The sequence below is a fragment of the Agelaius phoeniceus genome, chromosome 29, assembly GCF_051311805.1.
Source record: "Agelaius phoeniceus isolate bAgePho1 chromosome 29, bAgePho1.hap1, whole genome shotgun sequence".
NCBI lineage: Eukaryota > Metazoa > Chordata > Aves > Passeriformes > Icteridae > Agelaius > Agelaius phoeniceus.
This window is the reverse complement of record NC_135293.1, coordinates 4,443,562-4,511,877: the sequence shown is the minus strand read 5'-3', so window position 1 is coordinate 4,511,877 and position 68,316 is coordinate 4,443,562. Positions and strand designations below refer to the sequence as shown.

The window sequence follows — 68,316 nt, the reverse complement described above, 5'->3', positions numbered from 1 at the left end:
GACAGGAGGGACACAGGGGACACCCCTCCCCCATGCCCAGGGCACACACGGGCTCATGGCCAGGCTGGTTCCTGTGCTGGTGGATCCTCCATTTCCCCCTCACCTTGAAGCCACTGGGAAGTTTTGGCAGCTCCTGCCAGGCCTCCAGTGCACCCCAAGTCCCCCCCTGCCACCCTGGGGCTCTCCCAGGGACATGGCCCTGGTCCCTCAGTCCCCATCTGCTGCAGGGACAGGGCTGGGGTGAGCCCTGCTTGGCTTTACCCCCCAATTTCAGGGCTGCCCCCTGCCCAGGAGCCCCCAGCAGAGCTGCCCAGAGTGTCCCAGGGGACAGCAGGGGGACAGGCAGAGTGAGAGGGGTCACAAGCAGGGGGATGGTGGTGTTGTTCCTCAGTTTCCCCAGCTGGAAGAGGTGCCATAAGGGGAGAGAGTAGCTGGAGCCCAGCATGGAAGCTGCAGGGGAGTGTGTTCTGAGGGAGGGTACAAACACACCTGGGGTGGTTTCACCCCCAGAAAGTCCTACAAAGGAGGTGCCAGCTCAGTGGGAACATCCTCCCTCCCCCAGCCCCCAGTCCCTGACACCCCACACCAGCCAAAACCCAGGGGACAAGGACATGGAGGTGGTGGGATTGGGATGGGGCTTGGCCCAGGGATCTACTGGGAAGATGGAGCAAATCGCCCAGGAGGGAAATCTCTGCAGCCCCCAAAAGAAGGAGCAGGAGCTGCAGGAGCTTTTGGGGCTGGTGGGAGAAGGGCAGGAACAGGGCTCCTGCTGTGCCACAGTGGGAGTCCTGTCTTAGCAGAGAGCAGCAAATGGGAAAAGCATTTCCAGGAGGACTTCAAACACCCCGGGCTCTTTTCACCTTCCTCCACCCTCCCAATTCCCTGGGAAGGGGGAAGTCTGCAGCAGCAGCCCTGACCCCCTGCAGCTGGGTCACTTTGGGGAAGCCCAGGGACGTGGCAGGAAGAGGTGCAGGCTGGCACGTTGCACATTTTCTTAGAAGGAGCAGAAAAACTCCCAAACCATCAAAAAATTCCCCCCTGCTTCCTTGGAAAGGGCACTGAAACCACAGCAGGGCCTGTACACCCTGTTACACCCTGTCAGTGCTGGCAGCCTCTGAGGTCAGCAGGGATTTGTTCACCAGGACCAAAAACGATCCTGGGGCCCCTTCTCCTGGTGAGGAGGGAGCTGCCATCCCCGTGGGGCCCGAGCAGCAGGTGCCCTGGGTATCAGTGTCACCAGGGATGGGACATGTCCTCCTGGCTCCAGCATTTTCCCAGAAGCATTCCAGGTCCTGCCCATGTTCCTGGAGCTGCTGGCTCCCGGCCTGGCCTGTGCCATACAAGGCAGAGGGAGCATGTGCCATGCTGGTGACTGTTCCCTTGTCCCACAACGGCTGTCACCTCCTCCATGGAGCCCAAAACTGGAGCTGAGCAAACCCAGGGCCCTGCCTGGGAGGAGGAGGGCACAGATCAGGGCTGGGGGGGTGCCAGGGACCCTGGGGAATCTGGCTCCAGAGGCATCAGCTGTCCAGGGAACACAGAACAAACAAAAAGCACATTTCAGAGCTTGGAAAGCATCCACTGCCTGTGCAGGGATGAGGGACAGAGGCACTGCCAGGGTCTGGGGGACTGAGTGTGACAGCAGAGCTGTGCAGGGACATGTCCTGTGCCACCTGTGCTCCTGTTTCCCCAACTCAAAAGGTGCATGAATGAGGCAGCACCTCCTGGGGATGGGAACACAGTCCATGTGTCCCCTGCTGTCTCTGGGACAGTGCCCAGGGCTGGAGGAGCAGGGCCAGGCAGTGTAAGGACATCTTTCTGTCACAGCACAGCCCCAGCAATGCTGCCCAGGGAGGTGGTGGCAGGTGGGGACACCCCTGTCCTCACCCAGCAGGACGTGGCTCTGGCACAGACCCCACAGACACACAGCCACAGGTGCCATAGGAGCCCCTGGTCCCCCTTGGCTGCTTTCCAAGGGTCCCTGCAAAGGCTGCCCCCACTTCCCAGCTTCCCACTCTAAGCAAACCCTGATGGGACTCGTGATGGATGTGAGCAACCCTTCCACCAACCCAGCAATGGTCTGGACTGGGATCCAGCAGGGGAAAAGGCCAGAGCCAGGCCGAGAAGTCCAGGAAACCCAGGAGGAGCAGAGTGCCCCAGGGAGCATCGATGCTTGTGAGTTCAGAACCTTGTGTGGGATTAACACCTGGAGAGCAGGTGGCTTTTCCAAGACTTATTTATCCAGGAACAATGAAAGTTGTGGGTACAAGGAGCCCCCTGCACTTTCCCCTTTGAGCCAGCTTCACCCCATCCCCCTGCCAGCAAGGCACCAGTGGGTGCCTCGAGCTCTCCCTGCCTGGCAGTGTGGCTGTGCCAGGGTGTCCTGGAACAGGGACACCTCTCAAGCTGTGCCTCAAGCAACAGAGACCTTTCCACCAACAACACATCTTTGGATGAGCCCAGTTTGAGCTCCCCCTAATCTGCAGCTGGACTGCACATCTGTGATCTCCTCTGCAGGTGGGACACATCTCAGGGTTTGGGATGAGACTGAGACCCTTACTTGGAACAGCTCCTTGGTGAGTTCCTGACAGCACCCTGAATTAACACCAATGAAATCCATGTATTTAATTCCTTCATATGTGAACCACTGTCCAAATCTGAGACTAAGACTGGACCTGGGCTGTCCCTAAGGTCCAGCAGGAATTTAGGAAGCAGGGGGGTCTTGTCTGAACCTTGTACTCAACAGAAGGGTCTCTCTTACCCTTTTACATCCTCAGTCTCAGAGTAAATAATTTCAGCTCGATTCCAACTTGATTTTCCTTAGTCTTTTACATCCATGTAGGAAGTACCAGAGGGAACCTCATTATTGTACCCTGTTAAATCACATTTTCATAGATTCATATTAAAATCTAACAGTGTTGACAGTGACTCTTTGAGTGACCCTAAATCACTCATCTGTGACAAACTGATGTTGTTGGCAGGATCCTAAATCCAGATTCATGGCAGAACTGAGGCCCTGAAGCTCCTGAGGGTTCAGGGGATGGAGAAGCCCAGCAGGGGAGGATCAGAACGAGCCATGGCTTCCTGGGAGCAGCAGGAGACCCTGCTCTGAAGCACAGGAAAGGAGCATTTCCCTCAGAACATACGGCAGCCACAGCCCCCTCTGTGCTGCCAGCTCCAGGGCAGATGCCATCTGTGCTTTTGGGAAGGGATCAGCCCCGCAGAGGGGAGGCTGCTGGAGCCCTGGGCACTCTACCTGCTCAGCCCAGGCCCTGCAGTGCAGATCTGCAAAGCTGTTCTCTGGGTTCTCAGCACAGCCTTTGTGATCCCTCTGCACCCAGCCTGTGCCAGGGGGATGAGCAGTGAAAGTGCCCAGAGGTCCTGATCAAGGCTAAACCCTGTGGCAAGGCTGGGCTCAGCTCAGGGGGCTCAGTTTGGGTGAGCTCAGCCCTGGGGGCTCAGTTTGGGTGAGCTCAGCCCTGGGGGCTCAGCTTGTGGTGCTCAGCACTGGGGCAGCAGTTTGGGGTGCTCAGCACTGGGGCAGCAGTTTGGGGTGCTCAGCACTGGGGCAGCAGTTTGGGGTGCTCAGCCCTGGGGGCTCAGCCCCAGGGGCTCACAGCTGCCTGCTCCCTGCAGCACTGCAGCTGCAGCTCAGGAGCAAGTAAACACGAGATGAAAGCCTGGGGAGATGAAAGTGGGGCTGGGGCTGCCGAGGCAGAGGCAGAGCGAGGCTGAGCTGTGGCTCCACAGACCTGTCTGGGCAACATCCTGCACTGCCGGGCGTGGGGCCGGGCTCAGCCACCTCCAGCCTGGCCACATCTTCTCCTACCAAGGTGCTTTTCCTCCTCCTCCTCCTCCTCCTCCCTTGGCTGAGCTGGTCTGGCATGGGAGGGTCTTTCCCCCAGAAAGAAAGGGGGGCTGAGGAAGGCAGGTCCCTGCAGCCCTGTGGGTCACAGGTGCCACACGTCCCCAGAAAGCACCCACAGCACCCCAGGAATGTGAAAGGGGAAGCTGAGGAACTGCAGCAGGAGCTGCCCTGGCTCTGAGGGCTGACCCAGCAGCACTCACCACCCACCTGCAGCCCCACCACGGCTCAGCACCTGGGGCCTTGCAGGTGTCCTGGTTTCAGCTGGGACAGAGCCAGTTCTCGCCCCAGTAGCTGGTCCAGGGCTGTGTTTGGGATCTGGGATGAGAATAATGCTGATAACACACCGATGTTTTGGTGTTGCTGAGCAGTGCTTACCCTAAGCCAAGGACTTTGTGTGTCCCATGCTCTGCCAGCAAGGAGGGGCACAACAACTGGGGGAAGCAGGGCTGGGATAGCTGACCCAGGCTGGCCAGAGATATTCCACACCAAGGAACAGCATGTTCTCCAGCTGAGCTGCACCCACAAAACACTGGGAGAGGGCTGGAGGGTGGTCCCAGCACCTCCACTGGGCAGGGGAATGGGCAAGAGCCAGTGCTGCAGGCAGGGAACAGGAGGAGCTACAGCTGAGGAGCCCCTGACTCCCCTCCTGGCCAGGAAAACAATGTGCATCTCCCAAATGCAGAGTTTTTCCCAATTTAGTCCACCAGCCTCAATGACTACACCCCTGGCTCCTTCCCATTGTAGAGGAGCCTCTTGGCAAGTTGGTGAGCTGGAATTCCCCTCCCTTGCCCACTTCCACTTGAGTTTCAGAGCTGGGAGAACAGCTCAACCCTGGGGTACAGAGACACTGCAGACACAAGGCAGCAGCACAACCCCTGGGTCAGGCCCCATGGCCTTGGAACACAGCACAGAGCTTGGAGCTGGCACATGGAGAGCAGGAGGAACCCAACCAAGCCCCAGGAGCTGTGCCAGGAGCACACACCCACGAGCTCCCAGCTCCCCAGCACAATCCCCAAGGAGCCCAAACACCCCGTGTTTGTTTTGCTGATGGGAAGGTTCTGACGAAGGTGCAGTCACGAGACGCTCGGCGGCGGCGTGTGCTGTGTAAATACAACATAATTTATTGGTTCCATTTCAGAGCACGAGTGGTATTTGTACGAGTGTCCTAACGGCAGGGTGAGAAATGAGAGAGTCACGTACGTACAGAGATTCCAGGGCACGGGAATGCTTTGTAAGGAAGAAGTGGTTGGTTAGTGGTGCAGTTTGGTCACTTACTGGTCCCCAAGTCCTAGGTAGACCCACGACCTACCAGGGGCACTGCCAAGCTCTCCTCGTGCAAGCAGCGGGCGAGGCTGGGGGGCTCTGGCTGCACAGCAGAGATTTTGGTCCCAGATGTGCACAGCTGGATGGGATGGTGATGCTGATGAAGGGGAGAAGGCTCCATACCCCAATGGGAAGCAGGATGGTCCCAGCAGGGTCAGCGTACCACGAGGGACAGGGAGGGAGGGAGGGGATGGAGGAGAATTCCTGGTGCCTGTCCCAGCACCTTCCCTCTGGTGGCTCCCATGAGGAGCTGCCAGTGTGGATCTGTGTCCCCATGGGGACAGTGCAGAGCCACAGCTGGGCTGTGTGTGCAGAGCTCAGCTCAGGGCTGGCCTGACACTTGAGGGCAGATTTCCACTCCAGCAGCACCAGCCCCAGCTGTGGCAGCCTTGGGATGAAGCCCAGTCCCAGCTCACTCAGAGGGAGCACAGGAGAGCCAGGCCTTGGGGACAGGTGGGCACAGAGCAGCTCTGCCCCAAACCCAGACTCACAGCCAGTGGAAGAGGTGCTGGGGGATCCATGTACACCAGTCCTGTACCCTACCTCCAGAGGTGGGAAATGTGTATCCCAAGGGAGGCACTGCTTCCATGGCAGCACCAGCCCCACGACACAGCTCTGTGTGAAGTGTCTGGCTCAGCTCACTCAGGGCACATGGAGGAGGCAGCTCAGGCAGCTCTTCCCCGCTCCGAGAGCCAACATTCCCATCAAGTGGCCCACAAAATATCTTCTTTCTTTTTTATAGAAATTACTATAAAAAAATTAGTTAATCTAGAGCATCTTTAAAAAAATATTCCTGCAGTATCACAGTTTTACATTGAAACTCATTAAAAATATATAATTTCTTCAACAAAACGTCTCTGTTCTCCCCTTGAATCACCTCTCCAGTCTGGGGTGGGGGCTCGGAGTCCTCGGAGGAGGTGCCGAGGTGGGAGCAGGAGGGTCTGAGCTCAGTGGCACATCCTGGAGGTCATTTCCTTCTGTCAAAGGGACAGAGAACACAAGGGACTGTGAAGGAGGATCCCAGGCTCCCAGGTGAGGGTGTAGATAAAAACCCCCTGTGTGTAGCTGTCAGTAGCACTCCCAGGCACGGGGTGACCCTGCTGCCCAGTTGGGGCAGGGCTGTGTTCCCCCCACCACATCTCAGTCCCATCCTGACTGCCAGGTTCCTGACAGTTACACTGCAAGGCCAACTGGTCCTGAATTTGGGCAACCAGCTTTAGAAGGGAATCATGGAATCCTTAAGGGTTGGAAAGAGTCTCAAGATCATCAAGTCCAACCATTACCCCACCACTGCTGTGTCACCACTAAACCACGTCCCCAGGTGTCACAGCCACACATTTTTTCTAGGGATGATGACTCCAACACTGCCCTGGGCAGACCTTTCCAATGCTTGTCCCACCCCTTTAGTGAAGAAATTTTCCCTTAAATCCAATATAAACCTCCACTGGCACAGTTTGAGAGCTTGCTCCTGTCCTGTCACTTGTTACCTGGGACAAGACTGAGTCCCCCTGGGCTGTCCCCTCCTGTCAGGAGTTGTGCAGAGCCAGAAGGTCCCCCCGAGCCTCCTCTTCTCCAGGCTGAGCAACCCCAGCTCCCTCAGTTGCTCCAGACCCTTCCCCACCTCTGTTCCTATCTCTGGACATGCTCCAACCCCTCAATGTCTTTGCTGGAGTGAGGGGCCCAAAACTGACCGCAGGATTTGAGGTGGGGCCTCCTGAGAAGGTTCCAGAGCCCTCTGTGACTCCCCCAGCCCTGTGCTGGCCACAGACCCTGAGAGCCCCAGCAGACACTCACCAGGGGCTCCAGCTCCTTGGTGTCTATGAGATTGAACTCTTTCACAAAGTAGTAAAAGTGCTTGTAGCAGGTGTTCACGTGAGCCTCCGAGCCCATCTGGGTGATCCTGTCAAAGTGGTGGATGTAGACGTGGACAAACACCCGGAAGAGCCTGGACAGAATCTTCTTCACCACTGGGAGGAAGTTCTTGGGGAAGGGAGTACCTTGGGAGGGGAAGAGTGGCCATGAAAAACTTTTGGTCAAGTTCAAGCTGGTTGCTTAGGGCTAAAATAAATTGGTAAAATAGATAGATTGATGGAAATTGGTATAATGGAAATTGGTATAATAAATTGGTAAAATGGACAGATTGAGCCAAAAGTTCTGTCCCTGGTAATTTCCAGCTCTTGTCTCCTTTTTCCTTTCCTTTGGATCACATTTTTCGAAGCACAGATTTTTTTCAGTGACAGAGTGATGCACTGCTGTGACTGAAAGCAGAGCCCACATTCCCAGCAATTGTTTCAGTCAGACAAGAGTTTCTTCTACTACTGCTTGATGTATTTATATAAACAGTGCAAAACACCAGATACAACCAAGCAACTTCCAAAGGAAAGGGCTGTTAACTCCCCACAGTTATCCCTTGTTTTGGTACATCTTTAGCTCTTTGGTTAAAAATTAAAGCTGTTTAGGTCCTCTTTGAAGGCTCCAGGACTGTTTGGCTGGGCCCCTGCAGCAGAGCAGTCTGGCCATGCAGCCACCTCCATGGGATATCAGGGTGTAAAGTTCACACTGTTTCTGGAGGAACAAGGACGAGTTAAACCCTTTCCTTGCTCTGCCAGGGCTGCAGCATTTCAGTCAGCATTGAAGGACCTGGTTAAAGCTGAGCTGAAGACAGTAACAACTCAAAAACCCCAAACCACAACCCTCGTGCTGTCGGAAGTTCGTCCTGCAGCCCAGAACAGAACCAACACCCCCAGTGAGGTCCCCAGGGAGCTGCAGCAGAGCCTGTGCAGCGTGAGAAGAATGGCAGGGGAGGGTTTGGTGCTGCAGCTCTCTCAAACTGGCTGTTTACGGCCCCCCTTGCCTCCCTGCCCACTCCACACCAGGTTTAAGCAGCATTTTGGCACAGTGGAGGATCCCTGTGGATGCTCAAGTGGCAGATGTGCCCCAAATAGGGACCAACTGCATCCCATCAGAGCTCCAACGGGAAAAACACCAGGGCAGGAGGGAGGGAGGGAGGGAGCTCTGCTGCACCTCATCTCCTCCATCCCAGGAGATGGAAGCTCAGCTACAACTGCATAGGCTCAATTGTATTTACGTGATAACCTAGAGACTAAATTCTTCCATCTTCATCACAAAATAATACCCAACAATCTCTGTCCTAAAGCTGCATTTGGATATGGAGATTGAGGTGACTTAGGCCAAATTCCTGGCAGTAGATGAAACGTGGCCCTTCCCTCCAGGCCTGTGCCAGCATCCCACCCCTCAGCAGGGGCAGAGGCAGCCAGTGTGGCCTCTAATAACAGAGGGGGTGATTATGGCAAGTGACACCATCACCAGGTGACACAGAGCTGTTCCTCAGACCTGGGCTGGCCAGCAGCTCCCAGAGAGCCATCCTGCATCCAGCATGAGCCACTCAGAGACTGACTGACTGCTCCAAGGGCAGCCTCCTGTTTCACTGGAGGCATTGAGGTATGGATACTCGAGGTATCCATGATCCCAGTGGGATCTGGGTATTCCAGCACTGCAGAAGAGCTGGGAAGAGCTCACTGCACAGAGGGAAACTGCTCTGCTACAGGACTCAGCTGTGCTGCAGCATCTCCTGAAACAGCAACAGGAGCTCCACGAGAAGGCTCCACACCCCTCCCTCCCTCCCTCCAGCCGCAGCTGGAACCCAAACTCACCGACATTGGTGGGGAAGATGTCCTCGTTGTTGATCTGCACCTCGATCCAGTCCATGAGCAGGTTCATGTACTGGGGCGCAGACAGGGCCGTGGGTTTGCGGTACTTGTGCTCGTCCTGCCACCGGTACTCGTACTTGGGCCCCCCCGACATGACGGGGCAGGACTGCTCCGTGCAATAGTCACTGATGGTGCCGTAGATGAGGTTGATGCGGTTGAAGAAGTCCACGACGTGCACGGCCACCCAGTCGTTCTGCTCCTCGCCCGGCGGCAGCTGCACGGCCACCTTCAAGTCCAGGCCGGCGTTGAGCGAGGCCTGGGCCTTCTTGTGCAGCTCAAAGCGCTGAGTGCCCGGCTCGAACTTGCGCTTGGGCCGGAAGGTTTTGTCCTTATTGAACACTTGCTTTAAAGCGTGGGACATTTTCCTCCTCTGGCGCGTCCTGCAGGCCCGCAGCGGTGACAGCCGCTTCCCGGGGCACGGCTGGGGCGACTCTGATCTTCAGAGAAACCTCCCTCTGCTCATCTGGTCCTGATCTGCAACACAGCACAGAAGGGCAGCGATTAGGAACAGCTTTCTCAACAGGAAACCTCGTCTAAATCCCATAGGAAGAGATCTGGGATGCCATCTGGGCCCTCGCCCCACATCTGAGAAGGGGGGGGAGCCCACAGCAGCTTTCTTTCCTTCCTCCCCCTTCCCTTCCCCAGCTGGAGCAGAGGGGAGGGGAGGCTGGAGGGGCTGGACAGAGTCACCTCCTGACCTGTTCCATGTGGGAATGAGGGAACAGGCCCCACAGCCAGGGAGAGGGCTGCCACTCACCCCAACAGTGCCACACCATGAGACCCCAAGGCTGTAGAAATGCCACCACCTGCTTGGCTGACATGCACTGAACAAAGGGTAAAACCAGCTGGGTTTCACCCAGATCCCATTTTCACCTCTGCATCCCCTCTTTGGGAATGAGGCCAGGCCAGGTCATGCCAGCCCACAAGACAGCTCAGAGCTGCTGCCAGGCAGCCCCCACCAAGCCAGCCACGGAAAGTGAGAGACAGGAACCAAGGGGTGGAGGGCAACAAGAAGAAGAAGTCACAGCTCAGGCACCCGGAAAGCAAATATCCTGAAATAACACCAGCCCTGAGAGAGCAGCCACAGCCTCTTCTGCAGGTGTACACAGACCATAAACATATTTCCCACTTCAGTTTAGCTGCGTTTACAAGTTGAAAACTGGAAGATGAGGGGAAGCTCATCTTCCTCTTCCAGACTGTAGAAAATCAGCTCCAAGGGTGAGACACAAGTTGAGATCTGAAGGGATGCTGACAAGAAACACAGCTCTGTTTATCTGTAGCTAATTATACCTCCTTTGTTCCCACATCCAGCCCCTCACAGAATTTGTGCCAGGCTGCTCTTTGATGAAAGCTTAAGGCAGAAAGCTTTGTGTACCAAAAATATTATTTTACATGTGCTGGACAGAGAAATGAATAAAGTAATAAAAATTAAGCTGATGCCTTAAATACCATAAATAAGTTTCCATAATTTCATAAGCAAGCAAGCAAAAAAAAAAAAAAAAAAAACCAACCCTTTCCCCAAGCAGAATCTACTTAAATTTACATGAGGCCTCAGATTTACATGAGTGTTGCTCCAATAGGTAAATAGTGTCCTCAAATGCTGGCAAGCACATCCCAAACTCAAGGTCATGACTACTGTGGTTGCAATCGAGCCCGTCTCTAACAGATGCTGCAGTGCTAATCAGCAGTTCTTCTCTGAAGAAAGATTAAAAAGCTTTAAAGCCAAGGCCTCTTGTTTCCTTATTTAATTACAGTGAGGAAGAAACCCCAAACCACTTCAGTTCACCTCACTAAGAACAGGCTCAACATTTCCTGCGGGAATGGGCTCAGTAACCTCTTCCATGCAGGAGCTGAGAGATCCAAACCCCAACATGGGATATGATGTGTTGGGAGAAACCCTAAAAGCAATTTAATGTGGGCTGAGAGGTGAATCCAGAGCAGATATGTCATCATGGAATGGTTTAGATTGGAAGGAACCTTAAAGACCATCCAGCTGCAACTCCCTGCCATGGGCAGGGACACCTTCCACTAGATCAGGTTGCTCCAAGCCCCATCCAACCTGGCCTTCTGCTGCCAAAACAGCTGCTGTGACCCCGTGAGCCACCTCAGGGGAGGCCAACCCAGCACAAAGCCCTGGCAGATGTGTCCTCTGGAGCGTGATCCAGCCCCAGACGTGGCAGAGGAAGCAGTGAAGGGTGTGGGGAGACAGCTGAGCAGTGCTGGTTAGCAGGAGCTGTGTCACAGCCTGGCCACATCCTGTGGCAGAGCAGGAAGCTCCAGGGACTGCGCCCACCCCGGAACCGAGGCAGGGCCCCCACAGAACCAGCAATGTGGGCAGCAGGTGCTGAGGCTGCTGCTACTTCCAGCAGAAAGTCCAGGGAAGCTCTTGTGATGAGTTCCCTGCACTGGAGATGGAGGAAAACACATCCTCTCACACAAGAAACCACAAAGCAGCAGCAGCAGCACCCTCCATGTGGCTCCCTGGAGCACTCCCAGCAGTGATTCCATCCCTGCTTCTTTTCTGGAGGATCTGCTCTGCAGGGCCTGCCATGGATGTGGATGTAAAACCTAAGGGTAAAAACAAACATCCCCTGGCTTTGGCACCACACATCAAGAAACAAACACCAATCATTTTCCTCATCTGAGCGGGATGGAAAGACTTCATAGAATCCCAGAATATCCTGAGTCAGAAGGGACCCTCAGGGATGATCAGTGCAGCCCTGTCCCTGCACAGGCACCCCAAGAACCCCACCCTGAGCAGCCCTGGGAGCTCCTGGAGCTGTGGCAGCCTTGGCACCATTCCCTGGGGAGCCTGGGCAGTGCCCAGCAGCCTCGGGGGGAAGAACCTTGCCCTGAGCTCCATGCCAAGGCCTGGCCCAGCTCCAGCCCTTGCTGGGCTCCTGTCCCTGTCCCAGAGCAGAGCTCAGCCCCTGCCCCTGTGCCTGCCCTGGGCAGGAGCTGCAGCCCCCAGGAGCCTCCCCTCAGTCTCCTGGGCTCCAGCTGAACCAGCCAAGTGCCCTCAGCTGCTCCTCAGCCCTTCCCCAGCTCCGTGTCCCTCCTTTGGCCACTCTCCAACAGCTTTGGCTCCTTCTGATCTCGTGGTGCCCAAAGTGCCCCCAGCACTGGAGGTGAGGCTGCCCCAGGGCAGAGCAGAGTGGGACAATCCCTCCCTGGGCCTGGTGCCCCCAGCACAGGGTGGCCCTTGGGGCTGCCAGGGCCCAGCAGTGACTCAGATCCAACTTGCCCCTGACCAGGACCCCCAGGGCCCTTCCCACGGCGCTGCTCTCCAGCCTCTCATTCCCAGTCTGTCCCTGCACCCAGGGCTGCCCCATCCCAGGGCAGGATCTGACCCTTGCCCTTGTCACTTTTCACATGGCTCAGGATTTCCCAGCCCCCCCATATTATCAGGGTCTCTGTGCAGGGCAGTTTACTTGGTGTGGAGGCAGTACTTGTCCTACAAACAAATCCCTGATCCTATGGAGACATCATCCCTGAGAACTGAGGAGCTCAACACAGAGCAATTGTCTCTCAGACGATTCAGCATCTGTGTGAAGCATTAGCAAAATGAGTAGCTGAGACATCAAGCAGATGCAGCCTATTTAATTACGGTCTCTGACTGCAATGAGCTAAAAGAAACATTTAGCTCTAGGAAAAAAATAAAAATAAAGAGGCACAGAGACCAAAGCATCCCTGACATTGCTCAGAGATGATATCATCTGTACAACACCTACTTCCACAGGCAGGAGTCACAGCTGACACCGCCCCCGCACACAAGGGAAAGGAAAGGTTAGAGACAATTGGGAAATGGGACATGCAAAGCACCTGGATGGTATCTGCAAGCTTTAAAGGTGGGGGGAAAACCACTCCCCCCTAAACAAACCTCAGTACATTTTGTTGCCTCCTCCTTTGAGCCAGCCAAGATCACAGCAGACGTCACTGGTGCTCTGAGAGGACCTTGGCCAGCGCTCAGGATCAGAGCCCATGACCCCCGTGGGCTGCCCAGGGCACAAACACACCTCCAGCTTATCCCAAGGACACGGGAGGAGCAGCTCCTGCTGTGCTGACTTGCCTGCCCAGGGGCTCAAGGCCTGGCCCTCCCTTTCCCTCCCATCCCAAAAGCTCCTTTTCTCTGACTCCCTGCTTGTGCAGCTCCAGTCCTGGGCTGGTTTTGCTGCCAGGGCTGTTGGCACTGTCCTGCCATTCCTCCTCCCTCGCCAGGAATGGTGGATCATGAGGAGCTGCCTTGCTCTAACACCAGGCTCTGGGCAGAGGAAGGAAGCCCAGGCAGCTGCTTCCCAACTCTTGGTCACTTGTAAAAGCAGCTCAGAGTCTGGAAAAGAGAAGAGTCAGCTCCTCCAAAACGCCAGGAGACTGCCTCCCCTTGCACCCTGCTGAGCCATCCCGAGTTTTCCAGGAGCCAGCAGAGTTCCCGACAGATCCTGCCCTCCCTACAGAGGCAGAATGGCCCAAAAAGGACTCCAGGAGTCCCATGACTGCTCCATCAGTGCCAGCCCCAGCAGCACTCCATGCTCCCCTCTGCTGCCAGCACTGCACAGGGCTTTAACAACAGCCAGGGAAAACCAGCAAGGCAGCAGTGAGCAAGCTCCTACCTGTGCTCCTGGCCTCAGCAGTCACTCCTGCAGAGGGCTCAGCCCCGCTCTGCACCCTCTGCAGCACTGGCAGGCGCCGAGGCCAAGCTTCCTTTTTCAAAAGAGGGGGAAAAACCTCCCTGTTGGTTTCATGGGCGGCCACAACGCGGCGGCTCCGCAGCTGGGGAGGGGTCAGACACGAGGCCGCCTCCCTCTCCCTCCTCTGTGACTCCAGCGCCGGGCCGGCCACATCCTGCTGCCTCTGCTGGAACAGCACAGCCCAGAGAGCAAGGCAGCTCTTCAAATCAGGGACTGTCCAGTTTCCTGTCCGGGAAGCCAGGCTGCTGTCCTCGCATCACTTGTAAGCCTCGGGTGGGGAGCTTGTGACAGCCACCGTGCCCCCAGAGCTCCCCAGAAGAGGGAAGCCACGATCCTGCTTCCCCGAGCCATTCCAGGGTCCTCAACGCCAGGCCAGAGGTCCCAATACAGGACACAAAACCCCTCTGATTGACAAAGCAGCCCTGATGAAGGTATTTTGGATGCACCGAGCATTTCAAGTAAAAACCTGAATTTACAGAAGAAAAGCAGCTTCAAACGGGCAACTTGCACAAAACAGCCAAGACGGACGCTCACGCACATTTTTTCCACAATTCCATCCCCCTCCTCCTTTCACAAATCCCTTCCCATGGCCACTCTGCACTAGCTCAGTGGCTCGGGACAGGATGATCCTGGTTTGCTCCGATCAAAGGAGAGATTTTACTACAGAGAGCAGGGACCAGAACAATCCTGGCAGCCGCACCGCACTAATGGCAGCCAGTTTCTGTGCCTCCAGAGCCAGTCTGGCAACAAACGAGGGCTCGTCTTCCTGGGAGCAGACTTGCAGCTGCTCTTCTGAATGGATTTGTGATATGAGGAGCGAAGGTCTGCCCCGTGCTTACCTCGGGCAGGGCAGGGCAGGGCAGGGCGAGGAGGGCTCCGTGTGGCTGGAAGGCACCCCTGGCCATTCATAATCCCGGCCAGCCGGCACTTCCACGTCAGCCGCTTCCTGTCTGGCACTGCCTCCAGCCTCCCGGCCCAGGGAGCTGCCAATGTTTTCCCAAAATTAATCCTTCCCCTCTGCAAGCTCTGCCTTTCCTCCTCCCGCAGGATCACTCCATGCTGCTGCAGGAGAGCTGAGCCACGGCTGTTCCCTTCGGCATTGCCTTCCCCGTCCATCCCCCCAGCTCAGCCCCTGCAGCTGAAGCTGCTCAGAACTTTCTGGAGAAGGAGCAGCTCGACCCAGCCCAGCTGCACCTCCAACCCCAACCCCAACCCCACTTCATTCTCTGCAGGACAACATCCACATTTTTCTTTTAGCAGCAGCCTTCGCAAGCAAATCTGAACAGGGGCACACTGGAAATGCTGAGTTCCCAAGGTTTGGGCAAACAAAGAGCCTTTTGTCTCTCACCAGAGTCAGCTTTAAGAAGGTCCTGCTCGTTGCCAGCCACCCCCAGGCCTCGCTATTCCAATCTGCTGCACAATTTGGAAATTCCCGAGTAAGAAATGGTACAGATCTCCTGGGACTTCCCACGTCTCCAGGCCCTTCCTGGAAAAAGGGTGGCTTAGGGGAAGAGGTTGGTTTAGGAGCAGGACAAGGCTATATGAATGAGAAGAGAAAAAAGCATAATAAAAGAGCAAAAATAGTTCTCCTGGGCTTTAACTGGCATCTCCTTCGCCCCTGCAAGGCCAAGCATTCCAGACAATCCCAAAGTTGAGTTAGTTTATGGAATAAAGGGAAAAGCCCTGTTAAATTAAGCAGTATCTGGGATAGCAGAGGACCCACCAGAGATGAGGGGAGCTCTGGCAGAGCCCATCAAGAGCTGCAGGTGGCAATGCTGCTGCTTGGAGCAGAGAGCCCAGGTCAGCCAGCAGTGAGACACCAGCATCCATCCCAGGCAGATGGATGAACAGGGAGTTTATTGCTTGGCTCCCAGATCAGGACTGACATTCAGACCATGGGCAGTGACAGGAGGGATGTTATGGGTGACACTGCTCACACTGCACAGGGATGCTGAGAGAGGGCAGGTGAGGCAGTGAGTGCTGGGGAGGCTGGAAAACCCAGTCTGGCAAGGGAGAGGGAAGGCAAGAAACCCAAATTTCCAGCGTGGTTTGTCCCCCTGGCCTTGCTCTCCACAGCCACAGAGGGAGAAAAGCCACACGAGAAAGTAAGCTCTGTAAAAGGTCCCCTCCTGCTTCCCTGCCCAGAGGGAAAGGTCAGGCAGCAGATGCTGCAATCCCCAACTGTTCCCCTGGAACAGCAGCGGCTGCAGGGAGCCCCAGGGAGCCCCGGGTGTTACTGACTCAGGGCCAGCCCCGCTGCTCTTCCTTCCGTGACATCTGCATCCATTGCAATGTCAGGGCCTTGCAGGGCTGCTGGAAGGTGTCCCTGCCTCCCGCCAGGCTGGGGCTGCGTGTGGAGGCAGAGCTAATCCTCTGTGGGCTCTGCAGGGCTGTGCTAAGCTGACAAGCTGGGTCACGACTCAGCACGGGTTAACTGCACACACAACAATTGCCAGGGAAGAGCCCAAGGCCAGTGATGGCACAGTAGGAGCAGCTCCCACTTTTCCAGGTCCTCCAGGAAGGCCTCTTGCTGTCCCCACTACAGGGCTGGAAGGGCAGGGTGGTGTTATATTAAGTCCCAGCTGAGCTGCTTGTCTCTCCCTGCTTGTCCTGTCTTCATTGGACAGGGATATTTCTGGGCCCAGAGCAGTTCCATTTCCTCTAACTTTGGGATCTGCCCCCACCCAAGTCAACGCTAACATCAGTTTGGAGCATGAAATTTGCATTAGGATGATAAAATGACTATGGCACCATTGTAACAGTGGGCTGGGATCCCAGGAAGTGTGGGATCACACCCCAGGGCTGAGCTGGAGCACGAGCTGGCCACACAACCAGCCTTTCCCAGAGCATGGATAATCCCAGGGACAAACATCCCTTTTCCCTATGTTAATGTCACACGTTGGGATGAATGGCAGGATTGTTTCTTGCTGACAGCAGAGGCCCACGAGGCCTCTCCTGCCCTGGCAGGAGATACAGGAATAACTCAATCCCTTAGCACAGCTCCAGGCACAGAACGAGCCCATGGATGTGGAGCTGGAGACCACCTCAACACCAACCACATCACACAGCCAGAGGAAAAGGGAGAAGGAAGCAAAGGCAGCCAGAAAACAGCCCCAAGGGAGGCCTGCAGAAAATGCAGGGCCTTTCAGGGCAGCCACAGGGCCAGCTCAGCTCCTGCCTGGGTGGCTCCAGCTCACCTTCTGTCCCACGAGTTCCCTGAATCAGCACAGGGTCACACATGGGAGTGTCTGCAGCACCACCACGGTGGCCTCATCTCACTCACACTGACCCAGCACCAGCAGCAGCTCTTTGGGACCTCAGCCAGGTTTTCTGGAGGAAGTCAAAGCTGTCAGATGTGATGGATTGTTTTGCTCTGGCTTTGCCCACTTGCAAAAGTTGCTGTTTTGTTTTTGGGTTTTTTCCTGGCCTTTGCTGCCTCCATCCCTTCCTCTGCTCTCCCTTCTGCTTCATGCACCCAGAGCAAAAACCCACCCAAATACACCAGGAGCAGAGCAGCACCTGCACCACACCACCAGCTCCAGAGGGAAGCAGGCAGCAGAGCAAACCAGGGATACCTCTGCCTCCCAGGGGCAGCTGGAAAAAGGAGGATAAAGGTGCAGCCTAAGGTGCACTCTTTATTGACAGCATTAGCTGGTATTACATATTCCTAAAGATAAGCTGATAAAGCTCCAGTAAAGCTGGTTCTGGATCCACTTACAGCAGCATTTATGGCTCAAGAATCAGAAAATACTTCCCTGTCTTACTAGAAATTAAAACTCAGAAATTGAAAGCAATTCCCTTCCCAGGCCTGTGGACAGGATGGGAAAGGTTTTGCAACCTCAGTGCTCTGACCCCAGATACTTTCACCACTCACATGGGACATTTTCTCTTTCATTAGTGTGGCCGTGGAGATCCCTGGCCCTCACAGAGGAGCAAGAGTGACCAAGCACAGCAGAGATCTGGACAGTCCAACCTCCAAAATGGGACTAAATCACCCCATTCCAGTGTTGGGGGTATTTTTCACCCCATCAGCAGAAGGGCCATGTTAGAGGTGGACAAGGAAGCAGCTGGCAAACAGCTCCAGAGGCAGCAGAAGTGAAGCAGGACAACTTTGCTCAGGATGCTGAGTCTACTCCGAGCTCCCCAAGCCTTGGCCAAGCACAAAGGAGAGCCCATTTCCATCTCTGATGATGGCACAGGTGACAGAGCAACAGAGCATCCCAGGAGCTGCAAGGTGAGCCAGGCACAGGGAACCAGCTCCCTGCTCAGCTCCTCGCTACAAACCAACAGCTCCAGGTTTTGCCACCACTGGAAAGAATTCCCAATGCTTCTCTCCCTCTTTTTGGGAATTTTGAGGAGTCACAAGCTCATCCCAGGTTCACCTCACAGGAAGTGACTAAGACAGAAAGTGAATCTGAAACATGGGATTCACAGTCCAGGGAACAGCAACAGACAAACAGGGAGCTGGAAGTGAGCCTGAAGTTGGGAAAGGAAGCAGAGTGCAAGGACAAAGCCCAGGGGACTGTGATAAACAGGTGGCTGGGGAAGTTTCACATCTCCCAGCAAAATCCCTCCTTGCCATGGCAGAAGATTTCCAGACCGGAAAGGGACTTTTAACAAAGGGATGGAAATCTAGAAAGTGTGGCCACTCTGCAGCTCTAAGAGGAGGGAATCTTGCCCTTCACTAGCACTGACAGAAAAGCTTTGCCCAAACATCTGTGCTGCACACTGGACAACTCCAGATCTCCTGTCCTTTCCCTCCAGAGGACTTCCTGCTCTTTCTTTTGCCTGTCCTTCTCACTTTTGTCTGTCCTTCTCACACAGGCTCTCTGAAGGAGCTCACTGTGCCCAGATCAGAGCAGAGGCAGCTCTGTAAGATCAGGATTCCTGAGCCTGCAGCAAGAGACAGAAGCAGAGCAAGAGTTTGCTTTCAAGTTCTCCTGACACATTCTCCCTCATGACAGCTGAGCCGTGGCTCACCATGACCTGAAAAAAAATGGAAAATTCCCCATTCCCCGACCAGTTTAGAGACTGAAAGGCTGGAACTTCAGAGCTATGCCTTTACCTATAGTAGCTAGGCTGGAGAAAGTCGGGAAGGAGAGGTGGGATGAAATAGGGAAGTTGAAAGCTGTAACTCCACAGTTGTGCCACCAACCCCCTTACTCTCTGCGATATTTTTTTTTCCCTCATTATGAATTTTCCGGTTGCTCACGAATCCTTCAGCAGGTCCGACCCCTCAGAAGGGAGGGGACTGTGCCCAGCAGCCAGGGCTCTGCTGGGGATGTTCCATCCAGGGGGTTTCTCCTCAGGGCCGGGCCAGCACAGGCAGATCCATGCCCTGATCCATGCCCCGATCCCCGCCCGGGGGGCTCCGAGCCCTCCTGAGGGGCTCAGGCCGGGCCGCGGCCGCCATCGCCCCCCGCCCAAGCAAACACAAACAATTAAAGAACGCCCACAGCGGGGATGCGGTGGCCGCAGCTCAACAGGTCCCGTCCCGTCCCGCCAAGGCCGGGGAGAGCCCGGCCCGGCCCCGCCGGGGGAACGCGGCCACCGGGGCTGCGGGGACACGTGAGCAGGGCTGGGGACACGCGGCCCCCTCCCGGCCCCTTTTCCCCGGGGGCCCCTCCGAGCCCGTCCCGCAGGGCCCTCCTCCCTCACAGCCTCTCCCGGATCCCCTCACAGCCCCCGAGCCCCCGCACCTGCCGGGCCGCGCTCCCTCGCCGGCGGACGCGCACAGCTCCCGGGCCGCAGCACTCCCTCGCCGCGGGCCGCAGCACGCCCCGCGCGGCCGCCGCGCTCCCGCCGCTCCCGCGCCCTCCCGCGCGCCGCTCGCGGCCGGCGCTACTTCCTCTTAAAGGGGCCGCCCCCGCCTGCGCCGGCCCCGCCCACGGAGGGACGGGCAAGGGGGGGGAAGGGGAGAGGCACAGCGGATGTTGGTGAGGGGAACCGTTCGTGTTTTATCGTATTGTTAAAGTTTTATTCTAGGGTATTTTACTCTGTGTTCTTTTATTCTATTTCAATATTTTATTCGACTAATCTGAATTCATTTTACATTCTTTTCTTCTATTTTCTTTCATTTTCTATTTAAATTTTATTTTCTACTTCATTTTATTTCTATTTTATCCTTATTTTATTTTCTATTTAATCTTCTTTTTATTTTCTCTTTTTAATTTTTATCTTTATTCTATTTTAATTTTCTATTTTAATTTTCTGTTTGCTTTTGTTTTCAATTTTATTTTTATGTTTTCTTCTGTTTTATCTTATTATTTATTTTCGTTAATTCTATTTATTATTGTATTTAATTCTGTTATTAATACATAATTCTATATATTTTTTATAATTTTATTTTTTTCTTTTATTCCATTCCAGTTATTTCCCTCTCTTCCCTTTTATTGCTTTTCTTCTATTCTGTTTTATTTTATTTTTTTAAATTTATTTTCCCATTTTGTTCTGTTTTGTTTGTTTTCCTTTATTCCCATTTATTCAGTGTTTGTGTTTTTGGGACAAGGCAGGGGGGTCTGAGCAGGGCGTTGGTCCAACGAGGGCAGCTGCAGGGACCTGCCCAGACCTCAACTTTAAGGTCATAAAAAGGAGAAGTGGCCAGAACCAGCCCCTGGTTCAAAGGGAACTGCTCACAAACATCAGGATGGGGAAAGTCAAACCTGGCTGGGAAATCCCTGGGAAGCCCAAAAGCAAAGGGTGCCAAAAGCTGAAGCAGAGCTGGGAGCTCCTGCCCCATGAGGGGTTTTCCAACACTCCTGGCTGGAGCCGGCAGTTCCCCAGCCCAGGTGCCCCACAAGCTCTGCAGACCCCGGCTCAGTCCCCAGGTGTTCACAGCCCCCAGCCCGCACCCCAACTCACAGAATCACAGAATCACTGAATCACTGAATCACAGAATCACAGAAGGAGCTGAGCTCACTGTGAATCACTGCGCTGGAAGAGCCCTTCAAGATCATCGAGTCCAACCCAGCGCCAACAGCTCAACTGAACCCTGGCACCCAGTGCCACATCCAGGCTTTGTTAAACACACCCAGGGATGGGGACTCCACCACCTCCCCGGGCAGAACATTCCAGAACTTTATCACCCTTTCTGTAAAAAACCTTTTCCTGCTATCCAACCTGTATTTCCCTTGGCACAGCTGAGGCTGTGTGCTCTGGTTCTGTCAGTTCCTGGAGAAAGAGCCCAGCCCCAGCTGAGCACAGGCACCTTGCAGGAGCTGTGAGAGTGATGAGGGCACCCCTGAGTCTCCTTTTCTCCAGGTTGAGCAGCCCCAGGGTGGTCACAGCCCCTCCCAGCCCAGCTGAGCCGCAGAACCGGGGCTGAAGCCTCAGCTCCTCGGGGGTGTCTGGCTGCCCGAGCTGGCCCCGGCTCACGGCAGCAGCTCGGGGGCTCTGCAGAGCAGCTGATCCCGCTGCTGCTCCCGGAACGCGGGGCCCCTCTGGCAGGATTCCTCCATGAGCAGATGATGCTGCTGTGCCCCAGGGCAGGAGCCTGAGTGCCAGGCCCGTGGGCAACTCCCGGTCACAGAAGCGAGGTTGGGGAGGCACCACTGGAGCGCACCTGGCTCAGCAGGGGCCCCTGAGCACATCAGGATTGTGGCCAGATGGCTTTTGGGGAGCTCCAGGGAAGGTGACTCCACCGCCTCTCTGGGCAGCTCTGTCACACCCAGGGCAAAGTCCTTCCCCTGCTCAGGTGGAATTTCTTGTGTTCAGTTTCCTCCCATGACCTCCGGTCCTGTTGCTTGGCCCCAGCCTCTAGCACTTAGTAAAGCATATATCCATATATGTAATATATAAATATATTGTCTATATATTCATCTCTGCTCTTCCCCCTGCCCCAGCTCCCACAGCCTTTCCCCACAGATCCTCCATCCCCTCATCATCCTCACAGCCCTGCACAGGCCCCAGAGGAGCCCAGAACTGGACACAGCACTGCAGGGCTGAGGGAGGGGCAGGATCAGCTCCTGCGGCTCATTTCACACTTGAGGTTTGCTCCAGGCGCTCCCTGGGTAGGGATTTACTTTTGTTTCCATCCCATTCCATCAGATTTGTGCAGTCCCAGCCCATGGCAGGTCCATGTGGGATTGCAGTACTGGGAACTGAGGAGCTGGATCCTTCCTGCACCAATGGGGCCAACAAGCTACTGGGCAATTCCAGTGCAGAACTGGTGGCTCCTGCCTCTCAGCCCCAGGGATTTCTATCCCAAGATGATTCTCACAGGTTCTGGTGTGACTGGAAACCACTGGGGCTTCAGCCAAGCCCAGGCCTCATTCCTGCTGTGGCAGGACAGGGCCTTAAGCCCCACATCAATGTCACCACGTTTGTCACAAATCTCACTGGAGGCCAAGAGGAAGCAACAGCAGGGGCTGATTCCTCCCATTCTTCCAAGGGTTGAATTTTAACTGCAATCATGATCCAAAACATAAAACAATTAATGGAGATTTAACTGAGATAGTCTGAATTACTTTTTCCTGTAATTTCAGTGTTAGTGACAGCTGCTGTTGCAGAGCTGCCTTTTAAGGGGGTGGCACTTGGAATTCCCTACCTCCTTTGGGAAGGAGATTCCTCTTACCTCCACTGAAAATCCATTATTCAAGCCCTGGGGTAAATCCATGCCCTTGATTTTGGGTCCATCCAAACTGGAACAGTCTTATGAAAGGACCATTTATAAAGCCAAAAATTTAACTTTGTTTTGAAAGTTTATTGGATCATCTTGACACAAAATCATTACAGCAGCTTGTGGTATGTTGTTTTCTTTTTCTTTTCTTTTTTTTTTTTCCAGGGAATGTTGATAGCAAATAAATTTGTGAATGTAACACATCATACAGTTTCAAAATTCTAGAATCACTGCACAGGATTCTGTAAGAGACTCTACATGCTAAAGTGACAGTTTTCATCCATGAATTAAAAAACCCAAACACTAATTGAGGAACATTATCCTTTAAGACAATTTTAATATGTTCAGTTTCTAATACACAACTGGCTAACCAAGGGAGGCTGACCAAAACCAAACCCTCCACGTTGTGGCAGCACGGTCGGACACGGAGCTGGGCCTGGCAAGGAACCCAGAGCACCAGAGCAGAGCCTTTGCCAAAATACCTCCTGTGGGAAGAGTGTAAAGAGCACAAGACACGCGTAAAGTACAGGACATCACCCAACAAATAAGATCAACACTTGATCCTGCTCCCTGCGTGGGGGTTTGGTGTTTTAGGAGTGGTGGTGGTGCTGGAGACGTGCAGACCCAGCCAGCTCCTCCCTGGGCACCTTTTTGGAGCAATCAAAACTGCTCCTGCTCTGTGCCTCAAAGCAAAATCCTTCCATGGAGTTTTGCTCACTGGGTGTGGAACTGCAAGGAAAGAAACAGAGCAGGGGAATACAAAATAAGTTGAAAGCAAGGGATGTTGTAGAAGGACATCAACTGAGCATCTCTGCAGGACACTGTGACATTCCTTTCCTGTCAGTGACTCCACAAGATTCCAATAGTGCAGAATGGGCACTTCCCAGACTCTCCCTTCTTCTCCCTAAAGCAACAGCTACAGTCCCAAATCTGCAGCTCCTCAGCCCCCTCCCCACCCTGCCCCCTGAAGGGAGAGCAGCTCCTCATGAGCCCTCTCCTGCACCCTGGCAGGGAGAGGGGATCATCATCCTCCTCCTCCTCCTTCCTGCCTCTGGGACATGGGGTCCTCATCCAGCCCTCTCTCCCTGCAGGGAGGGCTCTGCCACAGGGACCCAGGGGCCTTTGTGCTGCCAAATCTGTCTCAGTGCTGCAAGGGCAGGGCTGGGGGACACTGAGGGGACACACACAGAATGACCCTGCTGGTTTCAGAGCCCAGGGGGAGGACATGGACCTGCACACAAGGGGCTGCACCCATGATTGTTTCTCTAACCTGGTAATGGTCAACCTCAGCTGGTGAGCAAAAGGATAAAAAAGCAGGAACAGACCCCTTTGGATTTCCAGTTTCTTGCTACAGCTTAACTGTTCAGGAATGTGAAATTGAAGTGGACTCATAAAACACATCAGCAGAGACAGCTCAGAAGGGAGAGGCCTGACAGACTCCGTGTGTGGGGCAGCCGAGGGGAGCACAGACCCAAACAATAACACTTCCAGCCCGTTTCATGCTTCCACACTCGACTCTTCCAGCTGTCACTAAAAGAAGGTTAAGGCTCAAGGCAACTACTATAAACAGAAACTCAAACATCCCAGTTCCCACAGGGCTCCTTTGGATTAGCTCAAGGAGATGGAGGATATTTATATGCTGATCACAATAGATCTTGAGATAATAATAAATCATATATATATAAAAAAAAAGAAACAAAAAGAGGCCTTCTGGTCCAGCACCAGCCTCTGCTAGAAATATACATCAACTACAGCAGCCCTGAAGACATATTTCATGGCTAAGGATTAAGTCAACCTTCCCTGGCATAAGCACAAGCAACAAACTGTGCTACTGTTGATAAAGTCCTGCTCAGTCGCTGTCCCACACAGATGAAGGTCATGGGATCATCATGAGCTGCTGAATAAATAGTGCCCACCCCTCCCTCCCTCCCTCCTCCAGTCATGTCACCAGGATCTCTTTGGGCTAGAAAGGGTTAACACCACAGTTTGTAAAAAGTTCTGAAAATAAAAAGGTAACATACAGCCTTAAAATGTCTAAACTGCAACCAATGGTGGAGTGAACTGAAAGCACGTGCCCCAGGGTAGTACATGCGTACGAGGGAGAAACTTAACACTTGGGTCTGCTCGTCTTTACACGTTGGGTGTGTTTCTGCTCCTTGGAATATTGTATAAGGAATATTCAGCACTTGGACAATGTCTCTTTCATCTCATCCAACAAGTTGCTAAGCAGGGTAGAATCATTACATTTCCCATCTATGGATACAGAGTTCTCTCCCTTGGAAAGGAAAAAAAAAAAAAGAGAAAAAAAAAACCATTAGCTTCTCTTCCAAGTGGGGATAAATGTGTTCCCAGCCAAATTCAGGACTGGAAAGAGGCAGAGGAAGGCAGGGAAGGCTCCAGGTTTAGCTTCCCTCAGGGGTTACAGTGCTCTCACCTTTTTTACCAGTAGGCAGACGTGATGGCCTTGGATAGAACGGCTGTACATGGATGCACACGAATCAACGCGTTCCACAACTGCAGAGAAACAGCAATTTCATTTCATTCCATTCCAGTTTAATTCAAGCCCTGCTTCCCCTGGAGAGCAGCCCTTGCTCTGCCTGGCCTTGAGGAACAGAGGCTTCTACAGAGGGGAGGAGGAAGTCAGGGTTAAGATATGCCTGGCTCCTCGTGGCTTCTCTCTGGGACGTTTCACAATAATGAGGTGAGTCATTTGTCTCCTAAGCCACAAATGTTCTGTGGCAAAAACACTGCTCAGAACGTAGATTTCTTCCCCAGAAATACTTCCAGTGAGGCAATGTCTAATGCAAACACCAGAGCATGATGAAACAGGCAGTTGTTTTGCTTCAGCCAGTGCTTGTGTTTTAATTAATAAACCCAAAGCTGAATAGCTGGGGCTCTCCCTCACTGAAAGGAGGCACTGGGGAAGGAGTCTGAAACCCTGCAGATCAAACCCATCCTCCAGAGAACAGTTACAGCATGAACTCCACAGCAGCTGCTCCCATGATAGCTGTCACATGCCTCACTGGGCTGCAGGAATTCCACAGGGACATAAGGAGAATTCATCTTGAAGAACACTGCATGCTTTGAGTGTTGCAAAACTGGAGAAAACTCTCCCAAATGTATTTAATTTGGACATCACCTGCTCCTGTGGTTGCTGAGCCCGTGGAGTATTATGCCCACCAAGCACAGCAGAAATTTTAGAAGATGGAATTCTGCAGAAGGTTCTGCATCAAGGAAGACTCACCTGAAAAATGATGATGAAAACAGATCTTTGCCAGTAGATGTTGGAAAGAAATGCTAATTCCATCTACTTTAATAGAACTCATGTGCAGATCTCCAGACTCTAGGAGCTTGGCAAAAGCATCACTGCAGAACAGGAAGGAAAGCAAATGTTTTATTAGAAATGCAAGTGAAATCTGTGCCATCAGCCCCATGAAACATGTCAGGATACAGAAGCTTAAGTGCTATCAAGCTCTAGGAAAATGGATTTACAGCAAATACAGAAACCACACTCCAGAGCCCACTGGAGCAACTTGTGTCCTCTTGCTGCCAGAGCTGCCTCTGCCAGCCTGCAGGGCACAGAGCTCCCTCTGCAGAGCCATTTGAAATCAGTCACTGGACATATCTGAGCAGTCACCCCTTAGAGAGACACTGCCCAAGCCCTCAGGAGCAGGCAGGGCTCAGCCTGCCAGGGCACTCACCTGTAGCAAGGCGTCGTGATCAAGTATGAAGCACAACTGAAGTGCAATTTGAAATCTAGTTTTTCATGGGTTGAACCTTCATCATCCTGCAACAGGGCAAAGGAGAGCAGGTGAGGGGGAGCCCTGAGGCAGCCACCCCCAGCCACCACAGAGTCACCAGAGAGGAGCTGAGGTTCCCCTGAAGGATCAGTGTGAGAACCATCCCACCACAAGATCAGCCCTCTCAAAGCTTTGGGCAGCTGGGCTCATATATGCACCTACAACAGGTAAGGGACACACTGGGCTGCAGCTCTGCCTGCACTCTGCTGAAAATGAACTGAGCAGACTGAGTTTAAACTAACACTTGGAGATGTGGTTTTACAGTTCATAATTTCCTGAGCAAAATAATAAATTAATAGTTCCCAGATTCTTAGGTACTAAAATAGGACCAGAATGCTATTTTTAAGAAGCTCTTAAAATAGAGACAATGGCTGACTCGGGAGTAGCCACAACTGTCTCCATTCATTTCCTCTGAGCATCTCTTTCATTAATAATTGTACTGAAATAACATCAGAGACCCACACAGTCTTATCCAGTCAATACCTATTAAACAATGCCTTCACTCTTGGTCTGGGTTTCCACTCTTAATAACTGCATCTAATTCTCATTTTTGTTTTGCAGCCTTGTACCAGGCTGCAGTGTCAGCTGAGATCAGAAGGAGCAGACCCTGCTCCCTGTGTCCCCTCCCCAGCAGGTCAGTGTGATTTTCTAGCTGACAATGTGGCACATGTTCCAGGCTGCCTTGCTCACACGCTGACAGCAATGACAATGCAGGAGGTGCTGACGCAGGACTGGGGGCACTCTTTGCACAAGATGTCATGTGAAAATGTTCCTCACAGAATGGGCTGCTGCAGCAGGCATGAAATGATGCCTAAAAAAAGCTCCAGAGCAGAGCTTCCCACCCGAGTGCGGCTCCCTGACGCAGTTCCCAAGGAAGCAGAGGCAGTTGAGAGCTGCACTTACTTTGACTATAAAGGACAGTGTTCCTTTTAACTTCTGAGCCATAACAATACTCTGAAGTGTAAACACAAACTGGGCTTCATTAGAGATTCCTAGTGTGAAGAGAGGAGAGGGAAAAGTCAGGTCAGAACATGGTTTCCAGATATGAGTAATGGTTACAATAAACTGACTTATGTGCAGACTGGTTCTGAACCAAGTCTGAAATTCTCTGAGTTGGAAGAGAGTTCTACACACAACTGCTGTGATGAGTCAACAATGTTACAGCACTTGGGTCCCTCAGTAGCAGCAATGGGATTTCATGGAGGTTATTGAGCAAGTGCCTGGGCAAAGTGTCACAGATTTAAACTATTTGCATAACTGGAATTATATTATAGACATTTCAGAGCAGCTTTCAGAGCTAATTTGAATTCTAATTTTTCTATGTTTTGCTTTCAATATACAAGTCTGTGTCAAGAACTGCCACATACAGATTTAAAACAAATCAAATACCCCACTGCTTTCCATGGGGGATTGAAAAGCTCTCTGAGGCCATTCCAGCCCTCTGTGAGCTGTTCCAGGATTCAAATTAACTCCTTGGTGAAGGAAGGGAAATTCAGGAAAGTTCACAGATTTGACTGTACTACTGTGCTCTGTACAAAACCATTATCATTCATTTCTGTGCTTAATACTTCAGCTGCCCTCCTTGCACATCCTTATCACAAACCTTCCCTGCAAAAGGCCTCTGCCATTCAAACAGGGGGACAAGAGCTCCAGAATAAATCCAGAGTGGGTTCTAATACTTCACAAAACTACTACCTTGGTTTATTTTAAACCTCATGGCAAACACATCATGAATTTTGGATTCCTGCAGTCAAAGGTGTGCCAGCCTGCAGGCACCTGGCAAAGGAACTCAGACATTTGGACTCCCAGCCCTAGATTAAGGCTTTGCTCTTGCTGTGCAGAACCACCTGCATTACAGCCATACTGGGAGAAGGCTTATCCTCTCCAGGAACTGTGGGAAAGCCCAGCAACACCCAAGCAGAGATGGTTTTTCTGGAAAACAGCAAGAAGTTCAAGCAGCTCTTTCCACAGGAGGGCAGTGCAGGCCCAGCCACACTCCAAGAGCCCTCCCTGTGCAAAGCTGTGCATACCAGGGGGGAGCTGGAAGGGCACAGGTATCCCATCGTGTACTGATGATCCTTCTGGTCGGAGCATTTTAGTGTTGAGAGAGTCCAGGACATTGAGTTCCATGCTCTTAAGGAAGCTAGTGCTCTTGTTTTCAAAGATAACAGACACAGTAACTTGGCTGTCATTCTGGAGGTTTCCTTGAATGTCATAGGTCTGCAAATGAAGGGAAAAATGTCACAGGAAAGAATCAAACTTCAAGAAACAGAATACAGAACACATTTATCCCATTTCACCCAGGGATAAAACCAGGTTCAAAAGGGAGGTAATTTGGTATAGCTTATGGAAAGATTATGGAAACACACTGGTGATCAGCTAAGGATTGGGAAAATATCAACTTAGAAATTCAAGTGAGCCACCCAAAGGAAAGGAAATAGAGCCTGGGACTGAAACAGTTCTTCAGTTATGTGATGGGTACATAAAGTCACAGCCCCATCCCCAGGGCACCCCTCTCTCAGGGCACCCAGAGAACAGCCCAAACTCACCATTTTAATGTAAGGGTTTTCAGCAAGAAGGCGGTAACTGGACATGGGCTGCAAAACAAGAGAACTCACAGTCACACCAGACCTGCTGACTCTGAGAAGAGCTGTCCCTGCCCTCCCTCCCAAGCAGCTGAGCTCTCCCTGTCCCCAGGCCTGGGCACAGCCACTCACTGGTAGTGGCTCATCCTCTAGTGTCCCATTCTGCACCGACTCTGGGGGCTCCTCCTCGCTGTGATGACTCTTCTTTTTGGATTTCTTTTTGTCCTTTGATTTCTCTTCTTTCTCTTTCTTGTGCTTTTTCTTCTTATGCTTGGAGGATTTCTACCAAGAAGAATGAGAAACTGCAACAAACCCTTAAAGAAACCCTTGATTTCTAGCTATGACCCCTCCACCACACCTCCAGCTCTGGACTCTCGCTCTCTGCACTTCCTGGACTGCACAAAATTTCCCTTTACAGCAGAACCCAAAACAGAGCTACCATTCCTCAAATCTCAAAAGTAACTCCATGTGGAGTCCCAGTAAACCCTGCTCCCCACACCTTATCCCAAAGTAACTTGGGAACAGCACAGGGCTGAATCTCCCCAAGTGTTTGGAAGCTCAGCTTTAACTGGGACCTGTCCCTTGGCTCAGGGACACGAGGTGGTCACAGCTCCTCAAGGATGCAACATTTGCAGGCAGTCACTGCACTGAACAGATGCTGTTGGTAAATCCTCTGTGCTGTTTTTTGAGGAGTTTGAGACAGCAGGAGAATATGGCTGAAAGGTGACAGCAACTTCATAGAAGCAGAGAATTGTGAAGGTTGGAAAAGATCTTTAAGATCACCAGGTCCAACCATCAGCCCAGTGCCACCACATCCACAAGTGCCACATGCAGAGGTTTTCTCAACATTTCCAGGGACAGTGACTCCACCACTGCCCTGGGGAGCCTGTTCCAATGCCTGACAATCCTTTCCATTAAAAAACAATAACAACAAAATCTTACCTAATATCTAATCTAAGCCTCCCCTGGTGTAACTTGAGGCAATTTCCTCTTAACTTGAGCCACTTACCTTTCCTTCATCCTCCTCCTCCTCATCTTGTTCTTCCCTTTCTTCTTTTTTTACCCCTTGAGATTCAGCCACCACAGCAGTGCCCATTGCAGGCTCGCTCTGAGGAGATGAGCAGAAGGATTCTGACACTCATGGAAAGCAGCTGGAAGAACCCAATCCCACACCAGAAGAAACTCAACAGTGACAACTCCTCACAACTGTTATTTCAGAAATGACATTAGGCTAACATGGAATCAAGGCTTTCATTTTATGCCTCTGAAACCCAGCAGATATGATCACCTGAGGACACGATTCAGAAGATTTTCTCCAAGGAATCCATCCCCTTACATCTTTGTCTTTTCCTCTAGAATTTCCCATCAAAATTCATGAGAATTTTTCTTTCACACTCTGTCTCTCATGTCTATTAATATTGCTAGAGTCTACCTCATACTGGGAAATAAAACCATACAACTGTATAACATTATACTCATCAATAACAAAATCAACCAAGCCTGGAGCTGCATCTGTATTTCTATTCCTTGATCTGCACAGAATGAGCCTCAAGTCTCCCATTACAGTTCCTGTGAACTGGGCAGACACAATATCTCTGTTCCCCAGCAGAAGGTGAGGAGATGAAGCTGATGTTCCCCACTGTGCTGCAGCATGACACAGCACTCCTGCACAGCTCGAGGCAAGGAATAACCACAGAAGTTTCTTCTGATGGGGCAAGATTCCTACCTGTGGCTGGGGCATGGGAGCAGCTGGTGGAGCAGTGGAGAGCCAGAAATCCAAGTCTTCCCCCTGAATTTCAGAAAAAAAAACCAAAACCATTATCATTGTTCGTATATCTTTCTTAAAAATCAAATTAAAAACCCAACACCCCCCCAACAACAGCAACAAAAGAAAATCAAAACAAAAAGATCACAAGGATGGAACATCTGCCTTAGGAGGAAGGGCTGAGAGAGCTGGGGGTGCTCACCTGGACAAGAGAAGGCTCCAGGGACACCTGAGAGCCCCTGGCAGGGCCTGAAGGGGCTCCAGGAGAGCTGCAGAGGGACTGGGGACAAGGCCTGCAGGGACAGGAGCCAGGCAATGGCTCCCACTGCCAGAGGGCAGGGCTGGATGGGATCTTGGCAATCGGGAATTGTTCCCTGGCAGGGTGGGCAGGCCCTGGCACAGGGTGCCCAGAGCAGCTGGGGCTGCCCCTGCATCCCTGGCAGTGCCCAAGGCCAGGCTGGACAGGGCTGGGAGCAGCCTGGGACAGTGGGAGGTGTTCCTGCCATGGCAGGGGTGGCACTGGATGAGCTTTAAGGTTCCTTTGAAACCAAACCAGTCTGGGATTCTGTGACTCTACAACAATTAAATCAAAACTTGAAGTGCATGGAAGTGCAGCACTCCAGAGTGCTCCTCATGCACAGATGCTGTGACACATTCAGGAGCAAACACACCAAGAAGCTTCACTTCAGTCTTTGAGCACTTCCAGAGGCAGGCCCAGCTGACAGCACCTGCCCAGCACCCCTACACCAGGGTATCCCTGGCATTCCAGGGGCTGCAGGGCAGAGGGAATGTGCAGCTCTGCAGGGGATTCACAGGAGGATGCTTCAAATCCCAACAGCAACTGGCAGCTATGGGCAGGGTTTATAACTGAAAGGCTCTGGAGCACATGGGAGACAGGATGTACCACAAATGACACTCACAAAACCAGTTCCAGATATTTTGCTAAGGAGTTCCCCACTTGGAGAACAGACAAAATATCAGCAAATTCAGCTTCCACGTGAGCTCTGGCAGATCTGCTGTGTAGGCTGCAGTGAGCCCAATTCAGCTAACTTAGGAGGCTAAGTGTTATTTTTATTAACAGAAATCTTTAAATACCTGCTGCTACAGTAGTAAAAATTGAAGGAAATAGAGGGTGAATGCATTGAGCTGTTTGAACTGTTAAATGCAACTGTTCCTAGGCAACAAAATGAACTCAGCAATAAATAACAGCAGGAGCTAAAATAATGCAAATCTTGGAGAATTACCTTTTTTACTTCTTCTTCCTCCTCCTCTACCACTTTTTTCTCTTTCTCTTTCTTCTTTCCTTTATCTCTCTCTTTATCTTTATGTTTCTTTTCCTTCTTTTTGGGTTTCTTGCTCTTCTTCTCTACTAGGGGAGCTTCTGAGTCTGGTGACTTCAGGGTCTCGACATTCCTGTGTCTCTGCACTGGCAGCTTCTCACTGTCTGCTAAGGGTCTTGAAAAGAAAGAGCCCATTACCTGCTGCCAACAGCCTCCCTCAGCCAGACAACCTGGCCAAGACAAGCTCTGCCTTGTTCTTAGGGAGCTGGGCCCCCAAGCCTAAAATCAGTGCATACCTCCATACCTGGAGTTTGCTTATGCACTGCAACATTGCCCTTGTGGGTTAGGAGTCAGAGGAAACAATTGGAGGTGACTGAGAGCCAAGGTTTTGCTGCTTAACCCTTCGAGGTGCCAGCTAGAGGCTGAGCCACAGAGGAACAGCTCCAGGTTCCACTGTGTTTCCATGGAATCCCTCTCCAAGGAAAAGCAAGGATGTGGAACAGCATTTCCAGCAGAGTGGGAACTCGAGCAGTGGAATGGCAGCATGGATCCAGCAGCCCTTGAAGGGTGTGGGGTTTGTTGTTCTTGATGAATAGATTGGTCCAGTTGGGAATTATTCTAAGTAATTTTTATTTTGGAAGTTTACACTATGAATTTCTACTCTACTACATATTTTGTAAGTTAAATGTCATTTCAGACACTTGTTTCCAAAAAGCAGCAACAGCAGGTCATATTTACACTGTATCCTAAATCCACTACTTGGGGGAAAAAAACCCACAAAAATTTCTCTCATTCTTGTCAAACATTTCCATAAACCAGCAAGAATTTCACCAACTGCATATTTTTCTATTTATCAGCTTTTATTTAATGTTAATTTTAAAATTTGCACAGCAAACATCACTTCAGAAACATTTCTAACAGCCTCAACTGCCTCAATTTTTTGCTTATATTGCATTAAGAACCAGAACCAATGATTTTTTCACTTTCAGACACTAAGGGAAGATTGAACAACAAACAGGCCTCATCCTTTACTATTTCAGATACACCTGTACAGGAACAGCACTGGTGCTGAAAGCCAGTGACAAAACAGACTCTCAAATGCGAGAGTCTCTGAGTTAACAGTTCCACCACCCTTCAAGGACTTGCCCTGTCCAAAAATCAACCAACCTGACAAAGGTCAACACTCAGGAGATATTCTTACCTGGGAGGCTTCCCTGAAACCAGACTGCGTGTGAGCGTGACAGACAGAGCAGTGCAAGCACAGAAAGAAAGAGAGAGGACACAGACATGAGAAACCATGACAGGAGAGCACAGCACTCATGGCACAGGGGAGGGAATGGATGGAACAATCCACCAGCCCTGGATGCCTCCTGGAGCACAGCACCCAGAACCTGCTCTGCTGGGTGTGCCTAGCACTGCTGAGAATCACCATGCAGATACAGGGGCTACAGGCAGAAAATGATTTCCTTTTATACATTTGTCACTGCTGACTTTGACTGGCCTTCCAAAAAAGGAAATTCCTCAGAAACTATTTTATTCATTTTTTCACAAGGTACTCAGGGGCCAAAGCCCTATAAATCTGGAACTGCAAAGAAAAGCACACACTCGAGTACCAGAGGAAGAGAGAGATCCCACACACACCCACATGGGCCTGCACAGTCTTCCAAACTTTCCAGGAGGCATCCCTGGACCATAAATCAGCAATTATTTTTAGCATGGTGATTTTGTAAAAGAGCAACTAAAACCAAAATCCAAACCAATCTCCTGTGCAATACTGCACAGCCCAGGGCTCACGGGCATGAGGATGCAGGGGCTCAGTGCTGGCACTGGCACAGCCCCAGAGCTGGCTGGGGACAGCCTGGGCACAGGTGTGACACACAGCTCAGTCACAGCACAACAACACTTCACTACAGGGGACACACTGAGGGGCCACAGGGCAGTGGGGTGGGACAGCCTGGCTGTTACTGGTCACTGACACAACACAGGCTTGCCATGGACACAGAGCTTCTGAGGGGGACAGACGGACACAGCTCACACTCAGTGCCAACACAGGTGACAGCAGAGAGACAGGGGGACACCCAAACCTCAGAGTAACCCCCACCTGATCCAGTGCCACTGTCTGTGCTTCCAGACTCCTTCAGTCACACTCACACTACATTTAGGGACTGCCCTGCCCCTCCCAAATCTCTCTCCTACTCAGGAGTTGAGATTTTATCATCCAAGCTGCAGTGAGAGCCAAAGCTGGATGAGCACCTGAGGTCCCATCAAAGCCATGGGGAGAGCCTTCAGCCTTTTCCCCTCAAGCCTGGAGTGCCTGTGCCTGCTCAGCCCCAGCCCTGCCCCCAGGCACTCCCTCAGCAACTCTGAACTCACACACAGAACTGCACTTACTTATCCAGGTCTATGTCAAGTGCCTTATAGGGATCGTTGGGATCTTTGTCATCTTCATCACTGGGCAAAGCATTCTGCAGGAGAGATTCAGAGACATCCACTGAGGCAGCAAAACACTGGCAATTTTCAAACTCAAGCTCAACACCACCCAAATTAAATTTTTTTGAGCCTGTGAACCCTGCAGCAGGCCAGCTGCAGTCAGGCTCAGTAAGTTATGGGAACAATGCACTTCAGTGCAGCATCCAGTTTCAAGACTAATTTGGAACAGAAACCCCTTCTTCATAAACAGCAGGATTTGAATTGCTGCTGTTCGGTTTTGATTAAAGGAAATTTTAGAAACAAATACAGATGACATCATTCGCATCTGCAATTAATTATCATCAGCTGCAAAGCTGCTGACTAGACAGCAAGTTACTGTCAAAGTGAAGCAGCAGAGCATAATAAATGCTATTTGGACAGTGTTACTTTTAGAGCAGGGATGAACATTGTTTGGTTGGTTTTGGCTTTTTTAATAGCTTCAGTGGCAATTTTTGTCTTTTTGTTAAAAAAAAAAATAAAGACAGTCATTTCTTCCCCTGCAATGAACAGCCTGGGATCATCTCAGTCATTTCTGAAAGAGCTCTGGAACTGCCACATCTGCAGCTGTGGGGGCAAAAATCTCTCAAGAGCTGCACACATAAAGCCCAGACCCCAAGCCCAGAACTGACCTCGGGCATCTCCTCAGTGATGATGTCCACGTGGTGAGCTGGAGCAATGTCCTCCTCACTCTCTGTGTGCAGGGAGTTGTGCCGATGGTGTTTCCCTCTCTTCTCCTTTTTCTGCTTTTTCTTTTTCTTGTCTTTCTCCAGTTTCTGTTTATGCCTTCGCTCTTCTTCCAGTTTCACATACTGGTCTGACATGGGCATTCCTGGGGGAAAGCCAAGCTGCTTTCAGGTCCAGAGCACAAGGACTGAGCATGAAACACCAGGACAGGAGTGTGCCCTGCTCCTGCTTCCAGCTACCCAGAGCCAGCCAGATCCACACCTCTCTGTGCTTCCACATCACCTCACACAGCCCCCAAGCACCAGCTTTGCTGTCCACTGCATCTCTCCAGGAACAGGACAGAGCTCAACCCTGCTCTCTGATTCTTGGCTGCATTATTGCATTACAAGGAGCATCCAAATATTGAGATTTTTAAGGAGAATTGGTGACATGGCTGCTGTACTTGCAATGTAAGGCACTTTATCAACAGCTTTTCAGCGCTGTATCCAACCACTCCTTGGATACACAACCACTTTTGATAAGTGAAACAAGATATTCAAACAGTATCTCTACCATTAGTTTCTATTTCAAGTCTCCTCCATCAGACCTCGAAGATATTTTCAAGGTGACTGCTCCCACACAGAACAGTGCTTCCTCTACATGTTACAGACTTGGCTGCATGACATTCCTAATCACAGAACTATTTCTAATATTATCTTGAAAGGAACTTAGACTGCAAAGTACTATTTCCAATGTAAATTAAGGAGATACATTTAAGACTCAAATGAAAGCATGTTCCTTGCCCTTCAAAACCTCAGGTGGAAGTCCTAAGAAAGAATTGTGACTTTTGCTAAACTGAATTTCTTTAATGAATTTTAATAGATTAGCTGTGCTTACCTGGAACTTTTAAAGGGACAGAAAGGTCGATCTGGACCACAGGAATATGTTCCACCCCTGGAGTGTCTTGGTATCGCTGGGAAAAGAAAGATTTGTTACTTTCTGAGCACTGCCAGCACAAATTTCTGTAAATAGGAATATTACAAAACATCAAGCAGTTCAATGCCTTAAGTGAACATTTTAAAAGATAGGAATGGAACAGCTTGTTAATAATTCTGTGTGGTAGCAGAGGGTGTTTTAAAGCCAGTTGATAACTATTTTAAAGGACCCTACTCTTAGCTACAGTTTTTAATCCCACTACTGCCCTGAAGAATTACTGCAGCTCCCAGAATGAAGAATTACTGCAGCTCTCAGAATGAAGAATGTTTGGTTTGTTTTATTGCTAATAACTTGCCACTTCAGAAGATAAATTTGGAGACTGGAGTAGAGGAATATGGGGCAGTCCTTCAGATATAGAGAGATATAGAGGGAATAAAGGAAGTTCTTTCCCTGAAAAAGGTGTTTAGAGACCACAACAACTTTCTGATCCACAAAATACAGTGTGAGTTCCAGGGTCACCCTCTCAGGGCTCTGAGTGAGGTGCCTGGGGATATGACTGCTGCCATCACCCAGGGCTGGGACAAACTGCACAGACTCCCACAGGCTGCCCTGGGGGTACCAGGTCACTCAGGAGATCCTCAGCACAAACAGGAGCTATAAAAACAGTTGTAGGCAGCCACTCCAGCCCATGCATTATAAAGTGGGAAGGGGAAATATGAGAATGTCCCAGAGGAGGCTGCAGCTCTGATATTCAGGGAGCCTTCCCACAGTGACAGCAGAGTCCAGTGAGATATTGCAATTGAGACTCACCTTCTGAGGGGAAGGAGAGCTTTTAATATAAAATGGGTTGTTTGCCTGTTCTTGTTTCCGGGCTTCTCGACGCTAAAAGCAAAAGAGGATTTGCAGTTACAATGTTTGTTTGTAAGCAAAGAGATAAAAGACACCAAAGTGCAAAACAAAAGCTGTCTGCATTTTTGAACAATAAGTAACTGTGAAAAGACTAGAGCAGAGCAGCTTGTGTGTGATACAGCAGTTCTGAGTTACCAGACACACTAGGACAGAACTGCAGGTGCCATTACTAATTCCCATCCCTGGAAGAGTTCAAGGCCAGGCTGGAAAGGGCTGGGAGCAACCTGGGATAGTGGAAGGTGTCCCTGCCCTGGGCAGGGGGTGGAATGGGATGAGATTTAAGATCCCTCCTGTCCCAAGCCATTGTATTTGATATTAACTAATATTCCTTAGAACACCCTTTGCTTTTTTATTATAGACTAGAGATAAAACCTTCCCAGACAATAATTTTAATGTTGCTGTTTTCATTTCTGCAAGGAGAGGAAGAAGTGAAGATTCATGAACAACAGGTTCTCTCTGTGCAAGCAGAGAGGTCAGAGGCAGGAAAGGTGGGATCACTGCTGAGCACAATCACGTTACAGTCATTGACAGAAGCTGCTCAGGTCCATAAGCATCAGCTCCCATCAGTGATCAGCTCTCCTGAGCTGGGGAGAGCAGAAGGGCTCCCTGGCTACATGGAGAATCCACAGCAGCCCCACTGCTCCAGCACCACTTAGATTACTACTGAATTATGTAGGGAACAGCATTTTAACATTCACTCACTCTGGCCAGCTCCTCTTCATCAATTTCTGGCTGTCTGTGTCTGGAATGCCTTTGTTCCTCCTCATGAAATATTGTTTTGGGCTTTTCCTCTTCAGACTCACTGTCTGATGGAGGCTCATTGATCCAGGCATCAAGGTCCAGGCTGGGAAGAATTGCAGCAAACAAACAGCTTGACTCAGTACACTGAATATTTCAGTGTCTCTTCACATACTTAACTTTATTATTCAAAGTTTAAATAAAGGTTTGGGAGAGAGAAGGAACTTTACCCCTCTGGAACAGGGACTTTCTTCTGTGCTTTAGGAGCCACAGGGTTCAGCTCACCAGCAAACAGAGCTATCACTTCCTCAGCTACAGGAACTTCTTTTGCTTGTAGCTTCTGAATGTATTTTATAAGCTGCAAGATGCAAGAAGCCTAAAAACAAATACAGAAGTGGTTTCAGAGTAATATTTAACAAGCTGAACCAAACAAATTGACTGACGTCAACAGAAGGTGTTCACTCCATTAAGAGAAGCAGCATAAACTGCAGGTTTAGAGCAAATGTAAAAAATCCATATTAAGCTTCTCTTTTAGCTGGGTGCTTTTTGTGCCCTTAAGTGCCTGAATAATTTTAAAATTAAATTGTTCTGAGTGAAGATCTTCCTGGCAGCCTTCAGGATGGCATCAACTGCAATGAGATCAGGGCTTTGTCGCTGATAAGAACTTACAGAAAATGTGCACAGCCACAGAGAACCAGAGACCTGCTCCAAGGTTTGCCATGATAAATCCCAAAGTCATTTCATTCTCTTACCCTCTCCTGAACCTCCAGGTCTGCACTCTGCACAAACTGAGGCAGGCGTTCGATCATCAGCTGTGTAATTTCCTGGGCTGCCTCCTTTTCCCCAGCCTGCTCCTTCTGCTGCAGGATGGATGCATAGAGCTTCACCATGTTCTGCACGTAAACAGCCTGGATGTGGCCTGGCAGGGTTGTAACTTTGGGCCTCAACATTGCTTCCAGGGTTTGGTTTGCTTCCTCCAGGTGTCTGTAAGGACAGGATACACAGATGAAAGGTAAGCAAAAATAAAATCCAACAGGCAGTGCTTAATGCACAAAGGAATCTAGATCACAGCACTTTGTTTAAACAGATCTCATGCTCTTATCTGCTCACAACTAAATGGAAGATGCACAAAAAGTTACTGGACTATTACAAACTGAAAGCTAAAGTAGTTTCTAAGTAAAAATGTGATAACCCTGGAAAAAAAGAGTGTATTTCCTTACTTCTTCAGCTGCCCTTTTATTTGTGCAACTTTTTTTAAGAAAACAAAGATCTGAGCTGTACCAGCTTTCCCCCAATATCACACCTACAGTGTGAATTTAAACTGGAGCCAGTGTTCAGAGTGGCAATTAGAAGGAGACACCAAATTAGCTGGTAAGAGGAGACTCCACTACCACACCTGTCCAATCTACCAGAATAAAAGCTGGGTAACAGCTACATCTGCACAAGCAAGAGACAAAAAACACCTGTTGAAGCTAAAAAAATATACTGGTACAAGAACAGCAAAAACTGTACTACTGTGGGCACTGAAAAATTTTGAGCAAAAAGATGACAACTTTTAATTTCCAGGAAAATGGGGCCCTGCAAAAACCTTTTAACAAGGGCAAAATAGGGAGGAGAGAAAGAACTAATTCAAACATGTTCATGATTAAGGAGTTCCTTCAACGTCTCAAGATCTAAGAGGTTATACCTACAAAACCAGAAGGGTCCAAAGCTGTTGGAGAGTGGCCAAAGGAGGGACACGGAGCTGGGGAAGGGCTGAGGAGCAGCTGAGGGCACTTGGCTGGTTCAGCTGGAGCCCAGGAGACTGAGGGGAGGCTCCTGGGGGCTGCAGCTCCTGCCCAGGGCAGGCACAGGGGCAGGGGCTGAGCTCTGCTCTGGGACAGGGACAGGAGCCCAGCAAGGGCTGGAGCTGGGCCAGGCCTTGGCATGGAGCTCAGGGCAAGGTTCTGCCCCCCGAGGCTGCTGGGCACTGCCCAGGCTCCCCAGGGAATGGTGCCAAGGCTGCCACAGCTCCAGGAGCTCCCAGGGCTGCTCAGGGTGGGGTTCTTGGGGTGCCTGTGCAGGGACAGGGGTTAAACTCAATGACCCCTGTGGGTCCCTTCAGACTCAGCATATTCTGGGATTCTATGATTTACTACTATAGCTTCCTGCATGAGTGGGCAAGGCTGGACAGACTGGAAAAATGATCAGATAGTTTAAAATGTCTTGTCTAGAAAGAGCTGAGGAGTCGATAGTGTGAGGGAACAAGATAAAAACAACTACTTTGGTGGCATTAAGGGACATACTCTAAACCCTCTCTCAAAACCACATTTCAGTGACCAAAAGCTTTGCCCAGAAGCTGCCCCTCAGAGCACAGCAGGCTGTGCCTGCACTTACTCAGAGAACTCCCCACAGATCCAGGCAGCAGCATAGAGCACCTCGCAGATGCCGTTCCTCTGGGTGTTGCTGGCGATGAGGTGGGCGTTGTCCAGCAGCATGGCCATCTGCGACACCGCGAACTTGCGGATGGCCTTCACTCTGATGGCCACGTCCAACATCTGCGCCGCGATCAGGTGCCCGTGCCTCGTGCCCTCCAGCCGGGTCAGCTCCACCAGGATGCTTATGTACCTATGGCAAAGGGGAAGGGATGGCTGGGCATCAGAGCACAACCCTGTAAGAGCCTAAATGAGGGGTGTGGGACTCCAGGCAGCTCTCCAAAATGCATTTATTGTATCCAAGAGTTACAGCAGGCCAGGATCATGGGTGACAGAGCTGTGCCCACAGCTGTCAGCCCTAGCTGCAGACAGGCCTGGAGACCCTCATCCCTCATTCAGGCTCTTACCAATGGTGCCTCATGTTGGGCGCCACTTGAGAGCCAAAATGAGGGGTGTGGGACTCCAGGCAGCTCTCCAAAATGCAGTTCATTGTATCCAGGATGTTCCAGTAGTCCAGGGTGATGGGCGACAGAGCCTGTGCCCACAGCTGTGAGCTCCAGCTGCAGGCAGGCCTGGAGACCCTCATCCCTCATTCAGGCTCTTACCAATCCCTCTTATTAATGGTGCTGCACATTGGGCACCACTTGAGAGCCTAAATGAGGGGTGTGGGACTCCAGGCAGCTCTCCAAAATGCAGTTTATTCCATCCAAGAGGTTCCAGCACAGAGCCTGTGTGCACAGCTGTGAGCTCCAGATGCAGGCAGGCCTGGAGACCCTCATCCCTCATTCAGGCTCTTACCAATGGTGCCCCACGTTGGGCACCACTTGAGAGCCTAAATGCAGTTTATTGTATCCAAGAGTTACAGCAGTCCAGGATCATGGGTGACAGAGCTGTGCCCACAGCTGTGAGCTCCAGCTGCAGGCAGGCCTGGAGACCCTCATCCCTCATTCAGGCTCTTACCAATCCCTCTTATTAATGGTGCCCCATGTTGGGCACCACTTGAGAGCCAAAATGAGGGGTGTGGGACTCCAGGCTGCTCTCCAAAATGCAGTTTATTGTATCTAAGACATTCCAGCAGTCCAGGGTGGTGGGTGACAGAGCTGTGCCTACAGTGGCAGCTCCAGCTGCAGGCAGGCCTGGAGATGCTTTGGTTTTACAATGCCATGTAAAAAGCATTTATATGCTTTTCTGTGCTGGGCATCTTAATACAGTAGAACCAATCAATACCTTAACTATTATCTATAGCCTATCATAACTACTATCATTACCATATTCATGTTACTGTTCTCCAATCACTAAAAGTCAGTACATTACAGTTTAAGCTAGAAGTTGTTTTTCAGTTTTCTTGCAGTGGAAAATTCTGAGACCTTTTTTCTACTTGCAACTTTGCTGACTTGTTTGCCTGTGCTATCTTTTTGCTTGGTAAAAAGATCTTGTTTCAGGTGGGTTTATCCTTTGCTCTAAGCCATAAATACCCCTTCTAACTAACACACCCTTTGCCTTCTTGGTTATCCAGTAAGACTGGCTCAGCAACTCTTTTCTTCTATATCAAAACCTGCTTCCAACTCTATTCCTTCATCAGACTCCACATTTAAAAATCTTTCTGCTAAACATACATATCTGTGAGACTTTCTTGTCCAACTTTCATCCTTCCCAACACAACCCTGCACTGTCTTTGTGATGAGCCCCAAGCTGGCAGCACTGACCATTCAAAGTTGGTGATGTACTGGTAATTGGACTGGCTGCAGATGTCAATGATTTTGGTGAGCAGCTCATCTCGGTACGTCGTCCCTTCGGCTTTATCCACGTGAATCATCAGTTTCTTCACAATCTCCATCAAGTTCTTCTTGGAGACCTGTTAAAGAGGTGGTGAAGGGTTCAACCACTTTCCTACACAGCCAAGTCCTTCCAGTTCCAGTAAAGCAGCTGCTGGATCTTTGCTGGACCCATATCACGTTAACAAGAAACCAGAACCATCTCTGTGGGCCCCAATCCAAAAATGAACCTGTTTAATACAGTTCAATATTTTTGTTACAGAAGAGCCAGCTTTTTACAAGGTGTTTAAGAAAAGACTGGATGTGGCACTTAGTGCCATGGCCTGGCTGACAAATGGTGTTAGATCATAAGTTGGATTTAATGATCTCCAAGGTTTTTTCCAACCCAGCTGATTCTGTGAGGACCTTGCTGTGGGAGAGCTGAGGATCAGAATTACTATCAGCAATACAGAAATCCAAGAGAAAGTGACTCTTCTACTGCCAGATTAGCAAGTTTAAGAGTTTAAAACATTTTTGCTTATAAAGGAAACAAATTTAGGAATTATTAACACCCAATGGAATTGATTTCAAAATGGGTGATTTTCAACAGGGCCTGAACTCCATCCAGTCTGAATCAGAATTTTTAAAACCCTCATGCTGAGCCAGATATTTTACTTGTCCTAAGTAGGACTAATAAAGGACTGCCAGAAAAGATACAGGAGTTGTTAGCAATAGTCTGCTGTGGAGTGGGCAGACAATGTTGCATGTTTTCCTTAATCATTATTTTCCTAAAGGGTCAGTGGGGTTGCTGAGGAAATAAATGTAGGAACATACCATGCCATAGAGGAGATCTAAAGCTCTGAGTCGGATGGACTCATCTTTGTCATCCAAACATTGGAGAATGAGATCCTTGTGAGACTGAACTGACTTGGGGTGTGTTTTCAGGATTTTGGACATAGCTAACAGGCCCAGGTACTTCACTGTGAAAGACAAAATAAAACTTCTTTCCAAATATAGAAACACTGTTTTGGGCTGAGCATGATATCTTAAAGTTAAAAACTTCCCAGTATTCTTTGCAGTCACTAAAGTAAGTGAACACTCTTGCATTTTACTCTTATGCTCACTCTGCTGAAAATAGCTGTCACTGCTTTCCAAGCAGCCAGTCTATAAAAACAGAAATCCCAGAGCATGGAAAGAACTGGTTTAGATTTACAAGACCACAAACAGCAGTAATAATTGCTGTCATTTGTTTTTAAAAATATTATTATAAAGAAGTGCTCACCATCAAAAATTATTTCCATATTAAACGCCCCAGCAACTGTTTACAGCACAACAGGCACTACAACCCCTCTGTGGCTGCTGCAGCATCTCCCCAGTGCTTGGGGGCCAACAGCTCCATGAAGAAAGCACCATACTTACAGTTCTGGTCAGAATCTTCTATCAATATCCTCAACTTCTGCACACAAAGCTGGAAAAAAAGACCACACTGTGTTTTTTACAGGTCTTTAATTAAAGTAGGTCTTCATGAAGTTTACTCAATACACAAGGAAGTATCTGACCAAGACCTGAGGTCTCTAGGTGAGAGGGTTTTGTTGCATTAACAGACTTCCAAACACAAGGACCATCTGTATGACTGTATTGATAGCAGGAAAAAAATAAAGAGTTGGGAAAACTCTCAAACTCTGCATTTTAGAGTGAATTAAGTAGGAAAATTTATATAGGGAATGCTTCAATCTGCAGGGCTGTACAGTGAAGGGCACTTCAGGGAGTTACTGCTGTAACCCCTGGCAGAGGAACACAATCCCATTTTCCCTGGCCCTTGGGATCCCCCAGCAGAGCAGAACAAGTCCCAAACCCAGGGTCCCACCTGGATGCTGGCGCTGTGGTTGGGCATCCCCGAGGACAGAGAGATCAGAACTGAAACAGAAGCACAAATTCCAGTCAGAATTTCTGTGCTGGGAGTGACTGCAACAACACCACCCAACAGCCCACACCCAGCTCAGCTCTCAGGGAAAGGTGCTAGATTATTGTTTGTCTGTTGGTCTGGACTTTTGGGGGGTCTGGAGGAAGGAGAGAAGGTTGTGACATGAACTTACAGTTTCATATACCATAACAGTAATAATAAGAGGGCAGGGAAAAAAGTGTAAAGGTGGAAAAAGCTGCACCAGCCAGGTCAAAGCTGCTCTTTTTTGCTCTTACTAGGGTTTATTTCACTGACATCACATAGCAGTCAAGGCTATTAATATGTCAGCAGCTACTGTACAGCTGAATTTTTAATTGTGCACTTTCCTAATGCAATGGGATGCAGCAATGGATCCTGGAGTTTAATGTGATTAGATTGGAGCTTTAATCAAGCTAGCCATTGTTGATTACATGGGACACTTGAGAGCTCTGGCAGCCCACAGCCCCACTGCAGAAAAGGTGGGCTCACCCTGGAAACTGCTGCTGGCACAGCTGTGCCTGAGCAGGTGCTGCCCTCTGGCCTTGCAGGGAAGCTGAGCTGGACTCTGTCACCTGCAGAGCTGGGAGGTGCCAGGTGCTCCTCTGGCATTTCAGGGCTCATTTGCTGGCTCTGAGTTTGACATCACCATCCCTGAGGTGTCCTGGGTGGGTGAATTCCCCCTCTGCCCACAGGATGACCCCACTGGATCTCAGTGAAGGCCACTCTCACCCACAATGGAATTCCCTCTGTGTTATTCTCTCTCCCATCATGACACCTCATTTTGCTGAAGGAATAACAGTGAGTGACAGATCTCTCTTCCCTCTCTGAGCTGACCCAGCACAGAAAGTTCTGCACCATTATCCAAAGAACCCCCAGGAGACAGACAGACCAACTGTGCATGTCAATAACCCTGAGCTCCACACTCTGATACTGCAGCCAAGCCTGAGCTGCAATACTGTGTTATCCCTTTTTGCCTTTGTTTTCTCTCACCCTCCCAGTTATGGAGTTCATCTCCCTTCCCCAGAAACTGAAACTGCCAATCAGTAATTCCAACTGCCTCCTCTAAGGAATTACACCCCATTTTTAAAGTGCAAAGTTGCAAAATTAAAAAAACAAAAAAAGTCTGATCCATCATCACATAAGAGAACTTGGCAAAGAGACATCACTTGTTTTAATTCTATTGCTGCTGGTACATTTTGTAGTTGTAGCAACATTTAGGATCTGGCATATAAATAATCTCATTGTCTGTACCTGCCCTCAGCTTTCAGCAAACACAACACAGCTGTAGTGACTGTGCCTCACCCACTGACAACAAAGGATTTCAGCCCCACAGTAACACAAAGTTTGCCAGGAGACTTATTGCATTTTAGAATACATTATGTTAAAGAAAAAAAGGTTTACAGATGGTGTCAGTTGATAACAAAGTTCATCACGTTTTTTTTTCTAGGTTCCAAGTTTCAGTTCTCACCTGCTATTACTGTGTTCACACATTCATATAGGAGAGACATGGCTGAGGTGCTGAAACAGAAATCAGGTATATTAAATAAGGAATAAAGCAGCACATTTTGAAGAGTTGTCAGCACTATCTTGGAGCTAGTTAGCACCTTGAACTTCACAAGACATTGTCAATATTCTGCTCCATATCCCTTCAAACAGATGAAATGATTCTCACTTAAAAACTGTTGGGGGGAGGAATTTTTAAACAAATGTTTAAAAACTCAAAAATCTCCCTGGAAAAGCAGCAAGTAAGAGCACTGTGACACAAGGAATATGGAAGGAAGTGGTTACTCAAACTCCAGCACCAGTCACACAATACTGAAGCAATCTTGTCCAAGAATCAAATTAAATCCTCTGCCCAAGGTCAAAAACTCCTGACAAGGCAGATGGAGAAGCTCAAGTCTCTCTCCAAGCGAATGAGTCACGGCCCAGCAGCAGAGGACTGGGATGCAGGAACACACTTCCCATCCCTGGAAATCATCAACCCATTCCCAGGGCCTGATCTCCCCCAAAACTCAAATTCAAGGCTGCTTGTGCCAGCTGAACACACAGACAGAGCAGCTCTGAGGACTGCAGAGGTCCCTGCAAAGGCTGATTTGTACAAGAGGGAACCAGGAACCTGCCAAGCCCCAAAGGAGCAGGTTCCAAGCACAGGGACACAGGGAAGGAGAACAGCTCCAGTGGCACAGTGATGCCCTGAGGGTCAGCTTGGGATGCTGGGAACCAAACCCACCACTTCTGCTCCCTGGGCACTTGGTGGGACAGCTCAGGGTGCTGTGACTCATTATGAGACCCAAAATGACTGAATGGAGACCAAGCCAAAGAGGATTCAGTCCCCACAACTCAGAATTACTGATGTGGGAGCTGGGATTGTCCATCTTCCTGCTATTTCTGGTGGGTTGTACCTATTTGTTAGTGCTGACAACTTCCTGGAGGTACCTGCTAGTCTGTTCTGAGCCTGCCTTAAAGGAATGTGAGGATGGACAGAAATCCTCTGGCTGGAGCTGCTCTCAAGGCTACACAGATATCTGCTTAAAACCTTGCTCTCTCACATGAAAGAAATCAACTTTTTCACTTAACAACTCCTGCATAAGATCACACTTCCTCTTCATAACAGGGAGAATCCATGCATTCCCCCAAGGCATCTATTTCCTGATTTCAGTTCAGAATTAGAACCACTACAAACCAGCAAGAGACAAGGGCCAAGGAAATAACTTCAACTTTATTAATCTACATTTAGAACATATATATTGTAAGAACCTCTTTCAAAACACATCTGAGCTGCCAAATGCATGAGAAAGGGCTTTAATATATTCCTTGTCACGCTGCTTTGGTGGGTAAGGCACTCCTAAAAGTCAGGAATCAAATGTGTGAGGCAAATAGGAAAGGCAAATACACAGCTGAGCCTTTTTACACATCCTTCACAGTCATCTCTGGCTTGAAATGCAGTGAAAGGAAAGCAAATTGCTCCAATTTTCATCTATTCATTGGGGGAATTCATGCTGACAGTCAGACACCCAGAGATTTTCCTTTAAGGTATTTTACCCCACTCAGGTTTTCCAGAAACAACCCTTATCTAAGAATATCTTTTGATACTTGAAGCCAATGTACCAAAAGTCAATAAAAAAATTATAGAATGCATCCTCACCCCAGCTACTGACCCAGCCACCAGGCCTGCCCCAGTCCTGACTGAACAAGGCAGGATCTGTCACACAAACCTGTGGATGAGGTTGGTCAGGGGCTCAATCAGTTTCTTTCCCAGTCTTGGTTCTAATGGAGTAAGAGCACCAAACTATCCAATGAGAAGAAAAGTGAGTTAATAGCTGCTTTTCAACAGCTTCAACACATTATGTAAATTACAGCTCACTGTATTTAAACCAAGCTATATTAACAGATTTTTCTCTTTGGTTACATTCACAAACATTAAAAGATATTCCTGGTTTCTTTTTATTCAGATTGAACGGTAACTATGCCTCCCAGCAAGAAATCCATTTTCACACCCAAAGTAATTTAATGAGAACTCTAATCCTGTAAACAAAAAGCAGAATACTTGCCAGTTTTATAATTTTAATGAGAACCCAATTATTGGTTGACGACGTCATCAGCTTGAAGAAGAGGGGGGCGAGGGAAAGGTAATTCTTGGGATTGCGTCGAGCCAGCTCACAAATCACATTGACTGCAGCAGACTGCACACCTGGGCAGAACAGGAGGGACAGCACAAATCCCATCAATGCCTTCATTGCAATTGAACTTTCTGGTGCAGAACCCCCACAGCAAAAGCAGCTGAAGCGTCAGACCTGTGTGTCCAATGGTTTGGCCTCATTCCCAAGCCTGAGGCAGTAAATACAGGGATGTAAAAGCAAACTGAGAAAGGGTTTTATTTAATTCTGGCTATTTTCTAATACAGCAGCAAGCCAGGTATCTGCTTTGGTCCAGCATGAGAAAAAACAGCACCCTGCCACATCCCTGTGTGCTTTTTCCCAAGCACCCTGCACATCCCTGTGTGCTTTTTCCCAAGCCCACTGCCACATCCCTGTGTGCTTTTTCCCAAGCACCCTGTCACATCCCTGTGTGTTTTTTCCCAAGTCCACTGCCACATCCCTGTGTGTTTTTCTCCAAGCCCACTGCCACATCCCTGTGTGTTTTTTCCCAAGCACACTGTCACATCCCTGTGTGTTTTCTCCCAAGCACCCTGCACATCCCTGTGTGTTTTCTCCCAAGCACCCTGCACATCCCTGTGTGTTTTCTCCCAAGCACCCTGCACATCCCTGTGTATTTTCTCCCAAGCACCCTGCACATCCCTGTGTGTTTTCTCCCAAGCACCCTGCACATCCCTGTGTGCTTTTTCCCAAGCCCACTGCCACATCCCTGTGTGTTTTTTCCCAAGCACCCTGCACATCCCTGTGTGTTTTTCCCCAAGCACCCTGCACATCCCTGTGTGTTTTTTCCCAAGCACCCTGCACATCCCTGTGTGTTTTTTCCCAAGCACCCTGCACATCCCTGTGTGTTTTTTCCCAAGCCCACTGCCACATCCCTGTGTGTTTTTTCCCAAGCACCCTGCCACATATCCCTGTGTGTTTTTACCCAAGCACCCTGCACATCCCTGTGTGTTTTTTCCCAAGCCCACTGCCACATCCCTGTGTGTTTTTTCCCAAGCACACTGCACATCCCTGTGTGCTTTTTCCCAAGCACACTGCACATCCCTGTGTGCTTTTTCCCAAGCACCCTGCACATCCCTGTGTGTTTTTCCCCAAGCACACTGCCACATCCCTGTGTGCTTTTTCCCAAGCACCCTGCACATCCCTGTGTGTTTTTTCCCAAGCACCCTGCACATCCCTGTGTGTTTTTTCCCAAGCACCCTGCACATCCCTGTGTTTTTTCCCAAGCACCCTGCACATCCCTGTGTGTTTTCTCCCAAGCACCCTGCCACATCCCTGTGTGTTTTTCCCCAAGCCCACTGCCACATCCCTGTGTGTTTTTTCCCAAGCCCACTGTCACATCCCTGTGTGTTTTTTTCCCAAGGCCACTGTCACATCCCTGTGTGTTTTTCCCAAGCACCCTGCCACATCCCTGTGTGTTTTTTTCCCAAGCCCACTGCCATATCCCTGTGTGCTTTTTCCCAAGCACCCTGCACATCCCTGTGTGCTTTTTCCCAAGCCCACTGCCATATCCCTGTGTGCTTTTTCCCAAGCACCCTGCACATCCCTGTGTGTTTTTTCCCAAGCCCACTGCCACATCCCTGTGTGCTTTTTCCCAAGCACACTGCACATCCCTGTGTGTTTTTTCCCAAGCCCACTGCCACATCCCTGTGTGCTTTTCCCCAAGCACACTGCCACATCCCTGCCCTGGACTGTAGAGAGCTGGCTGTGAGACACAGACAACACAATCAGCCACCAGAAAGTTTCCAATCACTCCTGATTTCTCTGATATGTATTCTTTACAAATGTTTAAATACAAAACAAAAATAATTCCTTAAGCAATCTGACTGGACATGTTCACTCCCTTCTCATTGCTCAGCCCCTGAGTTGTCAGTTTGGAATGTTTTAGTCTAGACAGGCTGGGTGTCCTAGCAGAGAGAAATCCTTCACTCCACAAAGCTCAACAGGCAATTTCTTCCTCTCTCTGCAGGTGAGGGATTTTGCTTTCTTTAATAACATTGTCCCTGGAAGAGAAATAATCCATGCCCACAATAAAACAGTTGGGAAATGCAATTAAATTCCTCTCTGTAATTGCAGATACAAATCAAGTGGAGATCAGATACACACCACACACAGAATTCCTAAAACAAGTGCAGTGAGGGAACAGCATCACCTCCTAAAGACTGAGCAAAATTGTGAATTTCATACTGAGCAATTGCAGATTTCCTGTGCTGCTGCTGACCTGCACTGACACAGTCCTGAGGGGTCCAAAGAGCAGTCTGGACTCAAATAAATTAAAAATACACTAAGGAATGTTAAATCATTTCAAGTGTGTCCACTGCAAGTCAACAGCTGCAGCTTGCTAAAAAAGCCACAAGTAGTAACAAAACCAGAACCCCAAACCCTGAAATCAACTGAAACATTTTCAATAGCTGAGTTCAGTAAGCAACAAATCAGGAAACTTTAGGCTGCTTTGTCCATTAAGGTTTAACCCACTGATACATTTTCAGTAGCTTTGGGGTTGAAGAAATGGACATTTTAAAGAACATATTTTTAATATGGCAACACCCATCAAATCTCTCCTATGCTCAAACAGGGGAGGCAGTGCCCAAAAGATGATTACAGCATTTTGAACGAATTCTTCTCTCCACAAACTCTACAAGCACATGGACCTCCATGTGTGAGAGCAGAAGGAATTCACTAAAATCCACTCACCAGGATCTGGATCTTCAAGTTTCTCTTTAAGGCGAGGAAATGCAGGACGGAGGGACTCTGGGTACTTCAAAAAAACTTTGTACATGATTAACACTGCCTTCTTCCTGATGTAAGGCTTTGTGTGAGACATCTGTGAAGGAAACAACTGCAGTCAGGCTCTGAGCACATCTGTGTTTCCAGAGCTCCTGTGCTGCCACCAAAGCTCTTCCTGGGAGACTCAAACTGCTTTTTGAAAACTCAGCTTTGAGGCAAGAGCAAAATATTGTTGTTTATCACCAAAACCAATGGATGGATTTCAAAGTGACACTCTTGATCTAAGTAAGGTCTGTAAAAGCTCCCCAGAACCCCCACAAGAATGAAGCAGCAGGTTTCACATGTAGCAGTTGTAAATTTAAGATATTTACCAGATTTGAATAACTTCACATTCTATATAATTATAAAGTAAAGTTATTTCAACCTTATGAACTCACCAATGTCATGATGTCATTTGCCAAGTCCCTGGCAAGATCTGGAGTAACAAAACAGGACAAGCCAGTCAGTGCAACTCCAGTATCATACTGGTTAGGGCTACTCAGATCCTGAAAAAAGAGAAACACGCTCAAAAATTTAAGATCACACAGAATGGCAAGAAACAACTTCCTCAGAGTAGTTTTATATAATCAACATAAATGAAGCAGAGCTTCTTCTTCATGGGAATATTTATATATCAACTACTAACACCTGCTAAACTACAGCCAGCCTGGGGTTTAATAATGAGAACAAAGAACCATAATTAAACAAGAGATGGATGACTGCAATAAAAGTAATCAGAGAGATCATGCCTTGGTGGTGTTTTGGGAATGGAAATAGGTTTTAAACACTCATTACAGGATCACAAACATATTTAAAGTCCTAAAAAGCTGGTATTAAACACTAAGCCTGCTAAGTCCAATTCCAAGTGTGAATTTCACTGGGAGCAAGCACTCTTGGTGAGTGGTGTTCCACCTCAATCTAGCAGAGAAATGAGATTCTTCTTCTCCCAAGCTGCTGGCAGCACCACAACTTCCAGTCCACCAAGACAGGACACAATTTCTGTGTGTGGAACACATTTATTGGTCAGGTTCCCTTGGATCTATTTGGAGTCAGTATCCTACCCAGCCCTCCTTAGTCTTTCAGGTCTTTCTAAGCTTAAGTCACCCATAGTAAAATGAATTTATGGGTATGTTCAAGTACAGACTATAAATTGTGTATCAGGAAACACCAACATGCAGCTGCACAGAGCATTCCCACATGGACTGCTGAATTCAGAGCCCACATTCACATGGATACTGAAGCTGCTTCAGGAGAGCTAAACATAGTCAGGCCTTTGGGGTTCTGTGCCATTTACATCTCATTTAAAAACCTGCTGCAGGTGGTGGGAAATTAGAGTCTGCTTTAAGAATAATGCAATCTACTTCTTAAGGAGCAAAAAACTGCAATTCATCCTGGCTCTAATGTATTTTTAGAACTGATAAATCCTTCAAATCTGAAGTTGATGGATCAATGAAACATGAAAATACAAAGATTTTTATCTTTTACATAAAAACTTGGGCACAAAGTGCAAGTAGCCAGTAAGTGACTGAAATTCAGTAAAAAAAAGAGTCCATAATAAAGACAATAGATATTCCCATTCAGCACAAAATAGTTCAAAAGATAAAAGGAAAAGCACTGGTTCTTTAGGAAGATACAGGGTAACATCCCACTGCTCTTTTTTAAGCAAGGAAAACTCATTTTGGTTCCATGTAAAAATGGGAAAAATGTAGGCAGAGCTTGTACTGGATCATTCAAGTTTTAAAGCAGTGATACTTAAAAAATGAAAGTCAAGAGCTCAAAATAATATCTGTAACTTCAAGAATGGGAAAACTGTGCTGCAAACCAGTAACTCCAAGTGATCAAGCTCTATGAAAATGAATGCACATGTGGGTGCATGAATGCAGAACAAAACTTTCCATACTCTCTTCATCATTTTTAGACCCAATTCTACCAGAGAAGTCAAAGTCTGATGTGGAATTGCAGACAAAAATATCCCTCCCAAGTAGAAGTGCTGTGGAGCCATGTCACTCCTGAGCCACTGCTCATTTTACTTCAGGAATGGGGACATTTTTCCTGCCTGTTACATTCTTATAAGCACTGCCTAGAGAGCAGCAAAGTTATTTCTGTCCCCATTCTCAGTGCTGAACAAACAGAGCTGGTATGAGACAGCACAGGGAGGGATGTGCACAGTCCTGAGTGTCTCATTAATCCCTCTGCTTGTGGAATGACAGGAGACTGCAAATGAAGAATTCTACTGAAACACCTCTGTATTCCTCATGGAGAAACACTCAGAACAGATGTGAGAGTACAAGTAGGGAGAGAGTGCAAGAAGAATGAAGAACTGAACATTTACCTTTCTGATCTGATTAGTTGTCAGCATAATGACATCAGTCCCTTCATGAAAGCACTGGGAGGCAGCCAGGTAACCAATGCGCTGGGAAAAGGCAGGGAGGAAAACAAGGCTTGTTCTTAAATCAATTTACACAATGTTCAACTAGAAAACAACTGGTGGCTTTATAAGCAATATTAAACAGGTGAATGAGTAGGTTTTATAAGCAATATTAAACAGGTGAATGAGTAGGTTTTATAAGCAATATTAAACAGGTGAATGAGTAGGTTTGTATAACACAAGAGGCATCAGAGGGCTCCCCTAGAAATGGGGGTTTATATCAAAAAAGAGAAAGTTCAGACAAGTAATGTTCTACTGATAATTTATCTGTCTTAGGGATAATAAAACCACCTCCACCTTCTCTATTTTGTTACAACACAGTTCAGTGACCACAAAGCTGCAGAAATAAGGTAGGATTGTCTACTACAATTATTTTGTTTGTGTTGACTCCTGAGTTTCAGGTATAAAGCCCCATTAGGGAATAATTTCTTAGGAAGCAACATTCCACCCTGTTTGGTGAAAAAGGTCTGCAACAGAACATAAAATAAATCTTTCATGAAAAATTATAACACTATTACAGAATAAAAAATGCCTGGTACTAAGAATCTCAGGTGGTCTTCACATAAAAATAGCCCTGGCTTTTCACAAAAGGTAAAGGTCAGCTGCATTTACAGAGAACTCACCTTGAATGTAAACTTGGAAGCACTCATAACTTCAATAATGTTGAAAGCAGCCCAACTGATGTCATAGCCCAGCATCTGTAACTGTGAGCAGAGAAGCCAAGAGAAACTTCTCAAATAAGAGACTCAAGGAAATAGGTCAAGACATGTCTCAAAATTGTTGATGCAACAGGAGTCTGAAAATGATACTGTAGGCATCACAGGTTAATGAGCAATGAACCACTCAGTACTGCCCCACCCACAGTAAGTGGAAGACATCACAAGTTTTCAACAGTTTGCACCAGTTCCAGGCTGCCCAGAGCAGCTGGGGCTGCCCCTGCATCCCTGGCAGTGCCCAAGGCCAGGCTGGGCAGGGCTGGGAGCAGCCTGGGACAGTGGGAGGTGTCCCTGCCATGGCAGGAGGATGAGTTTTAAGGTCTCTTCAAATCCAAATCATTCTGTGATTCTATGATAGGCAGTTATATAAGCACTGGTGTGAATGGTTTGCTTCCTGATTTTCTTTGAATAAAAACCATAACAGAGCCACAAAAAGAAATCTTTACCAAAATTTGTCTTCTTGTCAGCCAAGGACTGAGCAAAGAGAAACGAACCCAGTTTCAAGTGCTCATGTCACTATGTCATAAGAACCAATCCAGCTAAAAACAATTTATTTTAACTTGCTTGTTTTAAATGAGATTCATTTCCTGCCCCATCACAATTAAATCCAGTTGTACCAAACAGAGCAGGAACTGCAGGCTCTGATGTCAGAGCTGGGGCAGTGATGTCCCACAGGCTGCACTCAGAGCAGGGAGGCAGAGCAGGCACCCAGAGCCAGGGCAGGCTCCAGACCAGCAGGGAAGGACAGAATGCAGTTCCATGGGACCAGCAGGGCACTTACATAGGTCAGCTTGCAGACTGCGTTTGCCTTCACCGCGATGTTGTCCTGCTTCAGCTCCTGCTTGATCTCGTCGATGCACTGAGAGATGTATTTTGCCTGAGGAAAACAAACACAAATTTGAGCTCCTCCACCAGTTTCTCAAGTTTCCAGCATGTTGGTGGTGAGAAGCAGCAGAACTCCATTTGCAAGCATCAATCTCACACACACACACAATTTAGTAAGCACTTAATTCTGACAAAATTACTTATTAAAAAGAATCACAACTCTGTTACAAAACCCAAAGTATGAGATGTTTCTTTGGTGGCTGTCCCTTCTGCCTCTCCCTCACAATCACACCACTCACTCCCAAGCTCTAGATTCATAAATCTGCAACCATGAAGTTGTTCAATGAGACTGAGTAGACAGAGGCCTGCACAAAAGCAGAGTTCAGCATTGCTGGCAAACTCCCTGCCCCCAGAGGGACGTCAGAGAACACCCGCTCGTTACGTGACAAGGACAAACTGCCACACTCTGCTAACAGCCCCCACATGAGAGGGGACTGATGACAACAGCCCCTTTATGGACCTGCTGCCCATGATGACACTGTGGGTGTGCAGCACAGGGACACAACACAAGGCTTGGATGGGACACAGGTGCTTCCTGGATCCCCCCAGCCATGGAAAGCTCCATGGAAAGTCAGGAACTCCCTCTCTGGTTCTCAACTTCCATCAGCCCTATTGCCATTTACACATTTTGATAAATACCAGTTATTTCTATCAATTTCTCAGCAATTCAAAGAGCCAAATGTCACCATGTTTACATTTAAATATTGGTGCTTCACATCTTTCCAAGCAATCACATCTGTGCTTGTGGGAAGGATGTGGCAAACATGTGATTTAAAATTATCTGTACAGATTTTAATTTATACACAGAATTTGCTCAGCCAAAGATTCTTCCAGTTCACAATTAATTATTATTTTAGTACTGAAGGCATCTGCTACAGGAATAATGAAAATTTAAATGCAGAGAAATAATCTCTCTTTTCAAAGCCATGCATGCACCAGGGTATTTCACATTCCTAGCTGCCAGAGGAACCAGGTCAGAACCAGATTACCTAATCCCTGCCTGAATACCACCACCTTCCTCCAAAATGATATTTTCAGCACAGAAGTGTCTAGTGGCCTGACTTTAATCAACATTTTTTCCCCTTTACACTAATTTTTGGGCATTAATACAACCAGTTTTTAGTCTTTTACAAATGTCTGGAGTGACACAATTCAAGTCACAAAAGTTTGCTGGTAGAAACAGCAGGTGGAGAATGGATGGAAATCAGCCCTGGGGGAAGGACCTGGGGTGTTGGTGGGTGAGAGGCTCAGGCTGCCCCAGCCATGGGCACTGAGCCAGAAACCCCCCCTGTGCTGGGCTGAGCCCCCAGCGTGGGCAGCAGGGGAGGGGGGGATTCTGCCCCTCTGCCCCTGTGCTCAGGTGAGACCCCACCTGCAGAGCTGCCCCAGCCCTGGGCACCAGCAGCAGGAGGACGTGGAGCTGCTGGAGCCAGGCCAGAGGAGGCACGGAGATGCTGCAAGGGCTGGAGCCCCTCTGCTCTGGAGCCAGCCTGGCACAGCTGGGGGAGCTCAGCAGACAATGAATGAATGAATGGAGGGAATCTAAGCTATTCCTGAATTCCTGTGTTTGGGATAGAAATACTGTCCTTAGAGTGGGAATTCTCATGCTAAAGGAGGGCACTGGAAACACCAAACAGCCCTGTCCTGTGTGCAGATCCCCTCTGCTCTCCTGGATACAGGTGAGTGGATTGCATCTGCCAAAACTGGAGATGGCATCACCCCCAAACACTAACAACACAGTGTCCAGGTGACTTTACCCAGAAACAGACTTGGGATTGTAAACCCCTCACCTGAGAGTGATTCAGGTCCTGGCAACTCACATGGGAAGTTTAAACTCTTGAGTATAAATTAAAAAAAACCCTTCTGAGGGTAGAAAATAAATACTTCATTAAAAATGCTGAAAGAGTGACTTACACAACATGCAACTGATCCACAAATATATTGTACTTGGCCTTGAATATTTTATGCTCACAGAGGAGCACACTGGAACAGTGTCACAGAATCCTTCATTGTGTATCTTGTTGCCACATCCTGGGAGCAAGGCCCAGTGATGGCTCTCAAGGCAGGAGGACACTGACACAGGTTCTCAGTCTTTACATCCACAACCAAAAGCCTCACTTATTTCCCACTGCATCTATCCCCACACTACTCAAACATCAGCTTAATCTTCTGGCAACCTCTTCAGAGCTGAGCACAAACCACTGTGTGAGCAGGAGAGGTGGAAAAAACAGAGCACAGAGAAGTTCAGTAGTGCCCAGCCTGGCAGAGCTGAACTCAGGCACCAGCCCCAGCATCCCACAGGCAAATCCCTGCCTAGCAGTTAGTCCAGCTTCTGGAAAAGCACATTACAGAACTGAAAAAAGGATTAGAGAGAGCAGAAAGAAGTCCTTCTGAAACAGCTGTACTTCAAATCCCAAAACACTCCAAGGAATGACAGGCACTATATATAGAAAGCTTTACAGGATCAGCAGGTATTAACTTTTTGTTAATCCTGTGCAGTGGCACTGCTGTGAATGAGCAATATGAGGAAAACTGATCTGTGCAGTCTCTCCTCAATGTGAAAGGCAAGCACCACACCCAGCTGGATCTGCTGCCACATCTCACACCCACACAACTGGGAGGGAACCTGCAGGGGGGAGCAGATCCTCAGTGGAGCTGGGGAAGCCTGACCTGGGCACAGACCCACACCCACAGGTCCCCCTGCTGCTCACTGGGGTCACACCACACAGCAAAAGGGAGAACAACCACTCGATGCAATGAAAAAAAATCCAGTCACTAAGCAAGACCTAAGTACTTGGAAGTAAAAACCATTTAACATTTACATTCTGACACAGCAAAAAAATCTGGGTATCTTGCCCAGCAGCGATTATGTCTTTGTAGAAATCCTTCAATATAGGAATTTCCTAGTGTGGTAATTAAAACCAAATATTTCCCAGGATATAAGTAGCTCTGTTTTTCCTTAAATGCTTTTGAGGTCCCATGAATCACAGAATCATTGAGGTTGGAAAAGCCCTCAAGGATCAACAAGTTCACCAGTTGTTAATCCAGCACTGCCATGTTCATCACTAAAACATGCCCCAAATGCCACATCCACACGTTTTTTGAACACTTCCAGGGATGGTGACTCCACCACTGCCCTGGGCAGCCCCTTCCAAAGCCTGACCACACCTCCTATGCTGCAATTTTTCCTAATATCCAATCTAAAGCTCATCTGGTACAGCTTGAAGCAGTTTCCTCCTGTCCTGTCCCTTTGTTCCCTGCAAGCACAGCCCGACCCCCCTGGCCGTCCCCTCCTGTCAGGAGCTGTGCAGAGCCACAAGGGCCCCCCTGAGCTTCCTTTGCTCCAGGCTGAGCCCCCCAGCTCCTCCTCATCACATTTGTGCTCCAGTCCCTGCTCTGGACATGCTCCAGCCCTTCAATGTGTTCCTTACATGAGGGGCCCAAACCTGAGCCCAGGATTCAGGAAAGGGTTCAAGCAGTGCCCAGAGTTCATTTATGCTCCCAGTGTTCATTACAATATCAATGTATTTCCTAGTTATTCATTCCTTCCTAATTCTGTGACAGTACAGTTTGCAGTTTTGTGCTGATGGCTCACACACCCTGGCCACATCAGTGGACTGAGGAGCATTTCTAAGCTCCAACATTTACAGAGCTGTGTGCACCCATCCAGATGGCTGGGAGGGAGCCAGGCAATGCTCAGCAGCCCCTCGGGCAGAGCCATGAGGCACAGGAACCCTCTCAGGAGGAAGGGTGGGAGCAGGGGCAGAGCTGGAGGCTCTGAGGGCGCAGGCCAGGAGCTGAGCTCTCTTTATTCCTGCTAGGCTGCCAAGTGGGAAAGGAGCCTTCCCTGCCTCGGTGGAAGGGCTCCTTAATGAAATGCTATAGCAACCACTCTGGTGACTGTTCTCTCTCCCAAGGAGCCTTACAGGAACATGCCCAAGCAGCCCAGCCAAAAGCCAAGTGCAGCCTGCAGATGTGAGAAGAGAGCACCCAAGGGAGCTGGGAGAACAGCACAGTCCCAAGGGCATTTCTCAAAGTATGTCACCAACGAGATGCTGGAGTATTTTATACCCATTAACAAAATACACAAGCTGTTTCTTCAAACAAGCCCAAATTCCTCAAGAATTCCAAGATCTCACCTAGAAAATATGTGCATGTAAATGAATGTGAGTGGCTAAAATAAGAAAGAAGGCATCATGAATCAAATATACAGTCTCTTTGAAATGGAAGGAGGAAGGGGAGACTGGGTCATGGTAAGAAGCCAAAAATGCCATTTTATAGGATTTTTTATTTCCCAGCCATGTTTTTTGACTTAACTTTGAGAAACACTAAAGCTTTATTCCAAGCCAAGACAGAACTTGGGGTTTGCTGACAATTTCAGAGATGCTTGAGGAAGAGAAGTCTTTTGTGAGCAATCAGTATATGAAGTTTAAACAAGTCCCTAACCTGTACAACAATTGCATTCCTAGGACATGTGACTCTCCATGCTGTACTTTCTGTCATTACCTGACAGAAACACACCAATGACTGGAATGGAGATCATTGCAGAACCTTGACATTAAATTTAATCGTGTGAACTACTCATTTCCAGCAGTATTTAAGAAGCTGTATTTCATCTCAGCCATAAACCACCTTCTAAATTCATGAGAAGGCAAACTCCCATTCCTACCACTTTGGGTTGCAACCCAGCAAACCAAATGCACTTGATTTGAGATTTAAACCTCTCACTGCAACATCCAAGTGCTTCCATCCACATGAAAGAGCAAAACATCAGTAAACATTAGTTGTTATTTCTCTTGCACTTCCAGGGTTAAATACAGTGTTTTAAGGAAAGAATTATTAACAGTGAATGCCCCAAGGAGCAAGATATTTTCTGATATGTCTGAAACCACACCATGGTGAAACAGAAATGTTTGGAATACTTAGAACATAAAAATAAATATGCAAAAAATGTAACATTTCTTCTGTTTTAATCACTACAGGATTTATCATTTTTTGGTAGGACTTTGAGACAAACTCCATGAGATCACACTGAGACCATCACACAAGCACATGATGGTCTCACATGAGAGGAAGATGCCCACTGCTGCAACTTCCTAACACAACCACCATGCCCAACACCAAAGGCACTCACACCCCAAAACACCTTGAGGAGCTGAAGGAACTTTCAGGTGTGTTTGTGCTCCAGGCAGCAGATGCCATTCACAGCACAGATCAGCTGCCTTGGAAAGAAGGCTGGGAAGGAACATTTATCACTTGTGAGGCTTCTCTCAAACCCCCCAAAGCAGCACTTGATGTCCAACAGCACTGAACCAGCCAGAGAACACCTCTAGTGCTTGCAGTGCCTGGACAGCATGGAATGAATCAACTGAAGTGACAGACAAGGGCATTAAAGGGCAAAATGTGCTGCTTTCTGCTGACTTGGACACAGCATTAGAGACCAACATATTACACATTAATGTCCATAAAAATACTGTATTATTTAACTACTGGAGAAAAGGCTATTGGAGATAAACAACAGGATCTTTTGTTTAGGCTACTCCATGGCTGACAGACAGAATCCCAAGGCATGTGCTCCCACACATGCTCCTCACAAGTCACTTCACCAAAGCCATGGCAAAGCAGCTGAGAGCAGAACAAGGACCAGCAGTGAATGGGGAACTGCACAGTGCTCATCCTGCTGGCTCTGCACAGCCTCAGTCCAGCAGCACAGAGGGCTCTCAGCTCCAATAAAGGGCTCAGGAAACTGAAAGGCATTTTCAGCAAGCCAAGCTTATCTTTCACTCAGCTGTTGACAAACAGCATTGCTGTACATGTTTTAACCTGCCTTAGTTTTATCCATGAAGCTTTCCAGGGATTTACTGGCTCATCCTGAGGTAGGCTTAAGGTCCCAGCCCAGTGTTCTGAGTGACAACAGCAGAGCACGAGGTTCTGCTGGTTCATTTGCAGCAGACTTCTCGATTATTTATTAGAAACACGATGCATTACCCACTGCCCCTTGTCTGCTACAAGCACAGGGAGGTCACAAGACTCCTTGGCCAAACAACACAGAGGAAGGAATGCAAAAAGCAGGTTTACAGTTTTTTCTTTTGTTAATGTTTGCTGAAGTTAAACACACCAACTGAGATCTGGAATGATCCATGCACACATCCATCCTAAAGTGACTCATAAGCCAATTAAAACCTTTGAACCTCATTGTAAAAAATCAGAGAAATGCTCTCTATGCAAGTACTGTGCACCAATTTCAGGGCAGATATCCAACCCCACACCAGCCACTACAGCCCCTTAAGGCACCACAGAAAAACACACAGGATCTTCTGAGCAGGGCTGGAACACAATGATTGGGTTGCAGCAAAGAAAAAGCTGTAGAGTTGCAGCTGCTTGTCCCAAGTGACTCCAGGCACCTGCAGCATCCCTCCAAGCACTGGGGTGTTCTGGCAGTCTCCCATGGACAGCTCCCCTTTGGTGGTTTACCCAGAGACAATTCAGGATTTCACACTGAAATGCCCACAGAAGGGCACTGATGCAGGAAGCTGGAGCTGCATGAGGCACCCTGGCCCCCTCCCAGGGGGGCAAGGCCAAGATCACTGCTGGCACCTTGGGAATCAGGAGAGTGGCAATCAGCAAGCCCCAAGAGCAGTAAATCAGCAAGCAGGCAGCAGCAGCAAGGGCCTAGAGATGTCCCTTCATTATCTCCAGTCTGATCAGTCACTTAATAGAAGCACATCTCCTGTCTGATCACAGTATGTGTTAATTTAATTGCACAGCAATTAAACAATCCTCAGGGGTCTGTGCTGTCTCAGCCATATCCGAGCAGACAACTTTTAAGCCTGGAGAGATGTCAGATAAAAGTGTTCATCTTTGCAAATACAAGATGTACCCAAAGTTTTATTTTTACATTACTGACTAAAAAGCTATGTAAATGTTTTTGCAGTAGATTTTTCAACTTGCTTGTTCCAGACACCTCAGTGCAGTTTCAGGCTCTGATAAAGGCAGGCTTCATCAAAGCACGTGCTTTGCTGGATGCAGAGGAAGCAGTCACTTCCTCCTGGGAAACTAAAGTAGCTATTGTTGCTGAGACTCAGATGACTGAAGTAGTTCAGAGAGAAACCAAAAAAAGATGCTTAATGACGTATTAATATCAAATAAAAATGTAACACTGGAAGTACTACAAAGCTCTAACACTGAATCATGCACAGCTGTGAGTACTGGGCAGTTATGGAAAGGTAAGGAGGACAATGAAAAAGATGGTTCATGGCCATTCCTGACTTCTTAAATTCAGCACAAATATTTGTGCAATTAAAGTAAGTTTGTTCACCTCCTCCCTGCTGTACAATCACAGCACTCACACTAAATCAACATCCACTCTCAAGGCTGAAGCTGATTAGCACAGTGATGCACTTGGGGCAATACATTTTATACAGCTTTGCCATAGATTGAGCCAACCAGAAGAAAGTTTCACCATTCCCACATTGACTCCTCCCTCCATTTATACAGCTTCCAACACAGGAATTTCTCAATAGAAGGGGTCAGGTTTGAACACCTAGGTCATCATGGAAATAATAATAAAAAAAAAACCAGCTAATCCAAAACCCAGCACTCAGCTATGAGGTTTACAAACTACTCAGCCTGCTGGGCAGTGACTGAGGTGGGGCTGGCAGGAACCAAACATTTCTAATACCCAGTTACACCCAGGATTCAACAGGGCTCACTTACTTCAGTTACTTTCAACATTTGCTTCTTGTTTAAAAAAAACCCTCAATCACCTTTCTGAGCTACTAAAACTACCACTACCAATGTTATTTTCTGCAGTTTTTACTCTATTCAAATATTTTTATGCTTCCTGACACCTGGATTTTAGCAGACTCCCCCTGAGATGATGAAGCATTTCAATTTCTCAGTGTGAATGATCAGCAGTTTTTAATAATCCAATGAACACAAATGCTTCCTTGTAAGCAGCCCCATGACTTGGTTCTTTCTGGTGCTGCCATGTAACGCTGCCCTTCACAGGGCACCAGGAACAGGGTGTTCTCCCAAGGGCACTTCCAAGTGAAAAACCTAAAGGTGCTGTCTGTACAAAAATGCCATCACTAACCCCCACTGTGGAGGAAGAGGTTTTCAGTCACTTTCATGGACGCTGATGGAAAGAAACCACAAAAACCCCATTTTGTGCACTCAGCAGCAGGACAAAGATCTGCAACAAAAAGCACCAAACAAACAACTCCTTGCAGTTGATCACAGTGCAGAAATGCAATCTGTATCCATATTTTACTTTGATTTCTCTGGCTGTTTTTCCCCTGGCCTCACCAAAGGAACAGTGGATGGTCACTCCATTTCTTAGGTACCAGCCAGCTCTTCCTCTCCCCTGGCCCTGCCTAGGCACAATATTTACTCCCACATGTGCCAGCACAGATCTGTCTGGAGCATTTCAAACCCTCAGCAGAGGCAGCTCTAAAACGCTCAGGACTGGGAACAAAGCTATTATCCCCACTCATGCCACAGTCAATTAAGTAATATTTAATACAGGAGAAAGCAAGAAGCTAATGAAAGGCAGCACTAATGCAAAGCCTCAGCTGCTCCTGCCTGTAATCACAGGAGAGCACTGCCCACATCTTGGCTCGTGTGCCATGCCCCAGGCCCTCTGTGACTGTGACACAGCAGGTAAGGCAGGACACTCACACCCGGGCCCTGCAGGCCAGTCCCACACTGCTGTGAGGTCCTTATCCAACCCCCTTTGTGTATTGTTTCTGCTTCCGACTTTGTCTTTTGCAGTGATTCACACACACCAAGAATTAACAATAGCAACTGTAGATGCACTTGGAAGTGGGTGGAATAATGAGCTGCCTTCAAAGATACCAACACGTACATGACACCCAGTAAGTGACGAGCAGCAGTGCCTGAAAGAGCTGCCTGTCATCAATGAACTGCACTGCCCAGCAGTTGCTCTGCTCTGTTCTGTCAGGCACCACCAAGCTTTAGCATTCCTCAAAACTCCCTGATTATGCTCCATCCCACGTCCTTGACCAGCAAATACCCATACTGCACCAGGGGCTGAGGCCAGGCTGGCAGAAGCCACAGCACGAGAAGGCCTTCAGCCTTCTGAGCCCAGAAGAGTTTTGGGATGTGAAAAGATTCCTCAAAACTCCCCATCATTTCATCTGAAAATGTGTCAGAGAAGAAGCTGGAAGTCAGCAGTGGAACACAGCAGCCCTTTACTGAGAGGAAAAAGCTTTTTTAACAACACAAGTGGCCTGTCCTCAGCTAACACTCAGTGAGCAGCAAGGGACCACTGGCAGGTTGGAAAGCCCAGGCTGACAGTGAATCAGACATTTCACACACAATGCTGCTCCCATTTAGCATTATTTTAGTAACTGAAGTTTTTTCCCAACCAGCAGCACTGAGTGCTCCTTTCTTCCAAAACAGTTTAAGTGTAAACCAGCAATGAGATACTTCTCACCCAACACCAGAGACAGGAAAAGGTGAATTTTTCAATATGATTTTTCCTGAAAGTATCAATTACCAAAACCACGAAGGCACACACAGCAGAGTCTCTGAGAAAATAGGGGGACAATCTTCTCATGTTATAAGAGAAGTGCACAGATATTTAGTACAGGACTTTTTAAAACCCCTTCTCTCTCTTTAAGTGTCCTGCAGTAAATCAAAGACACCTGAAACAGAAGGCTACTGTCTGAATGAGCTAAGCACACTCATTAATACCTGTTTCTGTTACTTAATAATTTCAGTTTTCTAAAGGAACATCTCACATCAGCATCTGACAGGAGCTTCCTTGTTGGGAAAAGTAAACTTTTAATGGTGAATGAAAAACACTGTGCAAGGGCCAAACAGCATCAAAGAAATATCCTGTCCCTTACTGCACATTTAGGAGAACAGATATAATTTATCAGTTTGCTGCTAAATGGGAGCAGCATTGTGTGTCATGCTGTGAAATGTCTGATTCACTGTCAGCCTGGGCTTTCCAACCTGCCAGTGGTCCCTTGCTGCTCACTGAGTGGTACCTGAGGACAGGCCACTTGTGTTGTTAAAAAAGCTTTTTCCTCTCAGTAAAGGGCTGCTGTGTTCCACTGCTGACTTCCAGCTTCTTCTCTGACACATTTTCAGATGAAATGATGGGGAGTTTTGAGGAATCTTTTCACATCCCAAAACTATCTTGGCAAAAATCCAGTATATTTTAACAGCCTATGGTACAAGGCATTCCTCTCCTGAGCACACTGAGGAGCAGATCCTGAAGCAGTAGGCACAAAGTAGGAGAAGTTACTCCACGGCATACAAAAACACCTAAAAACTGCTGAAAACCACCACTTCCATTAGCAAAGGGATCCCTTTTCCAAATGCAAGGGAGAGAATGAGGTATTGGAAGTGAAAAGTCAGGCAAATGCAGTAGGATCAAGTCTGGCTTTGAACTGGCCCTGGGAAACAGCACAGGAACGAAAGCATCTGTTGGAAAGTAAACACAAGGTGTCAGAGCTGGGAGGGAGCTCCTGCTGCTCTGCCACCTCATGCCCTGCACACAGCACCGGCCCTGCCGCAGGAGCAGCAGCTCCAGCACGCCCCAGAACACCAGAAATGGGCACAGGGAGCGTGCACAGAGCAGGGACTGCCTTACCCACCTCCCCCTCCTGCCTCACATCCTTAGGGGCCTCCATCCCTTCAGTTCCAGTGTTTTAAACTCGAAATAAATGGGTCACACAATGGAAATGCCTCCAACAGGGAATCAACACGCTGCAGAGGGGCTGTGAGCCCCAGGGCCAGGCAGCCTCCAGCACTGCCAGCTCCTCTAAAGAGCTGAGGAACACAAAAAACTCCTCAATGAGGAGATGTGGCCTGCTCTGACTTCAGGACACAGCCTGGGGTGTGAGATTTAGGCTCACAGAAGAACACAAACCCACCAAGTGAGAAGACAGTGGGGCTGTCCAAGAGCTGCAGTGAGAAAGCCACTGTGAACTGGGGTGCCAGGTACAGCCTCGATGGGCTCTGAAATACCAAATACACTCATGTGGTACCTGCATAAGGACTGGAAAGGAATCAAACTTTCCATCTCAGATCTACCAGGAGAGACTGCCCAGAGGCATGAGGGAATAAGTGATGGCAGATTTTTCCATGGGATTAAATTCCAAAACACAAAACCCAAGACATGGAAATAAACTAACCTCCTGCAAAAAGCACAAGTAAATCACAAGTCCAAATAACAATCTTGCCTTCATTTCTCTTCATATCATTGCTATTCAACAACCACAGTAGCTTCTTCCCAGAGACAACTCTTCCTGGAGAAACTCCTGTTGAGCCAAGACCAATGGCCAATATCCTCCCCACTAAAGCACACTGTTTGTTTTAAAACATTTGCTTTTCTGAACAGGATGGAGTGTCTGTCTTAGGCTTAGACCCTTATCTTGAGACACACAAATATTGCTTGAACTACAGCACTGGAGCAACATTCAACAGATACAATGAACAATGGAAACACTGTAGGGAAAAGAGGAAGAATTTTTGCAGCTAGTTCCTCTAAAACAGCCTTCTGATTTTGTAACATCACCTGAAAATTAGCCAATGTCCCTGGCCACTGCCTGGAAGCACTGAATCCACACCCAAAAGCTCCACAGCAGCTTTACAGCTCTCTCCAGCTGAGCCAGGAACAGGCACAGTCCTGTGCTGTTTGCAGCCACTCTCTGGAATTAAGACAAATGTTTGAAGGATTCCCAAACACACAGGTTTTACCAGAGCAATGTCTTCATCAGCTGAACACATCCTGGTTTGGGTTTTGATTTTTGCTGTGCTCGTGAGCCTATGAAAAGGAATCATCCCATCTATTTCAAAACCTCACCATTTGTACTCCAAACAGAAGAGTTTAAAATCCCATCATGCTGCAGCCCAGCTGTTCTGAGCCAACATATTGCTCTGACCTCACTGAATCCCAGAGTGTGCACAGATCCCAGTAACAGCTTCCTACAAGTACACAGAGCCCTACAAAATTGTCCAAGGACTGTTGTTTCCTAACTCCAAAGGGCACCAAAGCCAATGCATTTTAACCATTTCTTGTCACAGATTAGAACAAACTCAGTGTGGCTCTTAATTCTCTTTGTGAAGCTGTTTGTCACAAAATTATTTCAGAAAGAACATTCAATTTTTCTCAAAGAACTGGTGCCACAAAGGCCTGGACCTTCACCAGAGGGATCCTCAGGGTTTTGACAGCTATGAAACACGTTCTGTCCTATGCACAAAGGAATAAAGCAGATTTACTAAAAGCAGCACAACACACTGGAGGGCTCCATAAGAATACTGCTGACCAGATCCTGCTCTGGCAGAACACACTAAGCTCATAAATTCCATACAAATTTCCTGTTGCTACTTCGTGGTGTTTCCCACATTTTTCAGGGCACTGCACAGCAGCCCTGCCTTCCTCTGCCACCAAACCAATACCATAAATGTAACATATGCTGAAATAAATTTGATTCAATCATCCTGGTGGGTCCCTTCCAACTCAGCCTATTCTGTTAAAAACAGAAATTTCCCAGGTATGCCCACTACCAAACAACCCCTTGTCCTGTGCACAAGGAGCTTCACAGAAATTTTGGAAGTTATATTTTGTGTTTCAGTTCAACAGCACCAGCAAGGAAGATCGGTTTTCCTAGTAAAGTTCTTCATTTAGTTACATGTTTACAACTTTGCAGCTTTTGATAGCTGATACTGACTCCACAGCCACCCCCCAACAAAGCAGCAAAGCCCAGCTGTTAGACCAACATTAGGAAAGCTTCTCATGAGATACTTGAAGATGAACATAAATGACATTGGGCCCGTTACTTCTCAATTACCGTGTGACACTTGACTGTGGAGTCTCACATAACACGTTCTTGATGACTAATTATTTCACCTATACTAATTTCCTGATCACGTGCTTCTCACACAAGAGTGGATAACAGGCCAGCACGAAGAACTGATTGCTGCCTAGAAAAGCTCTGAAAGAAGGACATTTTAGTCAGGAGATCCTTAACATGAATGGTCTGACAGCTGAATTAGGAGCTTACTTCTCCTGTATAACAGCTTCAGGGTGAAGAACACCTAGCTGACTACAGCACGTGACTGTAGGGCTGGAGAGGAAGGAATTCCTCGATATTATTTCTCTGTAACAATCACGTATACATTTGCGTGTAGATATATTTTTATATATATATCCATATGTATATCACTGATCTTATCACCACAACACGCTGAATGGAAAGGTGAGCACCAAGCACGACCCTCCCTTATTAACTCTCCTGCTCTCACCCAGCCTGTCCCTCCTACCCCACACCCCAGCGTCACCTTCCTCGTTCTGACTCCCGCTTCCCCCTTCCCAAACCAACATTCCCTTCCCAGACATGGCCCCGGCGGGCAGCGGTGACATCCCCGGGCCGGAGCGCGGGGAAGGCTCCCCTCACCTCATCCTCCTTGTGATTGCGGATGCCGCGCACCAGGTCCTGCAGGTTCTTGTCAAACATACGGTCGATGCTGCCCTTCACCATCTTCAGCGCCATGGCGGCGGCGGCGGCGGGGCCTGCGCCGGGCTGAGGGGCCGGGCCCGGCCGGGGGGGCCGCCGCGGTGCTACTGCCGCTCGAGCCGGGTGAGAGCAGCGGTGCCGGGGCGCTCACATGCCGAGGGGAGCGGGAGGGCACGGGCGGAGCTGCCCTGGAGGACGGGCGGGCACGGGCGACCCCGGCCGCGGGCACAGCTCCAGGCGGCGCTGGGGATCCGGCACCGACAAAATGGCGGCCGGTCAGCTGAGGGCTCGGCCACGCCCCCGACATGGCCACGCCCCGACCGACCGGCCACGCCCCCAGGCCAACACGATCCGCTGTGCCGCTTTCCAGCCCCGCCCACTCCGTCCGGGCCGCGTCTCCGTCTGGCCACGCACCCGGAACGGCCCCGCCCACCTCGCCGCTCTCCAGCCACGCCCCAATTATCTTGGACACGCCTCCAAATGTCTGGACACGCCCTCTGACCACGCCCCTGCCCCATCTGCCCGCCTCCCTGATCTCCAGACACGCCTCATCCCTCTCTGGCCACGCCTTTTATCCCATCTCACTGCTGCTCTCCAGCCCCGCCTACCCCGCCCATACCACGCCCCTCGACTCTGATCACGCCCCGAGACCGACCCGTCCCGCCCCTTCAGCAAGGCCACGCCCACCAACTCGTGTAGGCCCCGCCCACTCGCCCCTCAGGAGGCTGCAGGCCCGGGAGAAGGATCCTGCCCTTCTCATCTCATGGGATGGAAACAACATTGGAAACAACAAACAGCTGTAAACACACGAGAAAACCCCAACCCTGGAAGCGCTTGGAGCAAACACTGAGTATTTAGTGAGCTGCTGGACCTGAACTGGGGGCCAAGAG

General features: G+C 49.0%; 2 protein-coding genes across 4 annotated transcripts; both read right to left on the bottom strand.

Annotated features, from left to right (window-relative positions):
- Positions 1-4,966: 4,966 nt before the first annotated feature.
- Positions 4,967-19,467, bottom strand: MOB3A (MOB kinase activator 3A). Of its 2 annotated transcripts, none has more exons than XM_054650348.2 (4): positions 19,310-19,467; positions 8,866-9,396; positions 6,986-7,188; positions 4,967-6,168 (listed from the first exon to the last, which is right to left on the bottom strand). In XM_054650348.2, the coding sequence occupies exons 2-4, from the start codon at positions 9,281-9,283 to the stop codon at positions 6,139-6,141; spliced, it is 651 nt and encodes a 216-aa protein (XP_054506323.1). In that variant the 5' UTR covers positions 9,284-9,396; positions 19,310-19,467; the 3' UTR covers positions 4,967-6,138. The 2 variants fall into 2 exon arrangements, with proteins under 2 accessions (XP_054506323.1, XP_054506324.1); XM_054650349.2 differs by lacking the exon at positions 19,310-19,467 and adding an exon at positions 13,533-13,686.
- A 2,823-nt stretch (positions 19,468-22,290) lies between these two features.
- On the bottom strand, positions 22,291-67,718 carry AP3D1 (adaptor related protein complex 3 subunit delta 1). Of its 2 annotated transcripts, XM_054650315.2 has the most exons (33): positions 67,367-67,718; positions 53,830-53,925; positions 52,956-53,036; positions 52,237-52,317; positions 50,303-50,410; positions 49,833-49,962; positions 47,034-47,173; positions 46,698-46,771; positions 44,951-45,000; positions 43,408-43,457; positions 42,960-43,008; positions 42,375-42,520; positions 41,493-41,641; positions 39,749-39,979; positions 38,125-38,356; positions 37,603-37,748; positions 37,337-37,478; positions 36,536-36,607; positions 35,687-35,762; positions 34,756-34,955; positions 34,049-34,122; positions 32,859-32,882; positions 31,622-31,832; positions 30,339-30,401; positions 29,622-29,720; positions 28,745-28,894; positions 28,577-28,624; positions 28,058-28,247; positions 26,931-27,019; positions 25,929-26,014; positions 25,472-25,593; positions 24,662-24,741; positions 22,291-24,502 (listed from the first exon to the last, which is right to left on the bottom strand). In XM_054650315.2, exons 1-33 carry the CDS (start codon positions 67,460-67,462, stop codon positions 24,407-24,409), a joined length of 3,681 nt encoding a protein of 1,226 aa, XP_054506290.2. In that variant the 5' UTR covers positions 67,463-67,718; the 3' UTR covers positions 22,291-24,406. The 2 variants fall into 2 exon arrangements, with proteins under 2 accessions (XP_054506290.2, XP_054506291.2); XM_054650316.2 differs by lacking the exon at positions 32,859-32,882.
- Between the last annotated feature and the right edge of the window lie 598 nt (positions 67,719-68,316).

What these genes read in the sequence shown, in the direction of transcription:
- MOB3A (XM_054650348.2), bottom strand. Translation starts at nt 9,283, where the DNA reads ATGTCCCACGCTTTAAAGCAAGTGTTCAATAAGGACAAAACCTTCCGG. An exon ending in CATCTTCCCCACCAATGTCG is followed by an intron (nt 7,189 to 8,865) that starts GTGAGTTTGGGT and finishes TCCCCTCCCAAG; the next exon opens with GTACTCCCTTCCCCAAGAAC. An exon ending in CCAAGGAGCTGGAGCCCCTG is followed by an intron (nt 6,169 to 6,985) that starts GTGAGTGTCTGC and finishes TCCCTTTGACAG; the next exon opens with AAGGAAATGACCTCCAGGAT.
- AP3D1 (XM_054650315.2), bottom strand. Translation starts at nt 67,462, where the DNA reads ATGGCGCTGAAGATGGTGAAGGGCAGCATCGACCGTATGTTTGACAAG. An exon ending in TCATTAAAATTATAAAACTG is followed by an intron (nt 46,772 to 47,033) that starts GCAAGTATTCTG and finishes CTCATTGGATAG; the next exon opens with TTTGGTGCTCTTACTCCATT. An exon ending in CACTGTCCTTTATAGTCAAA is followed by an intron (nt 26,015 to 26,930) that starts GTAAGTGCAGCT and finishes GCCCTGTTGCAG; the next exon opens with GATGATGAAGGTTCAACCCA.